This window comes from Taudactylus pleione, unplaced genomic scaffold (assembly GCF_031769625.1).
Source record: "Taudactylus pleione unplaced genomic scaffold, aTauple2 ptg000016l, whole genome shotgun sequence".
Lineage (NCBI taxonomy): Eukaryota > Metazoa > Chordata > Amphibia > Anura > Myobatrachidae > Taudactylus > Taudactylus pleione.
In genome coordinates, this window is record NW_028284418.1 from 36,650,139 (window position 1) to 36,722,227 (window position 72,089).

Below are 72,089 nucleotides of genomic sequence, written 5' to 3' on the forward strand. Positions count from 1 at the left end.
TCTTACCAGGTGATTGCCAAGCATCAGCCATGTGATCCACCAGCTGATCTGACAGAGGGAATACTGCCGAAGTCACCTTCAACTGTTAAAACAGGGGGTGTTTGGATTTAAGGACTGGCTCGTCATCCTCTATAACCAATACGGAGCTAACCGCACGCACCAAGGCAGGAATATTAATCCTTGACTTAGGCTCCGCCTCTTGCCGAGGGGAGTCAGGGTTAGAGGCATCAGCCACCTCTCCGTCATCAGACGACATCTCAGACTCTGATAGCTGTGTAGATTGAGATGACAACACAGGACGCTTAGCTGGTCTAAAGGGGCCTATCCATTAGCAGATGTATTTCTGAGCTATGAAAGACAAAAGATATCCCTTGAAAATTCCAGTGGCTGTGCTGAACAATATCTGTGATGTACATAACAGATTTTGGCAAACGACGAATGATGAACGATATCGCATGACATCATTTTCTCTCCAGCGCTCTGTAGCTGCTAATATGTTTTGTCGTTCACCGCATATAAACTGCACGATATTGCTAATATCGTAGAGCTATATGCGATAATTGACCAACACGTTGGAGAGATGATGGATGCGATTTATCGGCCACGGGAGTGCGCATCTGTCATTGTTCAAGGCCTATCCATTAGCAGATATAATGAACGATTGAACGATATATTGTTCATTTTATCTGCTAATGGATAGGCCCCATTACAGGCTTCTCACTCTGCAACATGGTCTGAAGAGCAGTAGAGGTTGCTGCCAGACTCTGTACTGAGTTAGAGAAAATATCCACCCATGGTGGATGTCTGCCCTGTGGTAATCCCATAGAGGGATGACCGCCTGCTGAGGTACAGGAGGGGTCTGCATAACCAGTGGTAGTCCCTGTGAGGGACGAGCTGCTGCGGTACCCCCATAGGAGGAAAAACAGCCGGGACCGCCAGACGGTCCACAATACAGGCCAGCATATGCGAAAAAGTTGCCCAAGGTGGCTCCTGTACTGATGTCTGGGTGGGGCTCGAGGAACCTGGCGTTTTAGAACACCTCACACATATGCCCCTCCCGAACCACATCCTCCTCACTGAAAACTGCAGTGCAAAATCTGCAAGATTGCGACATGTGTACAGGAATGTGTTCATTGCCCTGGTCAGACATGTCTGCAGGGTAAATGACACAATATGGTACTGAGTACAAAGCAATCACGATTATGTATAAATACTAACAGGGAGCAATATACTGGTCCTGTCTTATGCTTAGGTAAACTGCAGCAACCTGTTGCCTAAATATGGCACAGTTCAGTACACAACAGTATGTGACAGACCTCACAAATATTATATTGCATATGTATGTGTAATAAATGTATATAAGGTCAGGTATGAACCACCCTAACACCTGTATTAGGGAAGAAAGAGAGAAAGGGTATAGCCATAAGCTGACAGATAGAAAAAAGAAACAGAGATAGCGCTAGCACAAGTCACATACAATGCAGGAAAGATGCTGCAAAGCGGCACTATACTCAACTACACAGACGCAGTGTCTGGTAGGAAATAGCGCTACATATGCTGACCCTGGGGAAAGGTATGCAGGATGGGCCAGACCATGTTTTGTCCTGGGAGAACTGCGACTGCACCATAGAAAATGGATGCCGGAGACTTCTGAGGGGGCGTCCGGAGAGCAGCTCAGGGAAGCCAGACCGCAGTGGAAAGGCGCGCTGAGGAGCCGCTTAAACATGGAAGCCGTCTCCCCAGTCTCTTATTAACCCCTGGGATGCTGGTTTCCCACACCACTATGTCCCTGGTGGTCCAGTGGAACGCGATGGCCGGAGCCTGCGCCCACACCCAGCACCTCCGGTCTGTCCCGAGACCGGAGGTATCGACTGCCATATGAAGCAGGTCACCACGAGTGGCGACCCCGCCTTACCTGTCCCCTGATGTCCGGGTCCTCACCGGGGGCCCTGGCTAGCCCCTGGAGTGCCCGCCGAGATCCCCAGATCAATACTGTCGTTGCACCGAAGCGGCAGCGCAGACGTCCCATGGACAGTCTGCTGCTGCACGCTTTATACTTTGTAAAAGTAAAATAAATAAAATAAGCTTCAGGGGCTGAAGTACAGCCCCCTGCAAAATGATGACCAGACTCTGGGTGGGCACCAACAAAACTGCGGTTCCTCTGGCTCGGGGGCGGGGTATAGGGAGAGTGGACCCAATGCATCCTGGGAGCTGAAAGCATTACCTGCATGGTGCCCGGATTGATTCCCAGGTAGAGAGCATTGCAGTAGTACAAACGGAATGATACAAATGCATGTATGAGTGTAGGATGATCTTCTGAAGGAATCGTGCTTGATTTTTGCCATGTTCCTCAGATAACAAAGAAAGATGATCTGATCATGACAGACACCTGATATTTAAGTGTTAAGCCATAATCCAGGGCAACACAAAATTCCGCACATGGTCAGTTTTGTAACTCCAATCTCCTAAACACAAGTACAGGCGATTGGCAAAACTGCAGTTTTATTGTTGGTGAGCACCCATCATAAAAGCCTCTGTTTTGTCAGGATTCGGTTGCAAATGGCATCATCAAAATTCCTGTTTGCAAAGAGCATTGCACTATTTTGGCAAACGCTAGGACAATTACATCAATACATCCTATTAGAAGGTTAGTTGAGGCAGTGTAGCAAAAGGAATAACTTAAGGACCAAGCATTCACTGTGTAAAGAAGGTCTAAGCCAAAAAGTTTATTACCAACCCATTTTTTTTCTTTTGATATCTCCCACAATGATCCCAGGATAACGAAGACAGTATGACTTCATGGGCAGGGCCCTTCATCCTCTTCGTTCTCATTCTGCATTAACGTTGTCTCGATTGCACTTCCACTCACAATTAGCAATTCTGGGACCTTCTCCTCTGGTGGGTTCCCATTGCAGGACCTAGAACATTTGTAGTGGTCAGTTTGCTAGGGAGAGAAGAGAGGCTGGGTCCAGACATCAGGCAGTGAGAGCATTGAGGGGAATTGGGGAATGCCTCTAGACACACACTTCTATAATAGATGCAGAAAATATAGTGACCAAGAGGGTGATACAATACAATGTAAATTTTTGAAAAACAGTTGCATGTAAATCATTGTTTCTCTCATTTATTATAACCCAATATTTTATGTTGTGATGCACAGGGGATGTAGTCATACTGTTGACAATTATGTCACCGTTGAAAATGTCGACACATGTGAAATGTCAACATTCTGTACAGCCCAGCAGCAGAGGATTATGGTTAGGCTGTGGGAGGGGAGGTTAGGCACTAGGGGGAGGATTATGGTTAGGCACTAGTGGGAGGGTTAGGTGTTGGGATTAGCAGTACTCACCGCAGGAAGTTGCGCAGGATTCCTCCAGAAGTCAACAGGACATCACTGCCGGATGTAAACAACACAGCTGGAGCTGCTAGACCCACTGTACCAAGTAAGTCACCAGAGAAGGTCTGTCGACATTCTAATCATGTCGAAATTTAACCAGTGTAGACATGATTAATGTCAATAATATATACTACACTCATTCACAATCAAAGAAGCCTTTTCAAACTTCTGGAACCAGGTTAACATGGAGGGCAATGCACAAGCAGTTGAGAAGAAAATGAAAAGTGCTGCTATAATACCATGTGTGACGTGTAGATGGCAGTTAGAAATGTTGGTTAAACAAAGTTCACAGTTTCACCTTGACTCAGTTGCCCATGGTAAGTGCGACTCATGGCACTAGAGAGCTGATGCTGTTTTAGCTTCAAAATAAATCCCAAATCGCAGGCTTAAAATGTGTCCACTGAAAAGTCGCAATATATACATATAAGTTGCAACTAGCACAAAAACAGTGCAAGCCTGCAGTGGTAGCATGTGCACCAGGATTACATTAAGCATATATATATTACATGTTTTTAACCAACTGTTTCACTTGCAAAATACATTCACTGGGGCGGTACACCTGTCAAACCGTAACGCAGGTGTCCTAAGGCGAGCTCAGGAAGGACAGAACCCTCCCGTGGTGCAGAAGGGTAAAACTTCTCTAAACCACAAGATACAACTCTTCATTTGGTGTACAAATAAATAAAAACAAGATACTAAAACATGCACACAAGAACAATGTATACATTGCACTTCCTATACTTGATGAACATGCCATTAGCATGTTCGGCCTATGGTAGTCACAAGAGGGCATGTCCGATCCATACAAAACTGTATGGGGGCACATGCGTGTGGTCCTGTTTTCAGGAGGGTGCAGACCATTTTTACACAATGCCAACTGGCATAGATCGCTCTCTGCACCAGCCCCTATATTTGATATTGCGAGGAAACAGACAGTAAATATAGAGGTCATATCTATATTTATAATAACCTATTTACTACCCCTAGGGAGGGCCATTACAAAGCATATTTGTTCATATTTCAAGACAATGGTCATCAATTCTGTGTTATTTTACTAGGATTATTATAGATGCTGTTTGTTAGAACAGTCTACTTTTTGCTGGTTTGCAGAATACATCAAAATAAGTCTTTAGGTACCATGTGTTCTAATAACCTGCTCTAAAAGGGCATACGATTACAAATATTGGCATTTTGCTAGTTCTGATGCGACAAATAAATGGTCATTTAATGACCTTGTTTTGAGGAAACAAAATGGTTCCATAATTACAGTATTGGCCAAGATTCATTAAAAGTAAATAAAAATATTAATCTTCATTCTTAAATTAATATTTAATGGAGATGTTTTTATAATTCTACTTGTATGACACATACAAGTACAATTTCACTATAACCAGCAATGTCACAAATAGCATTTTCAGGGCTTTAGTCATGCTAATTCTGCCCTCTGGTGGTAGCAATAAAGTACTTTATATTTTTAGAATAGCTGTGCTTAAGGACTATAATACTATTAGTTTTTAAGTTTTTCACATGGAAATAACTTGCTACATTCCAATGTTTATATACAACATGAACATAAAATGACAATTGGGAATTAGGTGAATATTTCCCTTTGGAAAAATGTTAAACAAAAATAAAGTGGTGGGTATTAAGGCCAACTAGTAACAAGTAATTACTCGTCAAGGCATATACAACTAAGCTGGGCTCTGACCATGTGCAAAACATTTGTTATAGAGAGTATGTGTGCGCGTACTGTTTAGTATAGTAGATGGTTTGAATTGGTATCTTAGTACATCCAAACTGTAAAATACAACAGAATATGCTGGCACTATATAAATAAGTGTTGATGAATTACTCAGTACCCAGGCCTCTACAGGTGCACCAACACCAGCCTCAGTGCGCACTGTCATTTTGCAACAGTATGCCGCTTCCACAAATGACACCTGATGTGGTGTGGCCATACATCAAAACATATTAAGCATATACTGAATTACTTCCATTTTCTTTTTAGCTTCATGTGTGTTTATTACGCCATGTGTAAATCAAATCACCCAATTTCTTTTTGCACATGGAAGTCGATAAAATAAATCCGAGCCTTGACATTTCAGGTCATATACTCAATACTAAAAAACACTTCTGAGGTTCTCGGATTGTTATATAAGCCTTTCCGTTAACAATTGTGTTGGTCCTTGACAGATATGTGGGCAGAGGGTAATAAAAGTCATGCTTTCAGAATGCTATTAAGTGCATGCTAAAAAAAAAAATAAAACATGTTGATTACAAACATTTTATTACAGGAGGTAGAATTGCGTTCCAAACACATGGATAAAAAAAAGGCAACATGAAAGGTATTCCTCCAGTTACAAACAGCCAGGGTAATTGTTTTATTTTTATTTAAGAAATCAAAAATACATTAAAAAGCTGCGGACACTGAGGCCTGAAAATCTAACTACAAAATGTACATGAAATAAATGTGCAGATTAAACCAATGTAAATGGGAGCCAAAAAGTCGATGAAAGGAGGCAAATCGCACACAAGCTGCAGTAATTAGGGCAGAATGAGTGATTGTACACAGTACCAAATCACTATCATTGGCAGAAAGATGGCTTTATTGTACCAAAGTTGTACTTAGACTATACAGTATCTGATCAATAAGGTGTACAAGGCAAACGTCCATATTAATCCAAGGATCCCAAAAAGTAGTACCTGATTGTGGCATTTATCTTCAATAGTAAAATAAAGAGAGTATTATAAAGCAGTTTTTTGTTATATATTTATACCCTCTACTTTGCTGGCAGAGCTTTTCTAAAGACAGGTATAGTATATTGCATCAGGCCCCATCAAATGTCAACCATTGTAAGTCCTCTTTGCAGCTACTGAATGTCCCAAAAGACCGATCCAGCTGGTGTACTAGAAGTTCAGAAAAAAAATGGTATCATGGAGGAAGGAATGAGGTGTCTGTTACAAACCCTTGTTTCAGAATTTAGCACTGTCAACTAGACACATCCTTGTTTAAGTTGTGTGTGGGAATATCAGGTGCATTTTCATTTAAATTTCTACATAATTATGAACGAGGCAATTCATTTAGGAACTCATTCCAAATGTAATCGATTAACTGTTAAAATAATGAAATAATTTATGTATGCATCAGTGCTTGCTTGCTATATATTTTCCCCAGACGATACAGATCACACTCTCTTAAAAGGGTTGTGGATTGAAAGGCTGGCCAAATCTTATAAACCCCACCACTGACCATAAAGAGACAAATTATTTGCACAATACAAAACACTGATGCATAGGAAGACCATTATTGATTAGAAAACAGTTTAAAAATAAAAAAATAAATTGCCTAGGAGTCCAATCTACCATCTAGTTCATGCCCGCGAGGTGTGATCAGCCTTTATCAAAACCTGCGCCTGTCACCTGCACACAGTGTCAGCTTCTGTTTTGGAGACTGGACCAAAATCCATGAGAATATATCCTGTGAATTCGCTACAGCACTTCATGACTAATATTCATGACCCATGGATTTTTAGTCAAAAGATCATTTACGTTACTATGAACAGTGGTTAAGCCCGATCACTGTGTAAACAGATGCACTTTAACACACAAAGCTTTATCATTCTGTAGCACACAATTTTCCTTCCAAACTTGAGGTCTACCAGGAAACTACAATCATCATAACTGGGCCTGACTGCTTGTTCTACAAATCATGCCTTGCACAGCTACAGGCATTTTTAAAAGCAAGTTGCTTTAAGACTTATTTTTCTCTATTTGTCTGAATGGAAAAAGGCTGCTATAGGCACTGAGGAGGTTTCTTCTGCTTGTATTGTGTGCTTTGAGTTCTAGAAAAAAAAAAAAACACTTCATATGCAGCAACGAGAGGTAAAAAAAAAAAAAAAAAACGAATTTCATTAGCGCTTATCCAGTGGTCTACATATATAAAATTGCTGAAACATGTACATTAACCTGGCTTTTGGAAACAGCGTTTCTATTGTAGACATGAAAGGAAAGTCAAAATAGTCTCCCAGACAAGCAAAGCGGTCACAGCCCGAGACACTATGTGTGTGCTTGCCAATGGTGAAAATGATCAATTTGTGTTGCCGAAACGTAATTGCCTGAGTATTTTTTTTTTCCTTTTCCATTTGTTAAATAACTGTTTAAAGTTGTCTTTATGGAGTAAGTTATATTTTGAAAACAAAAACAAGTTCATATTCATAGACAATTTTATAAACAAAGAATACTTCATCATTATAGAATCCATTAGAAGGCCTTGATTAAAGGAAAAAAGTTGATCATGCCAGGTCTTTGGCTACCGTACTTGATGCAGTGAACGGATGCAGTAAACACTTTTTGCATGTAGACGAGGTGGCGGATGAACAAAGGAGTGTATAGAGTGCAAAGTAGAATATTATGCGTTGCATTGTTTTGTTGAATTAATTTTCTCCTCATCTTCAGTAACCAAAAAAAATATATGAAAAAAAAAACTGAACAACACAGTAGTGAGTGGTGCAAACCAAAAGTATTGGATAACAGCTGGCCAGTTAAGTGCTTCCAATCGTCTATTTCTTGTCAGTCATTTCACAAGTGAATTGAGAAAGCAACAGCAGTTTCACACACATATTGTCTGTCACTGCTCATTCAATCCAGCGTTAGTTGTATCGCCCCTTTATCATCGTGTTTAGCAAAGGACCAACCTGGTAACGAGAGAGTCATAGATTATTATTTTTATTTATTTACAGTTATTTATATAGCGCGCACATATTCGCAGCGCTTTACAGAGAATATCTGGCCATTCACTTCAGTCCCTGCCCCAGTGGAGCTTACAATCTATATTGCCTACCACATGTACACACACACACATACACACTAGGGTTAATTTTTGGTGGGAGCCAATTAACCTACCAGTATATTTTTGGAGTGTGGGAGGAAACCGGGGTACCCGGAGGAAATCCACACGGGCACAGGGAGAATATACAAACTCCGCACAGCTAGGGCCATGGTGGGAATTGAACCCATGACCTCAGTGCTGTGAGGCAGTAACGCTAACAATTACACTGTCTGTGCTGCCCATAGTTCATAATGCAAAAAAAAATAAAAATGACAACACAAAATAGTCAACAGAAGCACAGGATGCTAACTGCAATACTGCCATAGAATCCGTATCTTTTTAAAGTAGTTTATGTTTTTATTTATAGAGACGTCTAACTTTCTCTATTCTATTTATGTTCAGTTTTAGATATATGCCGCATTGCCCACCAAGCTGTTTTGATAGCGTCAGATTGGAGTACACTTCGTGGAAGATATACACTCATTTAAGTGACCAAGTTGTGTTGTACAGTCAAAGAAAATGTGGTTTTTGCAACAACTGTTTTAGGATTAATTTTCATTAAAATTAAATAATAATGCGATACAAATCTCTACTGGTGTATAGTATTTTAAATGCCATGACCAATGCATAAACAAATAATACAGGTTACAGACTTGTAATAGCCTCACAAATCACATGAAGGGTTATACATAACTATTATTAACGTGACAAAAATTTGATAGTTCAATTACAACTTGATCAAATTATGTTTTAGAGTGGTCTTCTTTATGCATTTTTAGTCATTTAGTACACACAAAGCTGTTAATCTACAGTAAATGATTGTGATTAATATACTTCTTCAGACCTCAAATATCCGTATGGTTAGGAGTGTTATTTCTGGCTGTGCAGATCAAATAATGAAGCTAATTTTTATCTCTTTCTCTCCATTATGGTCTATGTTCAGGTGCAAAGAGCCCATGTGGTGCAGTTTCATGTTCACCGGACATGAACACAAACTACACAGACTGGGGGAAGGAGGCGCTGATTTTATACACAATAGGAGGCGAACATTCAGGGTTGAATTCAATTCAGCCGCCAAGTCCCTCCGGAACGGATGAGAGAAGGCACTTCCCGACCAGAAATCTTGTTCCCTGCACAGGAAAATAAGCAACGTTTGCTACTGTAATATATAATTAGCGCAACCAAACATCGCAATGATTGAATTCTCAACCTTAGAAGCTCTCTGACGTCACTTTCATTTTGAACTGTGAGGAATGTAACCCAATGTATGTACAACTGCACAGTAACACCCATCCCTGGCATCACAAAGAACCAAATAGGTCACTACGTAAAAACATATTTCACAATTGTTTATACAATTATCCATAACACTTATTACTGTATATTATCCTAAACAAATAAAAATTAGACACTGCAAAAATGAGCCCTGTAGCAATATACAAAACAAACCATTTTCAACTGTAGGGTAAATTCAATTAAATGTGAGATTCTGTCGGAATCTTGCACAACGTATGGCTGCACTCATCGCAGGTAATTATGGAAGAGAAAACCTAGCCTGTTTTCACACAAACCTCTGTGTGGTTTTACCTTACAAAAAAATCTCTTCCTTGGAGCCCATCTGGGGGATGCCATACAACTGGTCTATGTAAAGTGGTGGGTGCAATCGGAAACTAACTAATTGAAACTGGCCTCCCACCCCCTATATAACCCCTCCCTTACCACCGTAAGCACAGTCTCATGTATAACAAAGCCGGAGGAGAGCCACGTAAAAAAATTAAAAACCCAGACACCAACAGGTGACAGCAAGAAAACCAAACAAGGGAGGAACTTTGGCATCCCCCAGGAAGAGATTTTACGGTAAATAAAAATCATATTTCCTTTATGATCCATCTCGGGGAACTGTATGGAAGCGGTAACATTTTGTGAAAGTGTGTACGGATGACCAGGTAGCTGCTTTGCAGAGCTGCTTAACCGAGGCACCATGCCGTACAGCCCAAGAGCCCTGAAAACACGAGTCGAGTGAGCCCGAAGAGAGGCCGGAACCCTCACATTCGAGGACAATTATGCCTCTCTGATGGCAGAAGCAACTCATCTAGTGATGGACCCTTTTAAGGCAGGCCAGACTCTTTTTGGTGCATCGATCAAAACTAACAGGGATTCCGTACACCTCAAAAACGAAGTATGGTCCATGTGCACGTACCACATCCAACAGTGCTAAGGAAGAAACTTCATTAGTCAGTGAATTCTGGCAAAAAAACGGAAGGACAATATCCTGGTTAATGTGGAAAGCAGATACCACTTTTGGCAGAAAAGAAGAAGGTTTACTGCGTAACATTATCCTATTCTCAAGAAAAATAATAAGCGGAGGTTTACAGAAAAGAGACGCTAATTCAGATACCCTTTGGGCCGAGGCAATGGCCAAAAGAATAAAACATTCATAGTGAGATATCGCAATTTTACAGGCTTCAAGGGCTCGAATGGTGCCATTTGGAGAGCATTCAAAACGAAATTCAAGTCCCAAGCAGGAACCAGATGGACTGAATGCGAAGAACCCCTTGTAATAATGTCTGAACTTCTGGAATGGTAGCCAACTTCCTTTGAAACAGGATGGATGAAATTTGTCCTCTAAAAGAAGACAAATTTCAGACCCTTAACCAAACCGTCTTGCAAAAAAGACAATAGGCGAGACACTTGGAACTTTTCCGGTTTGAACATGTGTCGTTCACACCAAGAAATGTATATCTTCCATATCGGATGATAGATCTGGGAAATAACCGGCTTACGAGCCTGTATCATGGATTTCACCATGATACAGGCTTGAATCTTGGATTCAAGAACCATGCCGACAAAGCCAAGCGAGGCAAATTGGGGAGACAGGATGGACCCTGAAGCGGTAGATGATACAAAACTTCTACCAACATGTTCTTAAGAGCTGCGTACCAATGACGGCATGGCCAGTCTGGAGCTACCAGAGTGACCAGCCACGCCACCTGTCGAATCCGCTAAATTACCATTGGTAACATTACCAGAGAAGGAAAGATATATTCCAGCTGGAACCCCCAAGGTACTGTCCTGGCATCCACCAGAACTGCCTGAGGATCCCGGGACCGAGATTCGTACCCTGGAAGCTTCTTGTACAGACGTGAATCCATCAAATGTATGTCTGGAGATCCCCCTCTGGCAACTATTTCTGCAAACAGCTCCTGGTGTAATTCCCATTCTCCTGGGTGCACACTGTGGCGACCCCCTGGAATGTAAATCACTGAAATAGCCGAAACCCAATTTTCGGCCCAATGAAGGATGTGAGAAACATCTCTCATTGCTAGCCAGCTGTGTGCACCACCCTGCTGTGGCACAGTCTGATTGGACTCCTACTGGTAAATTCTTTAGATAACCGTGAGCCTGAATCGGTGCATATCAAATTGCCCTTAATTCCACTACAGTGATAGGCAGAGCGTTCTTCTGGACAGACCAAAGCCCAAGTTTTTGTTCCAAAACCAATGCCCCCCCCCAGTCTGATAGTTTGGCATCTGTGGGGACAATGGTCCAGACTTTTACTGACAATTAGCCACCCTTGTTCAGATTTGCATCCTGCAGCCACCACTGAAGAAACCTCCAGGTCCGAGGTGATAATCTGAACATCTGCCGGTTTAATCGAGGGTCTAGTTTTAACCATCGATGAAGCAATTGTTTCTGTAGAGGTCGGGCATGAAATCTAGCAAAAGAAACTGCTTCCCCAATATTTGATATTCTCTCTCGGTTCAAAGGGCCATGCAGATATTTTCCCCAATATCTGCATGGCCCTTTGAACCGAGATAGAAGACCCAAAAAGACCATCTTCTGAGATTGATGATCCAGCCGAATCTCTGGAGCATGCCTACTGTAATCTGAAGGTGTTGTTGTAATAGAGCTATTGAGGGAACTCTTAGCAAAAAAAACGTCCAGATAGGCCAACACATTAATCCCCACTCTCCTGAATAGGTATATAACATATGCTATGACCTTTGTAAATACTCTGGTGGCGATGACCAAACCGAAAGGTAGAGCCTGAAACTGAAAATGCTGATGCCCCACAGCAAACGGCAGAAGAGGTTGATGACCTTTCCATATAGGAATATGGAGGTAGGCATCCTAGATATCTATGGAGGCCAGAAAAACCTCCTCCTCCATAGAACAAATGACTTACCTTATCGACTCCATCTTGATTTTTTCCAAGTGAAGATAAAGATTTAACCCAGAGGTTGAGAATAGGTTGGAATGATCCATCTGGTTTGTCTACTAGGAAAACATGGGAGTAAAACCACATGCCCTGCTCTAGTACTAGAACCGGAATAATTACTCAGGAGCCGAAAGCACAGAAATTGCCTGCAAGAGAGCTGTCTTTCTGCAACCATACACAGGGAGAGGAGTGGAAAATAATCTTTTTGGAACAGGACCTTCCAGATCCAAAATGTAACCCCTGGTGATTATTCGACTTACTCAAGAATCCGGATTGAAAAGGATCCAATTTTCCCGGAACCTGAGTAAGTGACCTCCCACCAGGGGATGGGACCCAGTTCCGTGACAGGCTTTTGGATCTACCTGCTGACTTAGCAGCGGGTCTACTGGTGCTGGGGCCACCCTGTCCCCTAAAAGGTCCCCTTCCGGGAGTTAGCTTCAGATTCCTTCTTGAAAGCCAGTAATCATCGGATTTATCCAGGGACCGATAGTCTTTACCATCGAGGCGCTGGCCAGAATTGCCGCAGCGATACTCCTGACAAGGCGAATATAGATTCAAGAACAGCCTCATTCTTCCTATCCATAGGATCTATAAAAGTTACAGACTGAGTAGTGGGGGTAATCATATTCCTAACCAACCTAGCAATAGGAACATCCACAATAGGTGGAACTTCCCATTGTTTGTATCCTCTTCTGAAAAAGGATCAAGACCCTTATATTTTTTCAGAATACAGACTCTGGAATAGGTTTCTTTTAATAAATTCTTCAAAATGAGAACATTTTGGAAACACCAAAAACATGTTTCTTCTTACGTTTAAGGAAATAAACTGAGCTAGTATCCGGCATAGCTGCCTCCTGTAACTGCAGAGTTTCCCTGTCAGCATCTATCAGCATAGAAACTCCTGAATCTGACTGGGAGACACCCTCCTCCTGTGAAGAAGCAGAAGTCCGTTCTCCCAGAAAAACCATAGAGAAATGTGATCGCTTTTTAAAGACTTTGCCATCTGAGCGAGGCATCATCCCATATTCTGGGCTGCATTGAGGGATCAACCAAAAGAGGAGCGTAATCATAGGATCTCACATAATTTTCACCTTTGGCATCTGTCATAGTTCTATCCCAATCAGGAATCACTGACTGTTCAGCTGAACATCCCGATAATGAAACCTCCTGTGAACAACCAGCACAGAGCGACCCTTGGTCCGTACCTTTTGGCAATTTTTTCTCACATTTTGTACAAATATAAACAGGAACTTGTTTCTTAGAACCCTTATCTGGCTTATCCATACTGAGGAAGAAAGACAAGTCTACTCCAAACAGATAGCTACCTAAATTCTAAAAGTGTAGCCCTTAATGAATAGAAAAGACAGGTGAATGAAGACACACGTGCAGCGGTATGTTACACACAACTTCTCCGAGCGCCCGCTGTTCCCGATGACGTCACCCGCCGCACGCACTCTGTGTAGCGGCACTCTTTCCAGCGACCTGTGTAAACTTCCAGCTAGAAATTGTAATTGTGGCCGCACCTGATGTCACCCCTGTGCGTCTGCACGTGTCATCGGCGTCCTGGAACCAGCAAAGCCCCTCTCTCTCATAAAGCAGCAGTAGCATGTTGCTGCTTCTGTAACCCTCTCTGGAGCATGATAGCAGAACATCAACACAGCCTCAGGTACCTGCGGTGAGGATTGAAGCAGTGTTCTGCCGACAGTCCCTGGAGATGTGAGACCAGCCGGCTCTACAGGATCTGTGAGTATTTACAAGTCCTGACCAATCTGCTCTAAAGCAGTGTGCAGAACAGCAATATAATGGCAACAAGATTTAAACACTAATAAATCTTACCTTTTTGCCTGCGGCCCCCTCAAATGTGTGTCTGGACTGGAGAGAGACCCAGGGGCATGGTAGTTTAAAGACTGCCCCTGAGAGAGTCACCAGAGTGGTATACAGGTTCACACAAAACCTCTAAATTTATACTCTGTTGGAGCTTGTCACGTGTCTCGAGGAACTAAGCACCCACATTCAAAACATCAAAGTAAAGAAATAAAACCTAACTAAAAGCTAGGACCTATTTAGCTAGTGCCTTACTCCAAAAGGCACTAAAAACAAGAATGAGCTTACAGTGGTAAGGGAGGAGTTATATAGGGGGTGGGAGCCAGTTTCAATTAGTTAGTGTCCATCTCCACCCACCACTTTACATAACCCAGAAGTAAGGCATCCCCCAGATGGATGATAAAGGAATTACAGAGATTACTCTGCTCATATATAGTAGCATGCAAGGTTCCAGTGTGCCTCGCAACTGATTGAAAATTGCTTATAGTGGAAGTTTCATTCTTAGAGTCCTATTTATCAAGCTTTTTCCATAAAATTATGTAGAAACTACTTACACAGAATTCTCCTGCAGAAGGCTAATTAGCACTGTGCATCGTAGTCCCCATTATCATCAATGGGGGATCTGACCCCTATGTACCAAACATCAAAGCTTAATGGAGTTTGGCCCCATTAGTTTACATAATCTTCAAATGGTGTAAACCGTTTTAAGCCTATGGAGGTTTTACTCACAGGAGAGAGATCTTCCGATTCCTCTACTGCAGTTGGTTCTGGATGTGCAGTCTTCGATTGCCCCCAGATAGAGGAGTCTTTCACATTTGTGAAAGACCTAATATGCCATTAATGTAACTTGCAAGGACAACGGTTATTGCTACCATGGTCCCTGCGGGTTCAGTTTAGTACATAGGGATATTTTCATTCAGAATGAAAATATCCACCACGATACAGATTGCCAATAATCGAGGCAGTGCCACAATTATTAATACATAGGCCCCTTAATCTGAAAGAAACACTTTCTCAGAATGAAGGGATTATCCAGTATATTAGTAAGTAATGCAGATCTGATCACTGTTTTGTTTCTTGGGTGTTCTCATCCAGGCTCCCAAACCCAGGCCCCCAAGAGAGCAGTAGTTTTTTGGGAAATTAAAGATCACTGATTGCCTAGGAGTTTGGTTACACAGACATAACTGCACTATTCCCTGGGCAGAAGCTCAGTTGTGAACATCTACGGAGATAAAAAATTGGGATTAGCAAACCCTTGTTCTTCTTTCTACATTATTGGGCTTCATGCAAATAAACAGTCATCTGAATGAGCCCTATACTAGGTTACATACCTCCTGTGGGTTTCCAAGGGCTTCTCCAAGCATCTTTTCAATATTCCTCATTATCGCCACCTTTTGGTGCGCCTTCAGAGGGTATTCTATTCTTTTTGGAGTTGGGGCACCCTATTTAAAAATGACACCGTAATGAAATTAAAATCATTCTCATCAAGACTAAAAAAGAAAATTATATAGAAACATTATATTCCATTACAATGACACATGAATGCCAAAAGGAAACCCATCAAATGTGCTAAAGTTTAATTAGTTTCCACTGATTCAAGGTTTTTATACATAGATATTATAATTTTATTCATCTTTGCTACTATGAAATATGTTTAGATAATTATTCTAGAGATTGCTTATTCCTATTGCAAAGTTCATACAAAAGCCTACATCCATTATTTTGTCCCCGATAAGGCAATGCACATAACAGCTCTGTGTGAGGAGTTCCAGTAGTCACATTAACACACATTACATGCTGTAAGTGAAGTGCAAAATTTTTTTACCAATTACTATTTTTTCAAAATTTAAAAAAAAAAAAAAAAATTGTATATAATACAGCTGACAAATCTATGAAAACATACCTTGTACCAGAAATTAACTGTAATTGTTGTCCCACCATCCAATAGTGACTCAATATGGTGCCACCTGTAATAGTTATAGTTAGTACATTTCATTCATATAAAACTTCAACTGTAAAATAGCTGTTAAAGTGACAATAACCTCAAAATATTCTATGTTAATTGAGTCCAGCACAGGGATATTTGTCCATTATATATAATTTCCATCTGCTAACTCTTCTATCTGCTCTCTTGGTCCTTTCTTTTCTGGGTCACAATTCCCCTTGTGTCATACCCCACCCAGAAGAGCAATGTATCGGTGTGTGGCAAATACGCCATGCCCTCAGCTACTGACTATCTCAATTAAATTGACAAAAAGCTCTGGATTCTAGGAAAGAGAAAACAAAATAATGGAACGGCATACAGTGAGCTGTGCAAGCCGACTAATGGTGTAATGGAATCCATATAAATATAAGATAATAATAATAAGTATAATACCATCATGAAGCACCTGAGTGAGGGTAATGTGTTACTACAGGTGTTAGGGAGGGATTGTATTTCTACACAGGTGAGGGAGGGAAATGTCGAATGGGTTACAACATGAGCGAGGGAGGGAAAGGTGTAACTACAGAGGTGAGGAAGTTGATTGTGTTAGTACACAGGTGAGGAAAGGTAATGTCTTATGAGAGCCATACACAAGCACGATTTCGGGCCGATTGCCCGATTTTCAATGCGTCGTACGATGAATCGTGTGGAAATAGTGTAGTTTTTATGTAGGATACGGTGCAAATCGCGCTCCCGCAGCTTTTAAAACGCATCTTGTGATCAGATGTGCAGCCCATATTATCCGGCGTAATCGTATGCTGATTGTGCCGTGTATTTCAGCATGCGATGCATCGCGCGTCCAACCATCCGAGCGGCGTCATTTAACTCTATTATGATCGCATGTTTTTGGTAAGGCACACGATCAATCGTATCACGATCCGTCGTATAGGGACGAGTGATCGTATGACAGATCGTATGTAAATCGTATGGCCGGGACTGCCAGGGAATTCAAGGGAAATGGTAAAATCAATCTTATCTTATGCTGGTCATACTAGTGTATAACTATAGCAGTGATGCATTACTATAGAGGTGAAGGATTAATGTGTGGTGAGATAGAAATGGAAACAGTAAATATCTAAGGTCTACCCGGGTACATCAGCCAGTATATTATATAAACATACATAACCAAACTATCCTGCTGATTCCATTACTAAGACTCTAATTTCATGCCCTTCTCATTTCCCACTTTGATTACTGCAATCTGCTCCTCCCTGGCCTTACCAACTCCGGCCTCACTCACCTCCAGTCTATCCTCAGTTCTGATCCCACCTTATTATTCTCCCTCATCCCTCCACTGACTCCCTCTACCCTTAAATTCAAAACTTCTCTCCAACTTACAAGGCTCTCAATTTTGCTGCTCAACCCTACATTTCCAGCCTTGCTTACTCACACACTCCCTCTCACCTTCTTCACTCTAATGATTGCAGCCTCTCCTCCTCCCTGATCACCACTTCCCATCCAGGATTTCTACTGGGCTGTTCCTAAACACTGGAATGCCTGTTCGCTCCATTAGACTTTCATCCAGCCTCCCGGGCTTCATGTGCCCACAAATCATTTCTTTTTTTTCATTCTAGTTTTCCACCGCTCCAGTTATTTTTACAGTCTCTGCCCTCTTCTCCCATTATGTCCACCCATATTACCTATACAATGTAAGGGCCCTCTTCCCTTGTCTGCTCTACACAATTATGCTAACTGTTCAGTAAGTATGTGAATTTATATCCACCGTCTGTATGTACCTTGCATGGCGCTATGCAACCCTTGTGGCACCTTATAAAAGATAATAAGAAGACTAATAAAGGAAGAAAAGCAAACACACTGGAAAAAAAAATACCATGGAAATGCTGTTCGCAAATAGTTGTAAATAATAAAAAAAAAAAACTACTAATCACCCAGAGTTGCTTAAATCTAGTGCCCAACCCTAATCCCAGTACTTACTGGCTGGGGTCGGGATTCTGGAGTCGGCATTGTGAGTGCCGGCATCCCGACAGACGGGATTTTAACTACATCCTGAAATCATGCAACCACTTTGCTATTTGAACTCCTGCCAGCAAGAGCTCCTTCATAGATGAGGATGAGAGTTAGATTTGGGTCTAAGATTTCATCTGCCTTGTGGCTAAACTTTATCAGCACTAAACAAATCCCAAAAGTGTCCCTTCAGTAGTGCCTGTGAACATCACTGCAAACTACGGATTCCCACGGATTGTGATGTACTGGTGATCACGGGGTTTGTCCTATACAGAATGATTACACCAATAGCCAGCGTCTGTTAATATTGTTTTTATACACATAATTACACTCCTGAGCGAATGATGACAAGATAAAAATATTAACTATTTCTTTCATTATTGAGATACTGTTTTAGAAATGAAACAGGAGTCACACACCTTTACCTGGGCCCGGCAGAGCTGTCGGCGGCCATCCAAATCGTTGGATCAGTTGGTCGTCAGGCAGCTGGCTGATTCATCATTCAGGTATGTGCCCCCACATTAGGCTATAGTGTAAACTCAAAGGGCGGAATTCAATTGTATTCGCGGCCCGCATCTCCCGTCTAAAGTGACAGGAGATCGCGGGCCGCTATACAATTGTCCAAGATTTTCGTGCTGATCGCACCCATAGAGGTCAGGTTTAGCCGCGTAAAGCCGGGTTTAGCCGGCTTTAGCCGCGTGCCCGACAGGAGCAAGAATTGAATAGCTCCGTCGGGCGCGATAGCGGCTATTGAATTCCGCCCAAAGAAATATAGTTTACTTCTTTAGTAATAGTCACATACTGTGTATCTCAATGTATTCTTTAAATTGCGTTTATCACAATATTGTCTGTGGTTAACGCTCAAGTAACAGAACTATCAATAATATTGCCGTGTTAAGGATAGCTCTTACCAGTACATTGGAATATACAGAACATCACCAGGGCCCACCACGGTCTCATAACCGACCACATTCCTGAAATTGGGAAACCGTTCTAGATCAGGGTTATCAAAGTCCACCTAGAACATGAGGAAAGCAAGCAAATATAAGCTTGTAAGTACTACAATCTGATCTCGGTCCTTCACAGTGACTTTCAATTGTAACAAGAGGGATATTAGTAGTTTTACATAAGAGTAAATTTTAAACAAGCAAAACAGCTTTTTTTTTCGTACTGTATATTATATAAAATTATTGCTCTCAAGAACATACAATTATGACGTTCTCTCCACTGTACACCTGTTATTCGGCACATTGTGCACGTCATCAGGCTATCACAGCCACCACATTTGTGTGTCCAAAAAGTTAACCTATTGCTATCTGAAAAAGCCACAACCCCTTTGGCCATTTATGCTAGCTGTCTCCGTTACCCTGTTGGGGCTATAGTAAAGTGCTAGCTCTGTCATTCATTTTTGCAGCGTTGTATTCTTTATCTTACAATTATTATAGTATACTAGCAGTTTATGCTCAATGTTGCGTTTGTCATGTATTTCAAAACTCAAAAACGCTTTCTTTCCATTAAAAAAAAAAAAAAAAAAGGTTATACACCTCATTTGATATATTTAGTGCAATAACCCCAAAGTACATACAATGCACTATTAAACTGCCAGTTATGAAAAGAATGTCTCATGTTTATTATACCATAAATGATACAGGCATAAGGATTGCAGAGATCTGCAACCAAAGAGGAATGTTAGCATATGGTTCTCACCTGGCTCTGTCTGTCACAGGGATGATGAACAGGATAAGGATACAGGCATTCAAACTGTGCTGGTGGAAAGAGGATACAACGTTTGTATCCCTTAATCTGGGCAAAGAAATTTTGCTGCTCGTCATAATGTGCCGGCGTCACGTTCCCTGTACACAAACAGCAACATGAGTTTTACCACATACACAGGAGATCAGCACTATCGCGTTACCATTACAGGCATATGTAAAATGTTCTCAGTTAACAGGCTTAAATAAATATTTACTGAAAATATATAATAGATCATAAAACACTGTTTAGAACCTTAACAGCGTTAAGAATCTCCAATAAATGTTCACACTAGCGGTATAAAGGCACTCAGACATTCATGTTATGTGGGACATGTGCATATGGGACAATTGCTTCCCCTTTCATTCAGTTCTATTAACCGTTTCATAGATTAAAGCAATGTTTGAATTGCGAACAACTGAAATATGAGCAACCTCAAGATTGCAGCCCATATTATACAGGAACATCACAAACACTGTACACAATATAACAGAGCACAGGTTCATTTGCATCCACTGCATATGCAAGGACAGGTCTGGTTCTTTACCTTCCATGCCGATCAACAGTAAGTTGGAAGTCAGCTGGCCCCAGCCATACTTTGCCTGTTGCTTATTAATCCAATTCCAGTTAAAACCCAAAAAATCCACCACAATTTTCCGGCCAACGGTATCATTCAGAGTTTGCTGTAGATATAACCTACATGATAGAACAAATGTAACTCTTATTTATGCTGCTACCTAGGCTAGACAAAATAAAATGTAACAATTAGTTACCTTACACTGGAAATAGTTGAAGGTTCAATTGTGATTACTGAAACGCATTAAAGATAACTGAGAAAAATTTGGTCATATAAATTTTATTTTGATAAACTGTGCAGAAATCTTTAAATCGGTGGAAAACATGCAATCAAATACAATCTGATCACTCAGAAAGGATGCGTGGAAACATTTCTATCTCAATGAAATCTGCAATTGTACAACTTATCACTGCATAGCGCATGCTCCGACAAGGTTATCTTGAAAATCTTAGGATTATTAAAAAGCAATGAGTGTGTGTAGAAATGGATACGATCTAACAAAGTTGTGAGTGGTATGTAAAAGATTGGAAACTATGGACCTCATTCAGAGCCGGTCGTTAGTTGCAAGCGGTCGCACTGAATCAAGGCGGCCGCTTGCATCCTTAACGACCGCCTCCTTGTCGATCGCTAAGCTGTGGGTTAACACCCCCACAGCTCTAGCGACCGACATGGGTGATTGTCGCGATGGTCAAGACCATCGGGGCTTACGACCAGACCCTAAGGTTGGGTCTGGGCACTCGTAAGCCCCAGGGAGCTTCCTGCTCTAATCGAGCAGGAAGCTACCCACTGTCAGCAATGATGTCAGTGGGGCCGCCCCCAAACAGCAAGCGTTCCACGGGAACACCTCCGTTGGGGCAGGCACGCCCCCTGCCCGCCTCCCAAATGGGGCGGGCTGTCACTCACCATCGACAGCTCGCCCCGTCTGCTGCGAGACCCCTAGCGACGGAGCGTCCGTTGCTAGCCGGGTCTCTCGCATGCACACAACAGAGCCGGCTCCGTCGTGCGCATGCCCAGTGGGGCAACATCGAGTCGGTTGCGAGCACTCAGCCCTATGTGTGTAGGTAGTTTAAAGCATACTGGAAGATACCCATTTACCTCACCATGAATGTAATTAAAATACAACTGTAAAATATTGGTTTTGTATTGCTAGTCTTGCCAAGTAAAGCTGGGTACACACTACATAATATTGTTAATGAATTGTCCGATTCCGAAACATCGGAACGACAAATCGTTAAAATCGTGCAGGGGTGGGGTCATCAGCCGCATCGCCTGATCATGCAGTTAAATCAGGCGATGCGGCTGACGATCCCAGGTAGCGCTATGCGGCGGGGGCTGGCAAACTGGGCGGTTGGGCACCGGATGGCCCAGTGCGTATGGACCGCCCGGATATGTCGGCCCATCAGTGGGGGAGTTGTGTGTCGCATCACTGGGTGAACACATTATTTAGTGTGTACCCAGCATAAGTATTAGTTGAGTTTCAGTTCATAAAACAAATAGCATCACATTCTTCTCTACTGGAATTGGGGGTGTAGTATGCAAAAATCATCAACACTTGTTTTATAAACATTGTCTTTAGTATTAGCTTCTGTTTGTGACCTTACAGAATATGGTACACCTTACCCTGAATGATTCTTGTTGGACAACTACTCCTGGGAAGAGTGACAGGGTTGTTTAATGTACTCAAATTATACCCAATCAGCCTGACATTAGATTGATGGAGTTGGAAGTTTTATAACCCTTTGCAGCCTCACAGCATAAATAATGGTCTTTGATATCCAGAGAAATGTGTTTTGTCCATTATTCAGCTCCATAAACATATTTCTGGTAAACCACAGGACAACCAAAGTTTGGACTTTTAAAAGTAAACTCACAACCATCTGATTGATGGAAATAATTACCCTCATAATAGGGGCTTACCGTACATTTGCACAGTGATAGCGCTTTCAATGCATTCACTAAAGTTATCAAAAGTAAAATACGGAGTTTCAGGTTTTTAAAGCAGGTTCAATGGGATCAACTCAATTAGACGCTACTATATCGTGCCCTTGAGTAAGTGCGGCTATATGATCTGTACTTACAGTACCACCATACTCGTGGAATTTTGTTTGCAGCCCCATAGGGCAGTTTACAAAATTACCAGGGTGGGATTGGGCCGCAAGAGGGGAAGAGTTCAGCTGCCTGTGCCGACATTTCTACGCCGTTACAACGGCAACTTGTCCCCCCCTCGCTCCTGACTGTATTGACCCCAAGTAGTAATAGGAAAAGTAAATGAAAAATAAAAAACAAAACAGCTCACAAATATACTCCCACAACTGTACTTATGAGTAGGTTGTCTATTAACCAATTGGCTGCTGAGGGTTTTCTCACCCTTGTGTGAGGCCATTTTCCGATGTTTCACACTCACTACATTCCAAAAAATTTATTTATTTATTTTTTTAAGCCAAAAGGGCAAAATTACGTAACCAAAAAGCAAACATGATTTTTATTTTGTCTTATAAAATACCACCTGCCTCGCGGCTGGCACTTTAGTCAGATTTTTCCTAGCACCCTCATTTAGTCGTCCTAACTGTGTACTGAATTGGATAGCTCTGGGAGCTCCCTCCTGGTAAATCGCCCCCTATGTGTGGGTTTTGAAAAAAATCTGCACTTTTTTTCATTTTCGCTGTCTTGATTTAATATGCGTAGGAAGAATATGGCAGCCCAACGACTAGACAACCTAACAAATTAAAAGAGGGATTACTTTTTGACACAAGATGGGGAAGATTCGGTATTTAGATCCCCCCCATGTGTGGAAAGGATCTTTTTTTTGTAGTGTACTGTTCATTATCTGGTGATCATCAGACAACTACTAAGCAGGCACATCATTTCATGAAGGAGACGGTCTTCTTTCAAGACAGAGTGCCCCACATGTGTGTGGGCCAGTATGGGGGAGATGGGACACACTGTGCCCTTCCCCCATCTATGGAAAACTTTTTTCCGTAGCACTATGTAATACGGTCTAGTGATCACCAGGTAACAGATGCTAAGTGGAGCACAAAATTTGAAAGAGGGGACGCCCCTCTTTCATATCTGAGCAACCCCACATTCACAAGTATATTTATGGGTACGATAGGGTAAGTAGTGCGATACCATGCATATAAGAAAAACGTCTATTTTACATAACACAGGGTAATATTGTTTGTGGATCACAAAATGATTACCATGCAAAAGTAACTAGTGGGTCACATATTTGGAAAGAGAAGACTCCCCTCTTTCAGATAGGGATGCCCACAAAGTGTCTGGTGTCATTATGGGGGGGATTAGAGGGCACATAGTGCCCTCCCAATATAGTGCACAGAAACACTGTCCAGTGATCATAGGTGATCTCCAGACAATAAGTACTAAGGGGACCCATTATTTGAAACAAGGAACTACCCTCTTTCTAAAATGGTTGCCCCCGATTTTATGATGGCCAGATTGTGGGAAATCTTCTTCCCCCATTCCTGGACTCCATGATTTTTCTGCAGTGCAGGTGGTTTTGCCTGGTGTTCACACTGACCACCAAGCAATAATCTAAGTCCCCTCATTCAAACGAGGGTATCCCCATCTTTCTAGGTGCTTCGGCTAGGGAGATAAAGTTCATTCCCCAGTCAATGTTCATTCTGTTCATTCATTAAATCTATTTTTCCAAAACGTATGTCAGCACACTGGTGGCACTTCAGGATCCAGCCCGGGAGCTGCTAGGAGCCCCCACCTGTTCTTAGGAACAGTGTGGCAGAGATAAAAACTTTTCAGAGGATGAGCTCCACTCGCCCTCCACAGTGAGTGGGTTAAAATGCCTATGTTTGAAACACAACGGGGAGAATCAATTCTCAGCGATGTGTCACCGAGAGGTAGTCAGCATCCTGCCATGCCGATGGTCAAAATACCTGCATCGGGATCCCGGCTCCAGCATCCTGATGGTAAGTATCTGGGTTAGGGGGAGGGTTAGGTTTAGGCACTAGGAAAGGGGTTAAGCACTAACGTTGGGGAAGGATTAGGCACTGGGTGGGAGGGGGGGGGGGGGGGGTGATTAGGTTTAGGCACTGGGGGGGCGGGGGAGGGAGGGTTAGGGATTAGCATTAGGGTCCTTACCTGATGGTGTCAGGAATCTGATTGTCGGGATGCCGCTGTCTGTATTCTGACCGTCAGCATCCCATACCACCACAATGTACGGCTGTGCAAATCACCATATATTGTGGTAGTCAAAAATTACTGCTCGCAAAGTGCCTTTGCCCAACTGTTCTTAAACATAAAAAAGCTGACAGCAGATACAAAAATGCAAATGAAAAGCCCAAAAACTCTGAAAAATGCATTCCACATATATTAACCATTATTAATAAAAAAATAATACATTGTGCATACTACATTTTTAAACCTCCCAGCACTACAAATCTTTAATCATTGACCCAGATTAATAATTTTAATGAGGCACAAGTAACCGGCCACATAGCAAGAGTAATTAAATATCATTCTAGACACTTTATAGCTTCCTAAACACAGCGAAGAGCGGTCTCTATTCCCCCAGGGCGGATCTAAAGCACTCTGCGCCGAACACACTTTTGTGGTTCTCTGCCCCAGTGACATCATCCCTAGGGTTTCAATAGGGCAGGAAAGTCATTGACAATTAATATTCTATTGCCTTCTTAATGACTGTTATAATAAAAGAAAATTAAAGAAACTCACACAATTTCAAACAATTAATAGCTCAAACATATTTACAAAATATACATAGCATAATTAACATTCATTTATAATACACAACCAACACTAGAGCAGTTACCCAAGTTCTCCCAAGCTGCACAGTTAACAGGGAGAGCCCAACCTTATCTGAAGCCAGATAAGGCTGCAGGAAAATCCATCTGGTCCCCATAAAGACAGCTACATAGAACTTAAGACGGATTGTAATACTGAGAAATGTTGTAGCACAAGTCAGCCATGAGCAAATATTATGAATACAACTAATTCAGAAATAGGTGAAAATAAAACAAATATTTAATGAGTATGAAAGCCCTAAAGGTGCCCGCACATATAGCGACATTTTACACGATTTGGCCGATTTCGATGAATCGTGACGACGAATCGGGTAAAAAAAGTACAAATCGTGAGTTTATACTCACGAGCACGATGCCGATGCGCGTCCCCGCTCGTCGTATATCGCATCTTCTGATCTGCCGTGCTGTAGGGCAGATTAGCCAACCATGAACACGATGGAAGCCGATCGTGAGGGTTTTTTTCTTCACGATGAATCGTACAATTCATCACACAATGCGGAATTTGACTGACAGAAGCCTGGACACGCCCCATCGCCATCTTGTGCAGCATCGTGTATGGAGCAAGACAGTCGCACATTGAGGAGCCTGCACACTGGATTCTTGTTTTGGACAAGTTTTGTTGAGTATTGGTACAGTTTAAATACAACCACACTGACCACCAATATGTGCTCCCCACTGCCCACCAATGTGTGCCCCCAGGTAATAAAAGCATGACCCAGCCACCGCCCGCCGTATTGAGGCGGGCGGTGGCTGGGTCATGCATTAAGCTCCCCCACTGCCCACCAATGTGTGTAATACATCAAAAAAATAAGTAAATAAACACGTATTTTACAAAAAAAAAATCACCATACATTACATTTAAAAATACACATTATTTAAAGCTGGGGGTCTTCTACCTTTCGGTCTCCAGCTGTTGTGGAACTACAGATCCCAGGATGACCTGCCACCCACCTTTGAAACTGTTTTTAGGGCATCCTGGGATCTGTAGTTCTACCACAACGACAGGCCCAAAGGTGGAAAGCCCATACTGTCAAACAAAGAAAAACATTATATTACCAAGCAATAAACACATAACATTCCTGTAAAAGAAAACATGATTAGAATACCATAACAAACCTTTAAAAACCTGTAAAAAAGAATATGAAAACATTAAAAATGTGAACTATAACAACATTACATTTAACAAAACTATATACACAAATATTTAAATGTCCTTTTTTTTCTTATTCATAGATAATGTCCATGGATTCTGAACGTGAATTCGTTACAGGATTCACTGAAATCCTGCACTCGAAAGAGTGTCTGTGGAAGATCAGTTCTCGGAAGTACCACAATAAGTCGCAGAAGTTGGCCGCACTCGAGGAACTGTTGGTGTATTCGAAAAAATACACATCTAATGCAGACCTGAAAACTGTACGGCAAAAGATTCAAAATCTCAGGACAGTGTATATCAAAGAAAAAAAGAAGGTGGATGACTCCAAAAAATCAGGAGCGGCTACAGATGAAATATATACTCCTGCGCTGTGGTACTATCAAATGATGTCATTCATCAGTGAACAAGAGCCTCAAAGGGAATTAATCATGTTGATGTCAGAGCGTGAGGGAGATGAGGTTGTAGAAGTCTTGGTAAGTAGTGACACAGTTTAAACCAAAATCATTAATGTTTTTGTTGTTAAATCCCAAATGTCCAATTTAGTCTGTAGTTCACAGACAGTCCTCCTGCCATGGTACAGCACCTGGTCCATTGAAATAGGTCATGTACTCCTCCCTCACTTCTTTGGCACGTGCGGTGGATGTTGTTGTAGTTGGTGGTGCAGACACAGATGTCAAATGTTCAATGTCCTCCAGGAGTCCTACATCTTCTGGTCTAGCTGGGACTGGTCCTCGTTGAGTAGATTTTCTTCGCAGAAAGTTGTGCAGCACACAGCACGCCATCACGACCCAGTCTATCTTCTCCACATGTAGATTGATGGTGGTGTGGAAAATGCGGAAGCGGTTGCTCATTATTCCAAACGCATTTTCCACAATGCGCCGTGCCCGGGATAGACGGTAGTTGTATATCCTTTTCTCTCTGGTCAGGCCCCTGTGTGCAAATGGCTTCATCACATGTTCATGTAATGCAAAATCCTCGTCTGCAACGAAAACGTAATTTAGGCCGTGCTTTGTCTAGTCCAGTGAGGGCAGGTTGAGGGTTTTGTTGGAGAGTCTCTGGTAGAAAGCCGTCTTTTTGAAGGACCCACCATCCGAAGCACGGCCATTCTTGCCGACATCCACAAACAGAAATTCGTAGTTGGCATTCACCACTGCCATGAGAACGATGCTGAAGAATCCTTTGTAGTTGTAGTAATACGATCCGGTGTTGGCAGGTGGGTTGATGCGGATGTGTTTCCCATCGATGGCTCCTCCGCAGTTAGGGAAATTCCAACGTTGTTCAAAATCTTCCGCGATGCTGGTCCACTCCTCCACGGTGTTAGGAAACTGTAAAAATTGTAAAAAAGATGTTAAAACATGACTATAATATTTTTTATATCTTTTTTCCCTATATAGACTCCCACCCAAGACGCTGATTTAGCATCCACACCGGACCTCAGTCTGCTCGGTGGTGATAGTGATCCGGAGAATAGCACACAAGTGGAAACTCCACTTCCACCTGGACCCTCATCTTCTCAACAACCCCAAAAAAAGAAAAAAAAAAAACAAGGCAGAAAGGAGAATTTTACTGAACGTGAGGACCATTTTTTACAAAACGCAGAACGGCTGCTGCAGAAACCCCCAGATGCAATAGATTATTTCACAGCTCATGTGAGCAGCACATTGAGAAATCTGGATACAGATATCCAAAGAAATTTTTTTTAAGGTTAAACTACGACCTCGAGTCGCTGTATGAGCAAAAATATCTCAAATTCTACATACATTGCAGATCCAATGCTATTTTCCCCTGCCCCAAATAGGTATGTCCGCCCCCCCGTGCCCAGTTAGATATTACTCCCCCACCAAGCACCCCAAGCACCAGCACCACCTTGTATAATATTCTGCTGGATGCAGCAGATGAGTCGCCCCAATATACAGAGATGTAAATTTTTTCTTGCTTTTAATATCACCAAATTTTATGAATTCTAATAGGTGCTTGCTGCATGGGATAGGGTGCGATGACGCCATTTGTACAAGGTCACTACGCACATGGCACAAGTACACATTGCTGGAAGCCGGGGCCACAATGTGTACTTGTGCCATATGTGTTTTGGCCTGTTCAAACTGGCCTCTGACCCACCCTATCAAATACAGCCGGCTACCTATTGGGATTCATAAAATTTGGTGATAATGTTCTTTTGTAAAGTTGTTATAAAATATGAGATATGGTAAGAACTTACCCTTGTTATCTCTATTTCTACGAAGTCCATAGGGTTCCACAGGATACCTTGGGTATAGGTGTGACGTCAGTCGCAGGGCACCAAAGAGTTAAGCTTTCAGCCTCCCAGGATGCACTAGGTCCCCCTCCTATACCCCGCCCCCGGGCCAAGGCACCTCAGTTAGTTACCAAGCCATAGGCCGGAGGAGGAGAAGGAAGAGAGAGAACAAAGATCTGGACACATACAAGAATCACATTCTCACCAGAGGGAGACGGAAAACTGGTGACCAGAGCAAAGCCCATCTGCAGCACAGGTGCGACAGGGCGGGAGTCCTGTGGAACCCTATGGACTTCGTAGAAATAGAGATAACAAGGGTAAGTTCTTACCATATCTCATATTTTCTACTTCAGGGTCCATAGGGTATCCACAGGATACCTTGGGGATGTCCCAAAGCAGTATCCTTTAAGGGTGGGGACGCTCCTGTGCAGAAAGGAGAATCCGCTGCCCGAAGGAAGCATCCTGAGAGGCGAAGGTGTCAAACCTGTAATACCTCACGAAGGTATGGACAGAAGACCACGTAGCAGCCTTGCAGATCTGAACTGCCGAGGCACCACGTCGAGCTGCCCACGAAGGACCCACAGACCTAGTGGAATGAGCCTTCAGAGAAGGAGGGACCGGTAGGCCTTCATGAAGATAAGCTTCAGAAATAGCCATACGGATCCAGGCTGCCAAAGTTTGCTTTGAAGCAGGCCAACCCTTTTTACGGAAGCCATAGAGGACAAACAAAGCGTCCGACTTCCTAAACGAAGAAGTGCGGTCAACATAAGTCCTTAAGGCCCGCACAACATCCAAAGAGGCCTCACCCACGGAAAGACCCGGTGAGTTAAAGGCCGGAACAACTATTTCCTCGTTAACATGAAACTGGGAAACAACTTTGGGAAGAAACTCGGGCCGAGTGCGGAGCACTGCCCTGTTCCCATAAAAAACCAAGAAAGGGGGTCTACAAGAAAGAGCCCCTAACTCAGAAACACGTCTGGCCGAAGCAATGGCCAGAAGGAAAACAGTCTTAGCTGTTAGCCATTTAAGATCCACTGAGCCCAGTGGTTCAAACGGCGGTCCTTGGAGAGCCCTCAGGACCACAGCCAAATCCCAAGGCGCCACAGGTGGAACAAAGGGCGGCTGAATGCGGAGAACACCCTGCATAAAGGTGCGCACATCCGGGATTGTAGCAATCCTACGGTGAAACCAGACAGATAGGGCCGAAACCTGTACCTTCAAAGAAGCAAGGCGAAGCCCATGATCTAGTCCCGCTTGCAGGAAGGCGAGAATCCGAGACAGACGAAACTCCCGCGGTGCATAACCTCTCGGTCGACACCACTGGAAGAACGTATGCCACACGCGATGGTATATCCTTGCGGAAGACGGTTTCCGAGCTCGTAACATGGTACGCACCACAGAGCTGGAAAACCCCCGGGACCTCAGCATGGCCGTCTCAACAGCCACGCCGTCAAAGACAGCCGAGTCAGGTCCGGGTGAAGGCAAGGACCCTGAGACAGAAGGTCCGGTCGTAGCGGCAACCGCAGAGGACTGTCCACGGACAGACCCTGAAGGTCTGAGAACCAGTGCCGTCTGGGCCACGCGGGAGCTATCAACAGGAGCGTCCCTCCTTCCTGTTTGAATTTCCGGATTACCCGTGGAAGAAGGGAGACCGGAGGGAACAGGTATGCGAACCGGAACGTCCACCGGACGGACAGAGCATCCACCAGAGACGCCCCTTCGTCTCTTGTGCGAGACCCGTACACCGGCAACTTGTTGTTGTGCCGGGGCGCCATGAGGTCGATTTCTGGAAGACCCCACCTGTCCACCAGTAGTTGAAAAACGTCCGGGTGCAGGGACCATTCCCCCGGATGAACGTCCTGGCGACTTAGAAAGTCCGCCTCCCAATTTAGCACTCCCGGGATGAAGACCGCTGATATGGCCGGAAGATTGCGCTCCGCCCAAACCAGGATCCGAGAGACCTCTACGAGAGCCGCCCGACTGCGAGTTCCTCCTTGCCTGTTTATGTAGGCCACGGTGGTAGCGTTGTCCGACTGGACCTGCACCGGGCGACCCTGGAGAAACCGCTGTGCCTGCTGGAGAGCATTGAAGACCGCACGGAGTTCCAAGATATTTATTGGAAGCTCCGCTTCTGTCGGCGTCCACCTGCCCTGGAACAAGTGTGGACCCGAAACTGCTCCCCAGCCCCGAAGACTGGCGTCCGTTGTCAACAGGACCCAATTTGGAACCCAGAACGGACGTCCCTTGTTGAGGTGGGTCGTCTGTAACCACCACGCAAGGGACAGGCGAACCCCCTGGGTGAGCACAATCGTCTGGGACTTCAGAGACTGAGTCCGCCCGTTCCACTTGGACAGGATCAGGTGCTGCAGAGGTCTGGAGTGAAACTGGGCGTATTCCACCATGTCGAACACCGACACCATGGAGCCCAGTAACCTCATCACCGAGTGTAAGGACACCCGGCGGCTGTGCAGGCAACTGCGCACCCTTGACTGTAAAGCAGAGATCTTGTCCTCCGTCACGAAGATCCTTTGCTGTCCCGAGTCCAATAAGGCTCCAAGATGCAGAATCCTCCGAGACGGGATTAGAGTGGACTTCTGCCAGTTGATTAGCCAGCCGTGCCGTTGCAGCAGTGCAATGGTCAGGTCCAAGTGGCGCCACCAATAACAGGTCGTCCAAATACGGCAACATGCGGACTCCCTGCAGCCGCAGAGAAGCCGCCATGACCGCCATCACCTTGGTGAAAACACGTGGTGCTGTTGCCAGGCCAAAAGGTAACGCCCGAAACTGGAAGTGGTCGCTGCGGATTGCAAACCTGAGGAACTGTTGATGGCGCAAAAGAATAGGGACATGCAGGTAAGCGTCCTGTATGTCCAATGACACCAAGTAGTCCCCAGGTTCCAGCGCCAGAATGATGGACCGTAGGGTCTCCATCCGAAACTTCGGGACCCGCAAAGACTTGTTGAGTGCTTTGAGGTTGAGAATCGGACGATATGACCCATTGGGTTTCTGTACCAAAAATAGATTTGAATAGAAACCCTGGCCCCTCTGGGAGAATGGAACAGCCACTATAACTCCAGCCTGGAGCATAGTGTGCAATACCTTCCGCAGCTCCGTAGCCTTGTTCCGGTCTGATGGGAGACCCGTGGTGAAGAAGCGAGCCGGGGGTCTGTGCCGGAAGGAGAGGGCGTATCCGTGGGAAACCACCTCCAGAACCCAAGTGTCTGTCGTAGTGGTCGACCAACACTGGGCGAACTGTAGCAGGCGGCCTCCCACCCTGGGATCCCCCAAAGGGAGGCCCGGACCGTCAGGCCGCAGGCTTGTCATCTGGCTTGGGGGCCGGACGTCTGGTACTCCATGCCTGCTTCCGGGGCTTGACCGATTTCTTAGGGCCAGCCTGTCGAGGAAACGACTGTGGTTTGGGCCTGCCCTGGGCCCTAGATGACCGAAAGGACGATGGTCCCGAACCAGAAGGAGCAGCGGCCGACGGGAGACAAGCAGATTTGGCTGCCGCCAGCGTGGCCACAATCTTATCCAGATCCGGACCGAAGAGAACTTCTCCGGTAAACGGCAACGCTTCCAGACCTTTCTTGGAATCTGCGTCCGCCTTCCAGGATCGCAGCCACAAGGTGCGACGAGCAGCCACCGCTGCTGAAGAAATTCTAGACACCAGAGTACTAATGTCTAGAGCCGCCTCGTTGATGTAGGTGGCCGAATCACGAAGATTGCCAATCAACTCCGCCTGTTCGGCCGGACAGTCGGATTCAAAAGAAGCCTCTAATGAATCCGCCCAGCGTTCCATCGCTCTGGCAACCCAGCAAATGGCCATAGCCGGCCGTGCTGCCCCCCCCTGCAAGGGAATAAGCGGACTTCAGGCAGATTTCTACCTTGCGGTCCGTAGCATCCTTAAGGGAGGACATGGATGGCATCGGCAATGTGGCACTACGGACAAGACGGGTCACGTGAGAATCCACCTGTGGAGGGGATTCCCACTTAGCAAAATAATTATCCGCGAACGGATAAGCCACCGCCAGGCGTCTCTGTGGCTGGTATCTTTTGCCAGGTTGTTTCCACGCCTCCTCTAAATGGTCCACCAACTGACCCGAAAGAGGAAAGACTGTGGCATCGCCCTTCACATCTTTGAAAAAGGCATACTTAGATTTACCCGCTGGGGGAACTTCGTCCTCAATCACCAAGGCTGTGCGGACCGCCCGAATAAGTCCAGGAATATATACTTTGGACTTAGCATCAGCGTCCTTAGTATGGAGAGGTTCCTGATCGTAAGGATCCAGAATCTCCCCATCATCAGACGTCCCTTCGTCATCCTCATAAGGAGCGGACAGAGACGCCACCGGCCTTTTATGAGGCCGCATCACAGACTCCCCTTGCAACACATCCGACAAGTGCTGTACAGAACTCGTCAGGGAGTTAACCCACGCTGGCTCCTGAGAACCCGGGAGCGGGGAAATAGGGAGACTGTGGGGTACCACCAATTGTCGTGGGAACCCCTGCATGGGTGACGACACCACAGACTGCTGGGACAAACCCATCGGAGTAAACGCGGGCTGCGGAGCTAACTGGCCCACTAAAGCTGTTAACGCCTGAGCGAAACAAGCCCAGGGCGGCTCCTGTACCGGTGCTGTAACCGTAATAGGCCGCGCCATGGACAAACACTGCCGGCAAAGGCCCTCCGCGCTACCCTCCCCCTCCGCTAACGGTACTTTGCACGTGGTACACTGTAGCCGGAGGGGAAAATCACTTTCAGACATGATGGCACCACGTATGTGACCTCTCTCACCAATTAAGTATTAAATAGGCGAGAGACCACCCTGCAGCACCGCACCGCAAGGGCTTTAGCAGAAGAACAGGGACAGTAATAAAGCTGACAGTTTAGAGAAGAAAAGTTACAGGCAGCGCTAGCACAGTCACATACAATGCAGAGAAATAACAATTCCTGCACTAACAGCGCTGATCACTCAACTACACAGACACAGGGCCTGGTAGGACACAGCGCTGCATACACAGACCTGAGCCACAGCGGAGGAGAGGTATGCGGGGGGACCCAGACCACGATGCTTCCGTCCAGCGCTTCCAGCAGCGTTCACCATGCGTTCTGGAGAAGATGGCCGCCGAGGAGCAGAGAGGAGGCTGGCCTGGGGGAGGAGCGCTGCCACAGGACCAGTCGGCAGCATGCAGAGAGGGCTGTGTGCAGCGGGGGAGGCGCCGGCTGTGAGACAGGGAAGGCGCGCTCCCCTGGCATGCATTTAACCCCTGGGACGCCGCAGCGCTACCGCTCTGCTGCGGTCCGCTGTCCCAGGGGATAGTGGAAGCGCAGGTTGGTCGCCTGGCTCCACGCTGCAGCCAGTCCCCAGGGAGCCCCCTGCCTGGGGACTTAGGACCATGTGATCAGCGGGGACCCACCGCGGGACCCCGCTGCTTACCTCTGTCCCCCTTTAATCCGGCCATGGTCCGGAGCATCTGGGGTCACCGCTAGCAGTGACCCCAGACGCCCACCAGCATCCCCGGATCAGTACCGGCGTTCTGGTACCGGCGGGGTGTAGGGAAGACAGCATGGACGTCAGGACTGACAGTCCATGCTGTTCATCCAGATGTGCAGCCACAGCTGCATGAAGAAAAAGCTTCAGGGGCTCTTCTAGCCCCCACTCCAACAGGTGCACCCGACTCCGGCCGGGCACCAAACTAAACTGAGGTGCCTTGGCCCGGGGGCGGGGTATAGGAGGGGGACCTAGTGCATCCTGGGAGGCTGAAAGCTTAACTCTTTGGTGCCCTGCGACTGACGTCACACCTATACCCAAGGTATCCTGTGGATACCCTATGGACCCTGAAGTAGAAACAAAGTATTTTGCACACAGTTTAGTGCACACTTTCAGTTACCTGCAGGTCAGTGCACATTGTACTAAATGAAGGATATTTTTTTCTTTGTTTTAGAAAAAAAATATATATATATTTTTCTTTACACAAGAAAACAATGTGTGGTGTTGCTTTTTACTTACCTTGCAATACTGGTACTGTAGCACTTTTACGATGGCTTTACAGGTCTCCGGAATGATGACGCCCAAGGACTGAGGTGAGATGAGTGTCCCAAATTTCAGGTCTTCCAGTGACCTTCCTGTAGCCAGGTACCTTAGGGTAGCCACCAGTCTGTCTTCAGCAGGGATTGCCCTCCGCCATCTTGTGTCCTGTCTCTTGATGTGGGGGGTCACCAGATAAAGCAATTCTTGGAAGCTGACGTCATCCATGCGCAGGTAGTTTCGATAGTCGTCCGGGTTGTTCTCCTTGATCTCCATCAGCAGGGACATGTGAGAGCAGGTATCCCTTTGTAATAGGCACTCCTTGGTCCAGCATGCTCTTGTCCTTCTTCGCTGGGCCTAATCTCCCGGACCCCAGCTTCAGCGACCAACACTCTATACTGAGGGGGACGCATCAGTACAGAATTCAGGAACAGGATAGAATGCAGGTAGGTAGCACACACTTGCAGGTAGAATAAACTTTGTATAAGGCAAGCCAAATACAAAAAGCACAGTAGCAATGTAAAGGATACAGCAGGAATACACCTAGCCTCATCTAGTAGCAGAGCAGAATGTACACAGAGTTTAAAGGATTCCTGCTCTTTATACTCCCTAGATAGCCCCTTCCATTGTTATGGCTATTTAAATTTCCCACCAATAGTCAAGAGCCTGTTTTATTTTATTTTTTTCCAACTCACGATTTGTTATGGCCAATCTCACGATGCGTACGATCCGATAGATCGTGAGATCGTAAGACAGATTGGGTGTCTTTTTTCCAAAATCGTGATCACGACGGCAAGGGAGCTCCCGTGAAAGTTCATGAGGAAATTGGCCATAAAATCGTATCGTGAGCACATCGGTATATGTGTGGGCACCTTAAGTAAATATCCTTATTAAGCCTCCCTCTTCTGAAACTGGCAAAACGGCAGGTATGTTGAGGAGACCTGCCACTCAGAAATAGCGGGCAGGAAAATGTTGTATATCAGCCTCCGACACACCATGGGGCTTCTCCCAACTTTGAATGTATTTACGTCTAAGTACACAGATATAACATGCATTATTTTTAAAAAGTAATATATGTCAGTTGCATGTACATGCTAAGTCGCAACAACTGTGTGCAGATCAGCACCCCTTTTATTACACACATGCACTTATACCCATGTTTTTAACCATTTGTTTTACTTGCACAATAGGCATTCGTTACTTGGTGTCAACAAAACCTTTTATAGTACAGTAGATATAATTCCAGCTCGTGTACAAGCAAAAAGATAGCTTTCTAAAACAAGCACATAAAAAAAAAAAAAAAAAGTTTTATATTAAGCACAAGTAATATAGAAATCAGCTATCACCTTCAGAGATTACTTTTCAAATGCCAATCATAATCCGTTAGATTATATAGACCCATATACGCGTCTGGGTGCCAATGTGTATCTGTTCATAGTTATGCAAACATACTCTTACTGTAGTCGGGTTACATTAGAACACCCTTCTTTCTATGGGCATCAGTGCAAGCACCCTGCTCTCAAAATAGCATAATTCCAGGGAGGATATGGTTAAGTGAAACCTATATAATTAACAAGTACCTAATGGTGTACAACAGGTTATAGGAAGCTCGCTTACCTCTCTTCACCCTCTCTCTGCTCTATGTTTCGAAGCTTTTCTACAAACTCTGGAAACTTCATCTCTTGTCTAATGGACTTTGGCTTGAAGGTCTTAAAGTTAACTATTTTCTTCTCATCATAATAGAGAAACTTGTGGCTGTTGGCACTGTACACAGAGAAGTCCCCATTTCCAATGTTTTCCTTCAGATAATCCAAGTCCCACTTTAGAGCTGGATGCACCAAGTTTGTATCAGTCAGAACCACTGGCTCCTGTTCCAATAGGCAACACAAAACAAAGAGTTAGTCTGAGCAGCAATACAACATAATCCATTATAAATAAACTCTCAGCAAACTTTAACTCTAAACAATTTAGGGAATTATAAAAGATGACACAACAGGCATTACAGCAGGAGGTAAAGTGGAAATTGTTCATATGAGTTTACAACCAACACAAGTGTCATATCCCTCGAGATAGTGTTCTCTCCGGGGCCTTTTTGATGGGCAGGCTGGACTTCGAGTACTGCACAGAACCGCCCACACCAGAAAGAGGATCCCGGCTCCCCCATTCACCTCAGCTGGCAGAGTTCCCAGCAGAAGGCCCCCTCCACCTTGACTCCCGCCCGGCAGGGAGTTGTCAGCACACGGAGGGGGTGAGTCAATTATTTTCACCAGCGGCTGGTAGTGCCCCATTAGGGCACGAGTAGCCGCCAGCATTACAGCTCGCCCCCTACTGATTATTAATGGACTCACGATAATGTGCGCCCAAAACAAATTAATTGCAACATTGGGTTCCCATATATTACAGCGCAATAAAAAAAAATGAATCGGTCCCGGAGACTGCCGCAACAGCAAAAAATGTTTGCATCACCTGCAGCTCCCTTATAAAAGTGACTGAGCTATTCAATGGTTTTCACTTATTATAGATTTCTTCTTGCAACCTCCTGAGGTGCAAGCAGAAATCCGTGACAAGTAGGGCTTTTGGGCACTTTAACTGTCATTTTAGGTGGGAAAGGCAGCTTTACGCGGCTAACCTCCTGCATTTTTGGCGCGTTCAAAGACAATTGAAAAGCTCCAGTGACTTTAGACAGGAGCTGCGGCTGCAATGATAAAAACGGAATCCCCCCAGAATAGCTGTTACTATACAATAACGTCTAGCCTGGGGATACCAGATGCAGCGAAACCATGACCTGAACTAGGACTTACTATTTCAAATGGAAGCACTTTCCGTGACTATGTCACAGTACAATTAGATTTCTGATTTGAACAAGGCTTGCAGAAGTCCAGGAACTGACCAATGAATTTAACATGGTTCGTAGATGTTGGGAGGGGCACATGTAGGTACCAAATAAGACTTTATAAACATCTGTAGCATGGCACTCCAAGAGAGGAGACACATCTCTAAACGTCATATCCATTAAACATTCAAATACACTCATTCCAGAGTCCATCAATGCAAATACATATGTACAAAGCTTCACTAAGCAATTTTATTTCTTTGTACGTGACCTTTCCAATAAGCTAGTGCCTGGTGTTCACCTGAACATTTATACCTGAGAATAAGACCTGACAAATTAGCACACAGGACTTCACCGCTACTTACAATTTCAATCATGTAACATTTTAAAGGCAAAAGCTATCTAGAGAATACAATGGTGAGAACAACAAGCACTAAATATAGCCTACATTTTCAATTCAGCTATTTAAATACAAATTCTCCAATTGCAGTGCTAACTTCTTTAACAATGTTTTATCATTGTATTTCCATGGACTCTATTTAAAACAAAAAGTAAAGAAAAGATATATTATGGGCCTGAGTCACACTAACTAAACTTCTTTTGCAGCCGCATAGAACGATATTTATCAATGAACTTATGTACAGCTGACCATCCTGAGTCAGGCGTATCTCAGGCATCCTCTCTGAACACAAAATGGGAACCTTTGGGTGTCAGCTGGGCGGACGCATGTAAGAAAAATGTCTTGTGGGAGTGTTCCACCATAGTTTGAGTCAAGCATATGCCAAGTGGACGCCTATCCAGTCACACCTCTTGCACTAAACATGGGGTAGGCATTGGTCCCAATGAGAACGACAGCTGCTATCGTGCAAGGAAAAAGTGGGGTGGTCCGATGCTTGTGATTTGAGACATACATAGTGGCATTAGCATTCCATTCACCTTCAGATTTTAGCTGCATTAGGACCGGCATGCGAATTACTATCACCCCTATATTTCCATAGCACAACTAACAAAATGGAAGGGTCATGTACCAGGAATATGAATACTCCTGGGATCTGTGTCTAAAGACGCCTTCAATATTATAAAAAGTTGGTATTACATGAACGCACTGTACAGAGTAAAATTATAGGATTACAAATTCCACAGGAACTGTAATGGTGGAAATCCCACTATTCTGCTTACTTGGAGGAGGACCACGTAATGAAGTTTTCATTTTACTTTTGCTGAGGTTATTTCACTTTCAAAACACTGAAATTCACTTTCTTATATTCACGTTACAATGTAATGTTAAAATTAACATAAGTATCCATTGTTAAACAGACAGCCATAAATGAGCATTAAAAAGGAACATCTGTAACAAAGGTTATAAATAATGACTAAATGACTACTCTTATTACATTTTTGTGGCAACTCATACAAGACGATTGGGGCAATTCAAGGTGGCAAGCAGAAATCAGCGAAAAGTCCTGGTTTTGGGTGCCCAAATTGCTGTTTGGGCACGCTAACCAGGACTTTAAGATGGATTTGGCCATTTTATGTGTCTAAACCCAATGTATTTGGGCACGACATGAGCGAAAAAGGCATGGGTGCCCAAAAACAACTGAATAACCCCCAGACTGAGAAGACAGCTAATTTAGTGACAGTAATTATAAATAAGTATTATACAGTTCAGGTACATTCACACACAGCTTGAAGGTCGTCATATTTTTACTATGTAGCAACTGTGCTCGGACTGCTTGTGAATATAGGTTTTGAATTTTGGTTATTAAACATTAGGTTATGAAAAATATTAGCTTCTATGTAACATTCATTATATATTGAGAACACGCTTGGTAGATTGTATGGACAGAGATAAAATGCATGACTGAGTGTATAATAGAGGGCGCATGAACCTCCAATCTCTGAGTCGGGGGTGATTATTTTATACAAACAGGGCTAACCGTTTGCTAGTAACACACGAGCCACAGTAACCCTTGTTTATCTGATTTTGTTACACTCCTCATACATTAGGAAACACATGAAAAGTACTTACATTAGGACAAATATTTAATATGCATAAACATTTGCCACCAATACATGAGAAACCTGTAAAATATACAATATGAAAGCACACAAGCTTTTACCAATTTTCACAGCGCATGTGTGTGAATGAGCCCTGAAGGTTTGCTAAACATGATACACAAGTAGTGGTTCATTAACTAGTACTGAAGAATGCACTTTATCAGCTAAATCTATACTGCAATCTCAGCCTACCAGACACATGATCTCTGTCTAGTGGACATAACTACCAGGAGCGTCATCAAAGGTCTGGCTTGTTACACATTTACCACCAGCATGACTACTGAATCTCTGCAATGGATCTAAGGTCTGATTCATGCCAGGTATGTGAATTCCACTGTACTGTTTTGCAGACACTGTCCATAAAAAGAATACATAAAGGACAGTGTGTTGTTTAAAAACCTTTGCGCAGTGTACCTACCACACTATTTGGAAGCCATGCCTTTCATTTCATGTACCGAGTCCAAGAGAACATATTTTGATAGATGCTTGCAGCCAAGTTACTTAACTATTGAAACTATTTATAAGAGGAATTAAACCTGAAGCTACCCTAGACCACTAAATGGGAAGGAATAAAACTGCCACACGGAAATCTAAACATTATATAAAAAAAATACTTTATTATTAAAAACAGTCCTGAGATATGGTATTAACTGCAAAATCATTAAGTCAAGCATAGTAAAGTGTATCTACAGGGCAGAAGCAGCAGCATGGTTGGCACAATTGTTAACATTGCTGTCCTACAGTCCTGAGGTCATGAGCTAATTTCCTGGCCAAAAAATTCTGTGCAGAATTTACAGTGCCTTGCAAAAGTATTCACCCCCCTTTGCATTTTTCAAGTTTTGTTGCCTCACAACCTGGAATTAAAATGGACTGTTTGAAGGTGTGCATCATTTAATTATATAATTTAACGGCTTATTGTGGTCACATGCACATATACACCAGTCTCTGCTGTGGAACTCTGCAGCTCCTTCAGGGTTACCTTTGGTCTCTGTGCTGCCTCTCTAATTAATGCCCTCCTTGCCCGGTCTGTGAGTTTTGGTGGACGGCCCTCTCTTGTCAGGTTTGTTGTGGTACCATGTTCTTTCCATTTGATGATGATGGATTTGATGGTGCTCCGGGGGATTATCAAAGATTTGGATATTTTTTTTTTATAACCCAACACAGAATTGTACTTCTCAACAACTTTGTCCCTGACTTGTTTGGAGAGCTCCTTGGTCTTCATGGTGTGATGCCTCTTGCTTAGTGGTGTTGCATCCTCTGGGGCCTTTCAGAAAAGGTGCTGTTATACTGACAGATCATGTGACACTTAGATTTCACACAGGTGGACTTCATTTCACTAATTATGTGACTTCTGAAGGTAATTGGTTGCACCACAACTTTTGAAGGGCTTAATAGCAAAGGGGGTGATTACATATGTATATGCCAATTTTCAGAATTTTATTTATAAAGATTTTTTATATATATTTTTCTCATTTCACTTCATCAAATTAGACTATTTTGTGCAGATTCATCACATAAAATCCAGATTAAAAAATAAATAAATTACAGGTTGTAATGTAACAAAAATGGTAAAAACCCAAGGGGGTGAATACTTTTGCAAGGCACTGTATATGTACAGGTTTCCCTCGGATGCACCAGCTTGTTCCCACAATCCAAAAACATAGTGATATGTTAACTGGCTTTTAACAAAAATTTAATCTTGTGTGTATGCGTGTTTGTGTGTCCATGTCATATGGAATACTGACTGTATGCTCCACTAGGGAAGGGACAAGTGTCAATGACTAAAATATTCTGTGTAAAGTGCTGCGTGTATTGTGTGTGCGTGACATAAACTATTACTAAATAAACTAAAGCAGCTGGCACCACACACGTAAGAAATTACCAATGCCATTTCATAAAATATCACATAGAAATATTTCTACTTCACAGCTGCCATAATAAACCCATGGAAAGCAATGGAAAGGATTCAGTTCTACTCCCGACTGTGGCAGCCCTACAGAGCAGGAAATCCCGATCGTCCTTAGGGTAAGTATAACTAACCTAATTCCCCCCTCTCCCCAACCCTTAGCCTCCTTTAGCGGTGCCTAACCCTAACCTCCCCCTCAAGTGCCTAACCCTAACCCCCCCTTCTCCGCAGCCTAACCCTAAGTCTCCTGGGGGGGGGTGCCTAAACCTAACCAATCCTTCCCCTAGCCTAACCCTAACCTCCCGAGGGGGGTGCCTAACGATACATTCCCCCCCCCGGAGCCCCTAACCTAACCCTCCTCCCCTGCGGCTGTCCGCTCCCGAAGCTGGGCTTACCTTCGATCGGTAAACCGGACGTCGGGCTCCCCGGCGTAGGTCTTATGACAGTCGTCGAGATTTCGAGGCCTGTCATTTGTACCTTGCCGGGAATAAGCAGTCGGGAAGCTGGTGGTCGGCATTGCGACCGCCGGCTTCCCAATGGAACGTGGGGTCACAAGACCAGAAGGTACACCCATTCCATGGTGTTTAAAATGAATACAGACATTAGTTTTACTACTGGACCTCTAAACAAACTATGGACTATTTTCTAAAGTATGTTTTTGCAAATATCTTACACATTTAAATTTATTTTAGATACTAAATATAAACAGGGGTCAAGTTGTCCAAAAACTTGACCTTTTGACTAAAATATGTTTTTGCTACCACATTGCATTTTTCATTGTGCATCTATCCATGGGTCAAATAAACACACTGATTTTACCTCACCAGCTCAGATTTTGTTCAAATTTGGTATATGGAGAGTATAGTTATTTATTACCAGTTATTTATATAGCTCACACATATTCCTTAGCGCTTTACAGAGAATATCTTACCATTCACATCTGTCCCTGCCCCAGTGGAGCTTACAATCTATATTCCCTACCACATGCTCGCAAACATACACACTATGGTAAATTTTTGAGGGGAGCCAATTAAGTATATACTGTACAGTGCATCTGGAAATTATTCACAGAGCTTCACTTTTTCCACATTTTGTTATGTTACAGTCTTATTCCAAATTGCAATAAATTCATTTTTGTCCTCAAAATTCTACACACAATACCCCATAAAGACATGTAAAAAGTTTGAGATTTTTGCAAATTTAATAAAAAAAAAACCTAACAAATCACATGTACATAAGTATTCACAGCCTTTGCCATGAAGTTTAAAAATTTAGCTCAGGTGCATCCTGTTTCCACTGATCATCTTTGAGATGTTCCAACAGCTTAATTGGAGTCTACTTGTAGTAAATTCAGTTGTTTGGACATGATTTTGAAAGGCATACACCTGTCTATATAAAAAGGTCCCACACTTGACAGTGCATGTCAGAGCACAAACCAAGCATGAAGTCCAAGGAATTGTCTGTAGACCTCCGAGACAGGATTGTCTCGAGGCACAAATCTATGGAAGGGTACAGAAAAATATCTGTTGCTTTGAAGGTCACAATGAGCACAGTGGCCTCCATCATCCCTAAATGGAAGAAATTCGGAACCACCAGGACTCTTCCTAGAGTTGGCCGGCCATCTAAACTGAACGATTGTGGGAGAAGGGCCCCTAATCAGGGAGGTGACCAAGAACCCTTTCCGGAACACTTTCTGGATGCACTGTATGTAGTCTAAGAAAAATACAAAATATTATTTAAATATATCATGCCTTTTCCAAAATATGGCATATATATAATATGTAAAGTTTTCAAGCATCTGTCAAAAACACACAACCAGCATATTTTCAAATCGCCATAGCTGCTCTCCTAATTAAGCTAGAGAGGTGGGAGTGGTGTCATTTTACTGTGTTTTGTATGCCCTGTCCTATGAAATACAACACAAAACATTTTCCAAATTCAAACTGAAATTTTTGATCATGATTATCTCAAAGTGCATTGTCAAAAAAGTTCAAAACATTTCTGGAAATAGTCTATACCAGTAGTTCCAAAACTTTTTGGAACCAAGGCGCCCTAGAGTAACAGCATGGTTTTCACAGCACCCCTAAGCGAAAAGTTTGTTATTGAGAAATAATGTGCTGACCTGTCATACTTAGGTTCAGTTATGTGGTGGTGGACAGGTTTGCACTTTTGTTTGTCCACATATTTACATTACATTGAACATAAATAATTTGATTTGGTGCTGGACCACCAACCTGAGGCACCCCTGCAAGTGTCCCGAGGCACCCCAGGGTGCTACGGCGCACAGTTTAAGAACCACTGGTCTATACTAGTGTTAAATGTTTGTCAATTTAAAAGTGGGAGAATAATGGGTTGATAGTTAAAAATAATTTTAAAGCAAGGTCGCTTATTCAAAAAAGCCAGGTGTATTACAAGTAGTAATAGGTAATAATAGATTTGATGGCTTCATTAGTTTAATTTAGGGATGTGTGCCGACCCCCGTGTTTTGGTTTTGTATATCCCCTGGTTTTGGATCTGGATTGGTTTTGAAAAAACCTCACCTCCGTGTTTTGTTTTCGGGTTTTGGTTCTAGATTTTTTCTTACAAAAAAAAAAAAAAAAACACAGCTAATATCACATAAAATGGGCCTTTTTTGTTCCTACAGTATTAATAACCTCAATAACATTTATTTCCACTCATTTCCAGTCAATTTTGACCACCTCACAGCTCACAATATTGATTTTTTTCATCTAGTTAAAGGGCCAAAAGGTTGCATCCAGCCTGCTGGCTCAAAACTGATTGATATAATTATTAATAGAGTTGAGGACTGTGCAAAGATGATGGTTGGGATACCCTTGAGGATTGAAGAATTGATAGTTGATAGCTGGTGCAGCCCCCGGCTGTAAAATTGATAATAAATTAATTTAAAAATAATTAATTGGTGCAGCCCTGGCTGAATAATAATTTAATTTAAAAAGTAAAAAAAAACAATTCAGTGGGTGCAGCTCCTGGCTGAATAAAAAAAAGAAATTCATTGGTGCAGACCCTTGCTGTAAAATTAATAAATGAATTTAAAAACAAATCATTGGTTTGTCCGGCAAAAATCTCCCACCACTCGGCAGTTGAGCTGCACTGAGAACTAGCGGCGGTGCAGCCGATGCATTGCACCGGGGCCCGCACCAGCCACTAGTGTCCCACAAGTGTAGGGCAGACCGAAGTGAGTAGCGGTCTGCCCTACACAGAAACAAATACACAGCCGCCAGCGGCAGCTGTGTGTTTGTCATAGCAGTGCAGTCAGCCAATGAGAGTCATACAAACTCGCTGCTGCGGCCACGGAGGGAGCCGGCTAGAGCTCACTCATGAGCTCCCACTCAGGCTCCGCCCGCAGCGGTTGATGGGAGAGACATCATGACGTCTCTCTCATAGTGCAGAGCGGGCCGGGAGCAGCGGACAGCAGCGGTCGTCGGCTGGAGCGGGGATCAGGTAAGTTGTCTATTTTTTTTTCCTTTTGTGAGTATGTGTTATCTGTATAAAAGGGGGCTGCTACTGGGGGCACTGCATAAAGGACACCTTTTAAGCCTGGGGGTACTTCATAAGGGGCCAGTCTGAGGGCACTATTTAAGCCTGGGGGCACTACATAAGGGACCAGTCTGGGGGAACTACTTCAGCCTGGGGGCACTGCATAAGGGCAAAGCTAAACTACAGGAGGCAGTGTATAAAGGGGAAAACTACAGGGGGCACTGTATAAAGGGCACAAATACAGGGGGCACTGCATAATGGCCACTTTTGACTGAGAGCCAGTGGGGGAGCAGCCTGAGACCTGTCTGGCTGGATTGGTAAGAGAGATGCCCCTTTTCCCAGTGCGCATAATTGGGAAGGCCCCCACCAGGCGGGAAAAAATTTCTGGGGAGAACACTGGCATCTCCTGCACTCCCCTGTCATTTTTTTTTTTAAATGTTGCACCACCAAATTAATTGTGTGAGCAAAACATGGGACGTGTTGGAATTCGCCCACATGTAATGCTCTCACAATATTGGTGGCACTGTCCGAAATCACAAATCCCGAGGAGAGTTCAAGTGGGGTAAGCCATTTAGCAATGATTTCCCTGAGTTTTTCTAAGAGGTTTTCAGCGGTATGCCTCTTAGTGAAACCAGTTATACAAAGAGTAGCCTGTCTCTGTATCAGCTGTCTTTTGGTAGATGTTGATGCTGCTTTTGTAGGCAATACACCTACCCAGTGGGCTGTCAGTCATGTAATCCTTAATTTGCCCTGTCCCACTTGTCCACATATCAGTGGTCAAGTGGACAGTGGGTACAATGGCATTTCTGAGGACATTAATAAAGTTTTTTTTAATGCCCTCGTAAAGACTTGGAATTGCTGTTCTAGCAAAGTGAAATCTAGAAGGGATCTGGTAGCGAGGACACAGGACCTCAATTAACTGTTGAAAGCCCACTGCAGTAATGGCAGATACTGGATGCACATCTAATACCAGCATAGCTGTTATGGTGTCAGTAATCTGCTGTGCAACTGGGTGATTGCTGTCATACTTGTTTGCCCTTGCAAACGATTGTTTGACAGTTAATTGTTTTTTGGAGGATACACTACAAGTAGTCCTCCTCCTGGTCCCCTTCTGGGATGAAGATCCACTCACAGCAACAGCAAGGATCCTTCTGAGGAATCACAGATAGGACAGGAGTCAATCATGCTTCGAATAACAACATTGGATGCAGCAGGACTGCTCCCGATGACGAATGAGGATGTTGATGATGCAGGTGTTGGAGATCGAAGGCGCTTGGATCTCACAGAGAGGGAGCAGGTAGGTGACACTGGACTTGCTACGTTTTGAGTTTTGGAACTTGGCGACATACACTTAGATATTTGATGAATGCGCTCCAAGTGATGTAAAAAGGAGGTTCCTAGGTGGTTTAGGTCCCTCCCCCTACTCACTCTTCCTTGGCAATGGTTACATATGGCTTGATAACTGTTGTCCGGATTGGGGTGGAAATAATTCCACACGTGAGAAGTGGATTTTTTGTCTAATGCCCCGGCATGACAATGGGTTTTGGCTTTTTGAAGCCATGGGCAACAGCTGTTGCCTTACTTACACCAAGGACATCCTCGGCATCAACATCTTAATCATCAACATCCTCATCATCCTTAGCGCCTTCAACTACCAAAATATCCTCCTCCTCCATGTGCAATTCCACAGAAGCACCCTCACTGACTACGTCTGCAAGATGTTGACTGCCCTTCCCCACATTTACAGAGGGCACACAAATTTTGGAACTTGGAGGATCCTCCAGTACACTAGTATTTAGGTCTGGCTCACACATGGCAACCGCGGACACACTTGCACTCTCCTCAGGGATTTGCAATTTCGATTTCTCAGGGCACACAGTTGGTTTTTCCGGAGCAGTATTATTCTTCTTGACAACTTTCAATTTTTTAATGGTGGTACCACCACTACTACTACAAGCAGAAGGGCTATCAGAACCAGCAGTATAGTGAATGGTATATTGCCAATTTTTTGTTTATCTAAAGGCAACTTGCCTTTCGATTTTTTTTTTTCTTTACTACAGTAAAAGTAGCTTTACCATATCCATGGCGTGACTTAAGCCCTGGGGCATGGGCCTTCATAGAGGACAAGAAAGTTGACTGCCTTGCATTATCATGATGACTGCTGGAGGCAGCTACATGTGGTTCTTGGCCTTGCTCTCCTGTCATGTGACAGCTCTCCATATTTTCTGCGGTCTTGAAGCAGTGTCACAAGCACCAATACTGTAGCCAAGGTGCGGTTACAAAATTCACACACGTGCAGACGTGTGAACACAGACAAAAACTATACAAAAGACAGTATTTTATTTTTTTTTTTCGGGTCCAGAACTTGGGCCCAGAGCACAGATTGATGGAGACTGGAGTCGGGCAGCACTTTGTTGCGTTGCTGTATCTTGTACGGCTAAGCCTAACACGCACACAGAAAAAAAAATTAAAAAAGACAATATATTTTTTATTTTTTCGGGTCCACAACTTGGGCCCAGATGGACGCAGCAGACAGCATAGCACCAGCCCAGATGAATCGGCAACAGCACCAGCCCAGATGGACACAGCAGACAGCACCAGATGGATCAGCAGTGCACCAGCCCAGATGGACACAGCAGACAGCACAGCACAAGCACAGGTAAGTAGTACTACCTCTCCCAGCCCTACACTACCCACCCTCCCTGTTCAGTCTCCACAGCAGGAGTGAAATGGCAGCCGCTGCGTGGTCCCTTATATACATAGAGACGAAAGCTCATCTCTATGGTTTTGCCTCAGTTTGAGATCCGGGACCGGCGGGGGAACCGTATGCACGTTCGGTTCTTGCCCCAGATCTCAAAATTCGGGTGGGTTCGGATCATACAAAAAAATGACAACACTCCCACCTCTCTATCTTAATTAGGAGAGCTGCTATGGTGATTTGAAAATACAGGATGAGTCTCCCATATCCATATATTCCGAAATACGGAATATTCCGAAATACAGAAGATTTTCAGCATGACTGAGATAGTGAAACATTTGCTTTTTGATGGATCAATGTACACAAACTTTGTTTAAGGCACAAAATTATTAAAAATAAAGTAGAAAATTACCTATAGGCTTTGTGTATATGAAACAAATTAATTTCATGTATGTACACAAAATTTGTTTGAGCCACAAAATTATTGAAAATTTTGTATAAAATAACTTTCAGGCTGTATGTATAAGGTGTATATGAATCATAAATGCATTCCGTTTAGATTTTTACATTTCAATATGGTATACAAATATTCCAAAATACGGAATATTCCGATATCCAAAATACCCTTGGTCCCGAGCATTTTGGATATGGGAGACTCAACCTGTACGCTGGGTGTGCGTTTTTGACAGATTTTTTTAAAACTTTACATAGCCATATTTTGAAAATGGCATGACATATTTAAATAATATTTTGAATTTAAGACTACATATTTCCCCTCCATATACCAAATTTGAACAAAATCACAAAAGACATACCTGCTTCGGACTGGTCCAGCTGCTTCACCAAGTGGTTTGAGCGCATGCAACTTTGCATAAACTCCTCTGTTCACTTTGTTTGTAAATATAATACTTTTTGTGCATCTGGAAACTTATTGCACACTCCTCATATTTATAAGCATTATCAGTACTGAAAATATGAGTGTGACTTGCCATGGTTTATGTGAAGGGCATATGGGGTGGTCTGGTGCTATGTGGGGAGGCATATGCGGAGCTCAAAAGCAAAAATTGTGATGGGACTCAAAAATAGTGAATTAGGACCCCAATTTTTTAAAGTGAGGGGCCCCTGTGACCCACATTTTTTTGCTCAGAGCGATCAATGCACACTAAAAACTATATTATACACTATCAATTGTTACAGAAATACTCAATTTTTGTAGATGTAATTCAGCTCGAGACACCAGTAAAGACAATTCGAAGGGTCTATTCCACAAGTTCTCAAACTCGGTCCTCAGGACCCCACACAGTGCATGTTTTCCACCTCTCCTCACAATCACAAGTGAAATAATTAGCTTCACCTGTGGATCTTTCAAAATGTGTGAGTAATGAATATAGCTGTGCATCTGCTGAGTGACCTGGAAAACGTGACCTGTGTGGGGTCCTGAGGACCGAGTTTGAGAACCATTTGTCTATTCAATACTGCAAGTAAAGCAATGCATACCTTCAACTTACCAGCTCCTTTAAATTTCAGTATCATCTGTATGCGGCTGATAATCAAATCTACCTATCCTCTCCAGATTAGTCACCATCTGGTCCACGTTACGGAATGTCTTTCTGCCATTTCATTTTGTATGTCATCTCATTCATCTCAAAGTTAATATTTCCAAAACGGAATGAAATTATTATTTCCACCAGCCAATAGTTACAAACCTGATATCTCTATCACTGTTGAAAACTTGACAATCAACACTAACCCACAACCTCGCTGCCTAGGTGTCATCCATGACTCTGAACTGTCCTTTGTTTCCCAATTCAATCTGTCTTCAAATCATGTTACATACATTTATAAAACATATCCAAAATACGACCATATCGTAAACAAGACAAAAACCCTAATTCATGCACGCATTGATTATTGCAATAGTCTCTGTACTGGGCTTCCCCAAAACACTCTCACCACTACAATCCATTTCGAATGCAGCTGTGAGGCTAATCTTTCTCTCTAAACATTCATCGTCTGCTGCTCCACTCTGTCAGTCCCTGTCGATCTAAAATCCTTTAAGTACACATAAGGCTATTAACCAAACTACACCAACATACATCGCTTTGCTTATGTCAAAATATCTCCCAACCTGACCTTTCCTCTTTTGACAAGATATGAGTCTCATCCACAACAGTACCTGCTCCCATTCAGAGTTACAGGACTTTTTTCGGTCTAGACCCACTCTGCGGAAAGCTCTCCCATGCACAATAATACCCCTTTTACACCGGAGCTAAAACCTGGGTTTTTGAAGGGTTAACCCGGGCAGCTCCCTGGTGTAAAAGGAGAGAGGGTTGGATCGCCGGGTCGAGTGACCCCGCAATCCAACCCAGGTAACTAGCAGGGTTTAACACGGGCGTAGCCCGTGAAATCCTGCTGTGAGAACAGCGCACTCCGGGTCACGATGACCTGGAGTGCACTGCTAGCCGGCCGATTGGCCCGGCTTCAGTGGTGCTTGGAGATGACGTCATCTCCAAACGACCACTTTCACTCCGCAAAAGCCGGGTCTATGCAGACCCGACTGCGGTGTGAGCGGCACTGACTCGGGAATATCCCGAGTCGGCGCCGGCAAAATTCCGGGTCTGATCCGGATAGGAACTTTGTTCTAACTCCGGGTCAGACCCGGAATTTAGGTGGAAAAGGGGTATAAGACTGTCCTCTAGTCTCCTAACCTTCAAGCATTACCTGAAAAGTGACCTCTTCAGACAAGTTTATCAAATTCCAGGAAGTCCTACGTAATCTCCATAAGCTATCCTACCAATTCCATCCCCTCTATACTGTCCTCATATTTCCGCCTTCACTTTCACATCCTCCTGACGCTTGTCCAACATTTGTGTGTGACTGGATCAAACAGCCCACCAAGAACCACTGCAATCTGGCTAGACCATTATACAATAGTTAGCACCCTTCCATGTGTATCAACGCCTAATTCCCTATAGATTGTAAGATTGTGAGCAGGGCTCTCTGTCTGTTACTATTGTTTTATGACTGTTTGTTCCAATTGTAAAGCGCAATGGAATATACTGGTGCTATACAAGTAACTTAATAATAATAGTATTAAATAATAAGCCAACTAAATAACTACTTCCCAAAATAGATAGCTAGATAAATATCAATGGTGAAATGCAGGAATATGAGATTACATCAGTAGGCTTAGCATTGCTTGCTATAAAGCAGTCAGTCATCATGACTTTGTTCAGCTCACACAACTGCTCTCTCATTGTGTGTAGGTGACAGGACCTATGTATTAAAAAGTGTAAATAAATGTATAAAATTCATACTTGTTTGGTTGCTACTTTTAAACTGAAATCACACACAATGGGGCATATTCAATTGGGCGCGAGGTTTAGCGAGGAAAAAACCTTGCGCTAAATTTTGGATTAACGCAGGTATGTGCGCTCCAGATACCCGCGGTATACAATAAAAAAAAAAAAGGGGTCACAGGGTTTTCAAAGCTGTAAACCCTGCGCCACGTAAACAATTAAATGAAATAAAAAATGACACACTTACCTGCCTCGGGGGTCTCCGGTGATCTCTGTGGCTCCCCATGGTCTCCCCTCCATCTTCTCACTGGAGAGGGGGCTGCTGGGAGGCTCCAGAAAGGCACAAGGGCTGCTGGAAGATGTAGTTCTCCCCTCACCCATTACGGGGACACACACTGGCATACTCACCGCTGCTGCAGGAGGCCGGGTCCCGACACTGGATAAAACAGCACGTCGGAAGGTGAGTATTACTGACTAATAAAGCCAATTGGAAACTTCCAATTGCTTAGTCATTAAGAGGGGTGACGCCGAGGTCCCAGAGCATTTCACGATCATTTTTCCTAAAAATTAGAATTTTAGTAAAAATTGGTCGTGCTCTGGAGGTGCGCAAAAAAAAAAATCAAAAACCCCGCGCCTAATTGAATTGCAAAAATCCTGCACCAGCAGGAAAACTCAGAGGGTGCGGGATTTTTGCTATTCTCGCCCCCAATTCAATATGCCCCAATGAGTAGAAACAAAGATCATAAAATCGGTGAGTCAAACATTTAGCAATGAGTAAAGGCCTCTGTCATTCTATGCAATATAAATAACTGTAGCATTCTCGTTAGACTGTTTTAGTGAGGTGCCACTAACTTGCTTCATTTTAAAGTGGCCAAATGCCCCCTGCCCTTATATGGGAGGCCCGCTAGAGCAGCCTGCTTTTACCGAATGCCGCCAGGTGAAAAGACGCCGTGCACAAGCATGCCCTCTCCCCGGTTAGCCACCCCCCTTTTCGGAAGCCAGAACATCAGCGCTCTGCCCCTAATCTAGCATGAACACTAACCTGATCAAACTAACTGGGAACAGAATATAAATGTACTGATGTTTTGTTTTAATCCAGTTTCATTTTTTTAATAAATTCTACTGTATGTTGCAGGATGACTGTACATGCTGTCCCTCCTCCAAAACCAGCATTTTGGCTATTTCCTGTAGTCCCCAGTTAGGTTGCTATACACACTAGCAGTCAATCTAATTTAGGGGTGGGCAATAAGCTGTTGTAGAACTACACATCCCAGCATGCCCTGCCACAGTTTTGCTCTTTGGCCATGCTAAAACTGTTAAAGGGCCCCTTAGCGCTCAACCTATTTGTAACTAATTTGTATATATGACTGAGATGACGTCAATAGAGTGCGCCGACGGCCGGGTGTGCGGTCCCGCCCCGCAACAGTACACGTGTGCACTGAGGTGAACAAAAGGTAAGCTATGTTGACTATGGTTTATGTCCTGAAGAAAATGTAGATTAAACATTGAAACGTTGACGACACTATGCATCTCTATTGAAGTTTGTCTGCAGTGCCGCACCTCTTGTTAGTTTGTATTCCGCTTTGTGAAGGCACGCAGCACAGTATTATCTTCTAGGAGGAGTGCCGGACCCTCTGTTCGACACATATATAATTTACACACACACACACACACACATATATATATATATATATACACACACACACACTTTTTTCCCCTTCTTTAAACAGTGTACACAACTCTTGTCCTATTTTTTTGAGACCCTGCAATCATCTTGCTGTCCATTATTATTATCCTTTATTTATATGGTGCCACAAGGGTTCCACAGCACCTTACAAAGTACATACACAAATGAGCACACAAGAAAACAGTTATTAACAGTACAAACAACGCAGGACAAATACATGGTTTATAAACATTGCTGCATAACACTTAAAATAGCGGGAGAGTTTCAGCAACCAAGTGTTAGGTGCCATTGTGGCACCACCACCATCATGGCAACCTCCAGGCCAGGGTGTGTAAATGAAAGTATAAGTAAGACAAGGAGAAGCACGTGAGGAAAGAGGGCTCTGTTCGTAAGAGCTTACATTTTAAATGGGAGAGGCAGACAATCGGGTGACAGATGGGCTAGATAGTGAGGAAGGAGCATGGATTAGTGGGTTAGGATGAGCGCTAGAAAGCTTTGAGGAAGAAATGGGTCTTGAGAATCCAATTGAAGATTAAGAGACAGAAAGCAATGTTATCAAGGAATTTGGAACCAAGGCCATGGGAACGAAAAAAAACAGCTACTCGAAGGTGAACAGGTTGGGAGAGGCGAATAGCATGAGCCTCGAATGGTAAGAATGAAATGGAGGGTTCAGAAAGTAAGAGTTGGTAGAAGTGACCAGAGAATAGATGGACCCCAGCACCACCACCACCACCACCATGGCAACCTCCAGGCCAGGATGTGTGAGAGAATGTGAGGCCTCCAAAGGAGATAGCTGCAGAAGAAGTGGTGTCAGATGGGTAAATCCAGGATTTGGTAATGGCTAGGCGATTCAGAGAGTTGGAGATGAAGCTGTCATGGATGGGGACAAGTTTATTATAGACAGATCTGGGTTCCAGAGGGCACAGGAGAGAGGGACATAGTTAAGAGAGGGGATAATTAGGGTTGATGCAGTGGAGGTGAGATTGATTTACAACAGGGGGATGAGAGTGGCGGGCTTCTGAATGAGGAAGGGTGACAGCAGGTGGTGGGCAAGGTGGAAGTTTAGTCTATGGTGCCAAATCACTTAAGCGCAATGTTCTGTTGTAGCCCTGTGCAGCACACATTTAAATCTATTACTAGCGTTCCCGCTAGGCTGTTTTAGCGGGGCGCGACGCCCTGCCCTCTTTCTGGAAGGCAAAAAGCGCCCTGCCCTCCAGAAGGAGGGCAAAAAGCGCCCTGCCCTAACAGCCTGCGGGAACCGTCTTCACCCGCGGGTCGCAGTGTTCCGCGGGTGAAGAAATGTGCGGTGACCCGGTCACCGCCGGAGAATAGATGCCAGGCTATTCTCCCTGTCTGCAGGGCTTGGGGGCTGCTCGGAGTGTCCTTAAGTGCCGGGCACGCCCCCAAGAGTGACGAAAAGGGGATGCTTCTTATAGACACACCCCCTTTTCGATGACCGCACACCCTTCTCGGTCGCGCGCCTTCGGCGCGCGCGCCCTCTCTAGCTCCAGCGCCCTGCCTCACGCCGGAGCTAGAGGGAACACTTTATTACAGTACATAAAACATGACAGGTGTATAAACTAACTCAAGTACATAGAGGGGGCTATTCAATTCACCGTGCTGTTTACTCCAACGTGAAGTAGTTAAGTCGGAGAACGCCGGTTGTCACGACTTGACCTTGTCTTGCAACTTAATTTGGTTTTAAAAGTCTTAAACTTTCCATCCTGTTTTTAGAGGACACACCATTACCTGGCCATGAACTCACTTGGAAAATGGCTCTCCTCTTAGTGATGATATGAGGGCTACTATACGCTCCAACGTATCCAAGTGCTCTATCAGTGTGGCCATTAAAGGGATTTATAAAGTGCTCATCAGGTGGTACTTTGTTCCAGAATGCCTCCACCAACATTTTCCTACCGCCTCTGACCTGTGTTGGAGACACTGCGGACACAAGGTATGTTCTTCTACGTTTGGTGGCAGTACCCGAAAATTGTCCCATACTGGAACTTGGTCCAGTCACTCGTTACATCCTTAACATCTCTCCGCCCCCTCTTTCACATGTTACTGTATGCCCCAGTCTGCCAGATAGCTAAACAAACCAATAGGTTGGTTTTACATATTTCGTTTGCTGCTAAATACCAAATGGCTCACAAATGGAAGAAACCCGATCCTCCCTCTCATCAGGAATTGTTGAACATGATTTGGTTTGTTACCAATATGGAATATGTTGCTAGCATTCGCAAAACAGTGCAAAAGTTTAATTTAGTTTGGTCCCCCTGGTACTCATAATAGCACTACTCTTCCTGGGCTTGAATGACTAACTGATACCTACTTCCAAACCATTATCTACCCTTGGTTCGCTTTCACCCTACCCCTCACCATCTCCTATATTTTCTCCGTTACTTCCGCAACTCCTAGTTCTTTTAAAGCCTTTCTCCGATTTTTACCCTCCCAATTGAGTCACCTGATCCTATTGGGGGGAGATTGTTTTTTTGGCAGCAATAAGTAATGGGTGCCAGATGGAGCAATTAATTTTCTTTATTGATCGGACTTATCGCTCTTGTTGCGCCCAAATGCACTGGTTTTAGCCACATAAACCCATACAAAGCCCTGATTAGGTTGCCCAAAAACCAGACTGTTCGTGGATTTCTGTTCACCACCCCAGAAGGCTGCAAGCAGAAATCTGGTCGCAGGTGTCACTCGCGCCGATCATAGCAACAATTGAATAGTTTTGTTGGGCGCTCATTATGAACGGGCACCCAAACAACAATTGAATCTCTCTCTATTCTCCTTTTGCCACGTGACTCCTATTTACCTATTATTTTACCCTCATTTTTACTGTTGGTGATTTTCATGTCTGCTTGGAATTATCTATACTTCTCAAATAATAATGTTTTATTTTTTATCCCTTGTTGGTTACACTATTTGTAACGGTTTCTCACTTTTTCATAATACTGTTATTTTCTATTGGCTTTGTTCTTGTTATATTTCACAAAACCTATTAAAAAAAATTAAAAACAAAAAAAGTCAAACTTTGGACAGAACTCTTAACTTTTGGAGAACTTTGTCCAGCCTTGGCTTACCGTATATTTTTTCTTTAAAATTAAAACATTCACATTTTAAACAGCTGTAAAGTTCTTCAACTTCCTACATTACTGTTGTTATGTACAATAAAGCAATAAATACCCATGTTAATGCATTCTTTCCATTTGTATATAGATTCTGTCTACGTTGTTAGAGGCAGGGGAAGGGCTAGTTATTGAGCTATATAAAGATATTTCAGTGTTTAACACAAAAGGTAAGCTGGAAGTTTGCTGCACTCAGCAACATATAAAAATACCATTCAGAAAATAGATACAAACTCTCTAAAAGTTCTTTGTAAATATTACAGTCCATTTCTACAGCTTTGTTCTTCTCACACTGTACAGTGACCTGTGGCTACTGCCCTGCATTCTTTGTAAGAGAACCGACTACAAAACCGTAATTATCGGATAACACTGGTAACAGCACTGTCAGGACAGACTTAAGAGAGCGCTACTCATCGGTAATCTATGGACCACAAATGTAGGGAAACAACCACAAATGGCTGTGTAACTCCACATGAATACCTATTTTATCTCCTGACCCTAAGGACCATAAAATGTGAAGTTTCAAATCAGTGGGGAAAAGCACTGCCTTAGCACTCACTAGACTCATGTGATCATTTAGGTCATATACCCATTGATGTTCTCAAAAAGTTTTTAACATGAGTAAAAACACAAACTATGCAAACATATCTACATAGTGATTACTTGTATTTTTACTAGCGAGCTTATAAGAAGACTCCAAATGCTTCTAAATGCGGCAGACATACCTGCTTACAATAAAAATACCAGTGGATTCAGAACATGGGGTAAAAACCAACCACATATACATACATACACACATATTGTAAAGGTTTACTTATGTTAGGTTATATTAAGAGTTTGTGTGCGTTAACCTGGGTACACACTTAACGATGTGTACCCAGCACAATGTCATCTGCGGCGAGTCCCGGCATCAGCAAATGTGTACACACTTGCTGATACTGACAGCTCCATGCAGGTCCTACGGGCAATGTCGCTGACGATGCGTGGGAGCGCGCATCGTTAGCGACATAGCAGGTACACAATGCCCAATGTGGACAATATGTTGTCCAATCCACTGGATCCAACGACATTGTGTAGTGTGTACCTCGCTTTATGTTAGTGTACCCCATGTTCTAAACTTTACCTATTTATTTTTTTCTACCCCTATACCTGATCTATGTACCGTAAGTAAAATTGATGTCTGAAATGCATTGGTAGCCTTGGCTTCATTTTGTCCTACATACACATTTGCAGCCGTTTTAATTTTAAATGTTTTTTTTTTTTCCCCTAGAATTTAAGATGTTTCTAGTTCAGAATTTCTCAAACTCGGTCCTCAGGACCCCAAACTGTGCATGTTTTCCAGGTCACCTGGCAGATGCACATGTGTATTTATTACTCACTGAGACAGGTGGAGCTAATTGCTCCCACTCCATCCTACAGCTCTGTGCCCACCTGCTCCCACTCCATCCTACAGCCCTGTGCCCACCTGCTCACACTCCATCCTCCATCCCTGTGCCCACCTGCTCCCACTCCATCCTCCATCCCTGTGTCCACCTGCTCACACTCCATCCTCCATCCCTGTGCCCACCTTCTCACACTCCATCCTCCATCCCTGTGCCCACCTTCTCACACTCCATCCTCCATCCCTGTGCCCACCTGCTCACACTCCATCCTCCATCCCTGTGCCCACCTGCTCACACTCCATCCATCCCTGTACCCACCTGCTCACACTCCATCCCTGTGCCCACCTGCTCACACTCCATCCTACATCCCTGTGCCCACCTGCTCCCACTCCATCCTACATCCCTGTGCCCACCTGCTCCCACTCCATCCTACAGCCCTGTGACCACCTGCTTCCCACTCCATCCTACAGCCCTGTGCCCACCTGCTTCCCACTCCATCCTACAGCCCTGTGCCCACCTGCTCCCACTCCATCCTACAGCCCTGTGCCCACCTGCTCCCACTCCATCCTACAGCCCTGTGCCCACCTGCTCCCACTCCATCCTCCAGCCCTGTGCCCACCTGCTCCCACTCCATCCTACCTCCCTGTGCCCACCTGCTCACACTCCATCCTACAGCCCTGTGACCACCTTCCCTCTACACACCTCTCTTTCCACCCGGTGCCTTAACACAGTCCTGTGCCCACCGTATTGATGAGTTACCGCACTTCCAATACCACAATCACATAAGCCAAGTGCCCATAGCAGAGCTACCCCATTACCAGAAGCCTCACCTCATTATCGATTAACTCTTCTGCTCTGGGGTCGGAGTGCTGTAACCGGGGAATCTGACGGGTTTGGAAATGATATGAACGTAACTGAGACTCGCTCCAGCCGGGGCTCTGGAGCTCGGCCACTCCGGCACTGGTTCTTTCAGCCTCCACTTCGGCCGCAGGTGCCCCGGCCTCCGCCATCCCCGGACGACGTACCCAGCAGTTCCCTCTCAGCAACAAAATACCGATCGGGACAAACTGTCCGGCCCGGAGCAGCGAGGTGAGCGCTGACTGGCAGGAGCGGCGGCGGCGGCAGACTCCTATCGGACGCCACAGTGACCCCTAGCGGTTACCTCGGGATGTGCGCTTGCAGCTACTTGTCAAATATTGTAATTGTCTTTTTGTGTCTCATCTACATCAAACCTGGTGTTTCTTTATGGTAATATCTAGATGCCCTTCACCGACCGGACCCTGATGTCATCAGTTACTGTCCAATATCATTCCTTACTATCCACGTGGACATAGATGGGGAAAATAAACCTGTAGCGAGCCGCCGTGACCGAAGCGTGACGAGGCCGCGAGGGGACAAATTTCTACTTTTGGTGGCCATTATGGACATGGAACCACAATTCCGCCCTCACTTCACGTCGCTTCCAGGTCCTTAGGATGAAGGGGAAATAGATTCAACTGTTTCTTTATATAGGGGATGTAGTAAGCTGACTGCCGGTCTAAATGCTCACGCTGATATCCCGACAAGAGAGTTAAGATAGGCGTCGAAATACCAATGCCTATCGTAATCCCGACGCCGGAATACAGACGGACGGATGCCCGGATGAGGTAAGTCCGGGGCGTCCATCCTCTTAGCCGCCTGGGGGGGGAGGGTTAGGGCAGTTAGCGGGGTTACCTTTTTTGGGGGGGAGGTTAGGGTTAGGCACCCGTAGGGGGGAGGGTTAGGGTCAGGCACCACTGGGGGGGGTTGCAAAATCCCGGATTTCTCTGGCCGATGGTGGGTACGTTATTAATTCGAAAGCCCTTTGGTATCCTCTTCGTCCTAAAGTACTCAGACAGGAATTGCCCATGTAGCATCAACTCTACTTCCTTTCTTTTCAACCTGCTCAATTTACAATATGCTAAATATGCTAAAGCAGAGTTTGCAGCCCTTTCTGGCCGCTCCTTGTATATATTTTAGCGCCTTACTTTGGGGGATGATTGTCCAGAGGTTGGTGGATCACTAGGTGGTTTGGTATAGCGCTTTTTAGCCACTACCGGTCGCTGAAGGGCAATGGGGCGGAGCCTGTTTAGGTTTTCATTGGTAGTGGTATAAACAGGGGACCTTGGTAGGAGTTTGGTTAGGGTTTGTCTGTGTCTTCTGCACTGGTGGTGTCCTGATGAAGACCGCACTTTAGTGGTCGAAACGTCGACATAACATGCACCTGAAACTATAATCATGATGGAATAAAAGCCTGACATTTTTTTTACTGCAAGCCCTGGTGAGTGAATCCTATCTATTTGTGCTATATTATTGGGTTCATCTTTGAAACTATGGATGTTCACCCCAGGCATATGCAGTGATCTCTGGGCCTGATTCAGAGCCGGAAGCGAGCGCTCTGAATCAGTGCCTGCCTATTGTATTTTTAGAGCGGCCTCCGGGCCGCTCGCATAGCTGTGGGTGACCACCCACAACTAGTGCGAGCGGCCAGGATGATGGTCGCGATGGTCAAGACCATCGCAACCATCGGACTTGCGACAAGACCCTTGTGGTAGGGTCTTGTTGCCGCAAGTCCCAGTGGACTTCTTGCTCTTACAGAGCAAGAAGTCCACCCACTGACATCACTTGTGATGTCAGTGGGGCCGGCCCTAGACGGTAGGCGTTCCCATGGGAACGCCGCCGTCTGGGCAGCCACGCCTCCGGCCTGCCCACCAAAGGAGGCGTGCTGTCACTCAACATCGACAGCACGCTCCCTTTGTAGCGAGACCCGGAGCGACGGCTTGCCCGTCGTTATCCGGGTCTCGCGCACGACGGAGCCGCCTCCGTCGTGCGCATGCGCACTGAGCCAACATCGACCCGCTTGCGAGCGCCCAGCGCTCGCGAGCGGGTCTGAATCAGGTCCTCTGTTCAGTGTGTGCAGGCTCTACTTGTGCTTTTATATATATATATATATATATATATGTATACATATATATCAGGCTCTCCAACATGACCCGTTCTATTAGGTACAAAATGCGCTGCTCCTGGACTTCCCACTTAATTTCTGATTGCAGACACCTGTGCTGATATATCTGTCTCATCAATTACCTAGTTCAACACAGGTGACTGCAATCATACATTAGATGGTAAATCCAGGAGCTTAGTGGTTTGTACCTAATGGAACGGGTCATGTTGGAAGGTAGGATATATGTGTAGACATCCCTAAGAATCCTGCATTTGCCCCTGCCTGTGTTGAACTACTTAATTGATGAGAAAGTTTTTTCAATTTCAACACTGGTGACTGCAATCATACACAAAGAGGGAAGTCCAGGAGTAGAGCATTCTCTACCTGGTGGAAGGGGTCATGTTGGAGGGTATGTACATATATGAATAATCCGTACAGATTATGGGGGTCATTCAGACCCACTCGCGAGCGGCAGTACGCTCGCAAGTGGGTCGATGGTCCCCACTGCGCATGCGCACGACGGACGGAGCTCCGTCATGCGCATGCACGAGACCCGGCGAGCGAAGGACTTTCCATCGCTCCGGGTCTCGCACCAAAGGGGGCGTGCTGTCGATGTTGATTGACAGCACGCCCCCTTTGGTGGGCGTGCCGGGGGCGTGCCTGCCAGACGGAGGCGTTCCCATGGGAACGCCTACCGTCTGAAGCCGGCCCCACTGACATCACTAGTGATGTCAGTGGGAGTGATTTTGGCTCTGATAGAGCCAAAATCACTCCTGGGCTTGTGGTTGAGAAACCCGACCACAGGGTTTCACTCGCAAGTCCGATGGTCGCGATGGTCAAGACCATCACGACCATCTTGTTGGACGCTCGTATATGCTGTGGGTGGTCACCCACAGCTATACGAGCGTCCAGGAGGACGCTCCATATTAATGGAGGAGGGCCCTGATTCAGAGCGAGCGCTCTGGTCAGAGCGTCCGGCTCTAAATCAGGGCCTATATTTCCACATAGTTCCCATACTTGTTTAAACATTTGTTACAACGGTACACCAATGCATCTATCCTGACATAGAAGAAATCATTGTCAAGCGCCTGAAGCCAGGACATGACTCCTTGCTGTACTTCCCCGCGTGTTGCGAATCGCCTTCCACCCAGGTGCTTCTTCAGTGGTCCACATAGATGGAAATCACTCAGTGCCAGGTCAGGGCTGTAAAGAGGATGGACCAGTACCTCAAAATGATATCGCCATAGCAACTCATGCATGCTGTTGGCTGGGTGTGGCCTGGCGTTATTGTGTAGCAATACAATGCCTGTTTGCAAGTAACCCAGGTAATTTTTTTATGAATTGCCCTCTGTAACCGGCTCAATGTGTCACAATAGAATATAGCATTCACAGTATCTCCCTTGGTGAGGAAATAAACAAGAAGCACGCCCTTGTGGTCCCAAAACATGGTCGCCATGACCTTCTTTGCTGATGGAGTTGTTTTGAATTTCTTTAAAGGCGGGAGTAATGCGTGTCCATGTCATGGATGCTTCGAATCCGGTTTGAAATGATACACTCACTTTTCATCTCCTTTAACAATATGCTACAGGAACTGCACTCATCCTATTGGTTTTGTGAACTTCTGTGAGTTGCTTCGGTACCCAGTGTAGTACCCAGCAGTGCTGTGCTAAAGTTCCGCGCCCATAATTAAGCCCCACCTCCCAGCTCTTCCACAATTAAGCCCTGCTCCCTGTGACGTCATCTGTTAATCACCGGGAAGGCAGGGGGAAGCGGGCTGCACAGGAGGAGTGGCCATTGTGGGTCATGAAGGGTACGTGGCCTAGTGGCGGGCACCATCGTATCCTGACCACGGCTGCAGCGGATGACGTTGGAACCTGAGTTTATAAAGACCCAGGCTCACGCCATCCAAGCAGGAGAGGTGGCCATTTTGAGCTGAGACCGCAGGACGGAAGCAGGACGGTCATGCGGTACCCTGACATTAGGGGGGTGCTTGACATTGCCACAAGGGGCACAGATAGTTTAAAGGGCAAAACCCAATAAGTTTTTAAGTGTCCCATTGTCTGAGGAAGAAGAAAGCCCCTGTAATAGAGAGACCCCTTAAAATACCCCCACATGAGAAGGGGAAGCCCCTGCAGAAAAAAGGGACCCCTGGGAGACACTTGATGTTTACCCATGATATAAGAGGAGAAGTAGGGAGTGCTGCAAAGATGATGAGGTAGCTGCCTGTAGAGTGAGGAAGTCACTGCAGAGGATCTGAGGGAGAGAGCTGTCTGGTGCCACAGTGGAAGATGGGAGACCTCCTGTGAAGAGTTAGCCCATATGTATAGAGGGTGAGTATCTGATCTGTAATGAGTAATGTTGGATCCCTTGTTGATAACCCCTGGAGAAGTGCCCCATGGCCAGTGCAAGATGGCAGCGTGGCTAGAGGGAAGTCCCATTGAACAGTCCTGAGTAATCATGTACTTAAAGTAGAAGGCCTGCAGAAACTTGCCAGCATGTCTAAAGAAAGGTCCCTGGATAGTGGCCCGTGTACTAGTGGCAGAGTCCCTGTATATAGAGGACGGCCGTATGTCAGAAGAAGGTGTAATTAGGGTGACGGAAGGAGAGAGAGTCCCCAAGTAATGGGATGTGCTGCACTTTAGAAGTCTCCCATGAGGGTTGAGATGACGTGCGATAAACTTCAAACGTGTCCCCTGTATACTATATACAGTAATTTATTGGTTGGACTGACATGCTATAAAACCACTATGCCCAGCAACACCGGGTATGTGCTTGCATTTCACTGCTGTGTTATTTGCGTAACACTGTGCCGAATGTGTTAGTTTGAAGTGGAAAGTGTAACTAATCTTCTGTAACCATTAAGCTTATAAAATACAGCATAACCATCTGCTGCAAGTATTGTGCTGGAAGCAGTGGCGTAGATAGGGTATTTGGAGCCCAGGGCAAATTTGAAAAAGGAGCCCCCCCCCCCCCAACATCCCGAGATGTGCTCGCGCCTTAGGCGCGTGGGGGGAAATGGGCGTGGTCACTTAAAATGGGGCGTGTCAACATGACACACCCCTTTATTTTCACGCTGAACATTCCTATCCATATGCACCTTAACCCCAGTAGTACCCCTTATACAGTACCCCCAGTATGCAGTTGTGGTCCCTCTTATGCAGGCCCATAGTAGTGCCCCTTATACAGTATCCCCAGTAGTGGTCCCCCTTATACAGCCCCCAATTAGTTCCCCTTACTCAGTACCCCCAGTAGTGGCCCCCCAAATGCAGTGCCCCACATAGTGTTCCCCCTTATGCAGTGCCCCCAGTAGCAGTCCCCACAATGCAGTGTGCCCAGTAGCGGTATCCCCTTATGCAGTGCCCTTTATATGGTGCCCCCAGTAGTAGTCCCCCCCCTATGCAGTGCCCTTTATATAGTGCCCCCAGCAGTAGTCCCCCCCATGCAGTTTTCCCAATAGTGCTCCCCTTATGCAGGCACCCTGTAGTGATCCCCCCTATCCAGTGCCCCTTGTAGTGGCCCTTCCTATTATTGCCCCCAGTAGTGGTCCCCCGAGTGCAGTGCCTCTAGTAGTAGGCCCCTTTTATAATGCCCCCAGTGGTAGTTCCCCCCCAAGTAGTAGTCCCCAGTAGAGTAGCCCCCCCCAGTAGAGGTCCTCCCAATGGTGCCCCCAGTAGTAGCCACCCCTCCCCCAGTAGAGGTCCCCCCAGTAGTAGCCACCCCCCTCCCCCGTTGTGCAGATAGGTTAAAAAAAAAATATATATATATATATATAAAAATATACTTACCTGAATCTCTGCTCCTGGTCCTGCTCGCGACGCCACTCCCGCCTGGGCTGGCGCGCTCAGCATTATGGGACAGACGTCATGACGTCATAACGTCAGTCCCATTACCCACTGCAGGAGCCGGACGGAAGTCCGGCTCTTGCAGTGGGTGCTGCAGCAGTCAATGAGAGTCTATCTGACTCTCATTGGCTGCTGTTTAACACACGCATCGCCGCCAGCGCTGGCGGCGATGCGTGTGTTATGCACAGCCTGAGCCCGCCTTCTAGCGCTATTGGGCAAGCGCTCAGGGGGAGGGAACGGGCTCAGGTGTGAAGCACAGGACCAGCGCTGGAAGCCTAGCGCTGGTCCTGTGTAAATGTGTAGCGCTGACCGCACTCATTGCGGTCGGCGCTACACTGGCTAACTAGGGCGGGCCGGTACGGTGGCCGGCGGCCCCCCCCGCGCCGCCGGTCCAACGGTGCCCTGGGCATGCACCCCGCTCGCCCTGCCCTAGTTACGCCACTGGCTGGAGGAGGTTGGCAAAGTATAGCTTGTTACCATTACACACTATTGTGCTGGAGGATATGTAGGAGTGTAAACTAAAGTTTATTGTTCTTTCAACACGAGATGGTCTGGTGCCCAACATTTGTTTATTGCACTGCACCTGTTGTCCATATATGTCCCCTCCATCAGGTACTTTGTGCTAAGCACCTGTGTATTCGAGGGCTCTGCTGGTCGTGCATGCCTTATCCACGCCATAGCCGCAAAAGAGGAGAGTCACTGCGAACAGCTGAGACACAGTACATTCAGGTACTCAGAGTAAGTGTACCACAGCACCAGTAGGGTTTCACACCCAGCATGAACACTTTTTCCTGTACCCCAGTTGCTCATGAACAATGTTGTGCACAGTACCCACTGAGATGTTCAGTTCGTCAGCAATATCACTAACGCGAATGCGTCTGTCCTGCTGAATTAGATCTTCAATGCAGCACAAATTGTCATCTGCAGTGGACATGCTTGGCAGGCCAGATTGCTCTTGTCCTCCTGTTAACAAAGGCAGTGCACCAAACCTGTTTCTGTGACATGGCATTATCACCGCACACATTATTGGCAATTCATTTCAGCTGCTGATGTGCTCTATAAAGGCAGAAATCTAATCACACTATGCACCTCAATGTTTGACCATGTTTCCGCCAGCCCTGCCATCTTACTACTGATACTGGGACAGTATGATGGACATGAGACGCAGTCTGATGGCCGTGAGGGGAAGCAGTGGTCTACCTGCTCTGGCCTGGTGTGAAATTAGAATGAAATAGAGAACATTATACACATGAGAGGTCTTATTACCTTATTAAACCACCCTCTTATATAATTCATTTGTTTAGAAATTGCAAAATTTCTGCAACTTTGTATTATCATTTAACATGCAGAGATTGGGAAATTGTATAAAAAAAAGAACTCATCCACATTTCCAGGCAGAAATACAGTATCTGAAATAGTTACCTGAGTAATACAGTATGGACATCCTCTTCAGAATGCAATTTTTCAATGCGTTGATAGCCCTGCAAGTCATTAGTAGTATTTTATATTGGATTCTGTTAAAAGGAGGCAAACAATGGGCCTGATTCAGAGTTGTACCCAAAACCGATGGTTTGCCTACAACTCCGATTGTTGGAGATCTGCCCTTGCACAGGATCTGTACTGCACATGTGCAGGTCTCCTTCTCCAGTGCCCCTAAGCCTCAACATGATCGACATGCTGCAGCCGTTTGGGGGTGATGACGGGGCATCACTGGGCGTGCCGCCTCCATTTTCTGGAAGTGCTGAGGCCAGTCTGCATCTTCCTACGCAGATTTACTGGCCTCAACTACAGAGCTGAGAGAGAGGGGCTGCGGTAAAAGAATGTTTGGTACTTGCGTATAAAACGGACTACCTCACTGGACAAACTGCACACAATGCACAAAATATTCAGAACCCCCCTACGGTGCATTCCTTACATAGAGTGTACACACAAAGATGCTGTTACCAGTGGGACAGACTGTATCAGAAATGGGGCGGCAAAGTGATAGGAGGTGACTGGGAGCTGGTATGAAGTGAACACAAAGAGAGTCAGTCTCATGGGTGTATTATAGGAGTGTCTTGGGCATGTCAGTGAAAGTGGCTGCATTACCAAATGTATAGCCGCAGCCACAAAGGCCATAGTCATATGGAGAAACTGCTCCTGTCATTGGGTTGATACAAGTGTCGATGGTGCATGCTATTGAGAGCCGATTGTGGCATCTAAAGAATCACTGGCAGTATTACAGCATGCAGAGACACTGAAAGTGGGCGTTTCCATCCTTGCACATTCAGATGCAGGTTACTGCACCAGGGGAAGGCTGTTACTAGCATTTGCATAGTATTGCTTCTCTCGTAAACCACTGTGCACTAGGGGCCTGATTCAGACCCGGACGCAAGTGGGCGTTCGCTCGTTTGGCGTACGAGCGTAAAAATGTAAAATCAAGCGCTCGCTCGTATGTTTCTCTCGCAGCTAATCTTCCGCCCCATGGTCTCCCAACCTCTCCTCTAGCTAGCGAACGTTCTAAATAGCGACCGTCCGTCTCCTCTTTGGTTGCAGTGAACGCTCGCACAAGTCAATTCCGGAAGTGGCCCTGTCAGTTTTCGATTGCCTGCTATTTCATTCAGCAAACAAACTTGAATCGATTAATGGCGATCACTATATTAATTACCTTAATTGGTATTCACATGTTTGCAATCCTTTTTTTTTTTTCAATGTCAATAAACTTAATTATTGTTAGTGTGTGTCATTGATTCCGCAGAATACGTACGGTTGGACCAAGGGGATGGTTGTTCAAAATTAAAAGTTTGTTTGAATGCTACTGTTGTTTTTTATATGCATATTTTTCATCTTTTTTATTAATATTTAAATTAGCTTACGCATGTCACTGCATCAAGCCTATCATAACTCACATTATATTTGTGAGGGTGTAGGTCACATGACTCATACAATAACCAATAGAATGCTTTCTGTTAATTTACAAAGTAAAATTTTTCTAGGACTTTTATTAAAACTGTTTGGTGTAAAAAAAATCATTGCCATCATGAGAGCCGCAGCTTTTTGCCGCAGAGAACTCCTGGTCCTCACTGATGTGATGGACCGGAGATTAATGAACTCCATGGGCCCCATCACTAACCTCCGCAAGCGGCTTGCCTACGCGGAGGTGCGGCGCCGCCTGCGTAGGATCGGATTCCGCCAAAATATCGGACAGTTGGAAAGGCGGTGGTCCGATCTCCGGCGCCGATCCCCGCGCCTGTTGGACAATTTGTGTCAGCAAATCATGGAAAGTAAGTGGTTTTTTTTATAATATTTAAAATGTAAGCATACCTGCGTGTGCATGTTTCCCGTATAGCGCTGTTTCTTTATTTGGGACATACCTGCGTGTGCATGTTTCCCGTATAGCCCTGTTTCTTTATTTTGGACATACCTGCGTGTGCATGTTTCCCGTATAGCCCTGTTTGTTTGGTTTTTTTGTGTGTGTAAATTTGGGATTCAAAATTTAAAATATGTAATAATATAAATTTTTCAACATCATTTAGGGGCTGAGCGCAGACTACGATGTCTCCAACGTCACCAACGTCGGGCTCGTCCCCTCTCCCCCACTCCCACCCAAACATCCTCTCCCCACTCTTCCCCAAATTCCCCCTCCACCCCAGACCTTGCAGACCGTGAGGCCCCTCCCTCTTCTCACATTCCCATCCCTCCAACTTCACCCCCCCTCTCTTTTCCTCACCCTCCCCTCCACCCCCCCTCTCTTTTTTTTTCTCACCCTCAACGTCTTCCCAAATCACCCCTCCTCCCTCCGTGCAGCACTGGCCCACCTCTGAGGAGGACGATTCGGGGCACCTGGCCCAGGCAGCATTAGGCCCGGTATGTTTCCCTTTTAAACTATGGTTGCCTTTGCATTTTTTGTTTTTTGGGTGATGTTGTCCTTTTGCCTGTGCAGTTCAAAATTGTAAAGTAGTTCTAATCTTTTGGATATATATCTTTGTGAAACAATGTCTAGGATGTTTTCCTCTTACACATATGACACATGTCCAAACACTCATACTTGTGTCTTTCTTTTTTACGGTAACAACAAATGTAGTATTTTTGCGTAGTTGTAACTCTCTTTTATGTTATTTTGTCCAAATAATTTTTGTCTTTGTTTTTCCACAATCTTATAGTTTGGCATTCATTTTGTTTGGTTGTTTTTTTGTGTCACCTTTTTTTGTATAGTCTGTTTTTTTAGTTATTTTCTCACATATAAATTAAGGTGTCATTTTAGTAGTCCGCACATTTTTTTGACCCACAGAGGACCAGAGGCATTATGAAGACATTTATGCAGGATTGCAGATTATGAGGGGCCATGTAGTTGGGCTGCTTGTGGCGTTGGATCACATTTTGCGCCACTAATTATTATTTTTTACACCTCCAAAAATGTTGAAAAAATAAATTATATTTTGGTTTATTTAAGTCTCATTCCTTGTGTGTCAATTTTAGATTGGTGAACCTTACATAAGTCTACTATTTGTCAATGGTTTTTAAAGAAATGTAAATGTGTTTGTCGAAAGCTCAAGTAAGTATGTAAGCTTGCACATTAAACACATAACAATACCAATAGGTTTGGAGAAGTAACCTCAAAATGTGAAGATTGTTTGGTGTGGGTAATGTTACATTTAAAGCTACCTGCTTAGGCCTACAATTGCAAACATACGGATTCACCATAATACCTTTGGTGTTTGTTTTTAGCAACAAAGCAGGGTACTAAACTTTTCCAAATAAGAAATTACAGTATTAGGCATTAAGCAACTTTGCATTTTTAGAAACAGGTTACACTTGGTTGTAATTTACGATGGAAATGGTTGGTGAACGTCAAATAAAATTTTAATGCACACAAATAACACCAAGTGAATACACACAATAATTTCAAAAAACCAAACCACATACACAAGTTAAAAATCACACCCAAAACCACCAAAAAAACACAATCAGGAACTGTTTGAAGAAGTAGCATTCCAACATGAATCCACAAATGAGGAGAAGAAATCATTGTTCCCAAAGTTATATCCAATGTGTCCACAAAAAGTCATTTGTGTTGATCAGGTAGTAGGCATGGTTTTTTATGGTCATTTTAGGGATTAAAAAGAAAGAAAAAAAAAACTGTTAAAAGTGAACTTTAAAATATTACATGTCTACATTGCGGCATTTTTAAACATTATGAGGAAATAATTACCTAAAATATCTGGCCACAACTTCATCGCGTATGGCCCCCCCACATACTGACCTCCGACCAACCTCGGGGGGCCGTCCTCAGGCAAGGCATCCTCTGGCTGCATTGGGACACCACTCCTTATGGCGATGTTGTGAAATATCCCACACAGGACCACAATTTTCGAAACCATAGCCGGCAAATACATGAGGTCGCCACCAGAGCGGTGGAGGCATCTGAAACGGCCTTTTAAAAGGCCGTTACAGTGCTCCACCACCTGCCTGGTGGCTGTAAGTGCGGAATTATACTCACTTTGTGGCCCTGGTGTGGGAACCAAATAAGGAGTGAGCAGCCATGGCGTGCAAGGGTAACCACTGTCTCCTGTGAAAACACGAAAACAAACATCAGGACCATTGTGTAACAAGCTTTGCATTGGTTTCAACAGAAGGTGTCAACTTACCCAGAAGCCACGCATCACCAGCTTGTAGGTTGCTTAATTTGTGCCAAATCCCTGATTGCCGGATGACAAAGGAATCATGTGCACTGCCGGGGAATTTGGCATTCAGGGACAGGATCTGGAGGGAGGCATCACATACCACCATTACATTCAGTGAATGAAAGTGCTTGTGGTTCCTAAAAATAGCCTCCAGCCTTGCTGGAGGCTGAAGTGGTATGTGAGTGCCATCCACAACCCCTATGATGTGTGGGAAGCCAGCTATTTGGTAAAAATTTGCCTTCGCCACATTAAGGGTACCCATATCCAATGGCATTTTAATAAAATGATGGAGGTGTTTAAAAAGGGCCTCCATCACTGCCCTCAGGAACCTTGAAAAGGAGGATTGGGATATTCCCTCAACTATTCCCACAGTGGTTTGAAAGGGTCCTGAGGCACAAAAATGTAACACCGACATTAATTGAGTAAGTGGTGGTATTGCTGTAGGACTGTCAATTTGCCGTGCAAGATCACTCTCTATTAATGAGAGAGTGTCTATGATGATTTGGGGCGGCAGACGGTATCGCCGTAACACCTCATCATCTGGCAATCCAAAAAGGGTGACACGTGTTCTATATATCTGGGGCCTTGCACGCCTACGAGGCCTACGCCTGAGACGAAGTTGAGGTTGGTCAGGTTCTGGAACCATGGCCAATATGATACGACCAACATCAATCTGAAATGGTAAGCCAGGTAGTTATTGTTTTAGACAAATGTGTAAAGAAAAATATAGTATACTTATCTTTTCTCAGAAATCCAAAGATGCTTACAGGCCTGGGACGTGTCATGTGCAGAACACCCTACATTTCAAAAGTAGAAAATATGTTTAAGATTCATTAAATAAAATATGATTGTAAACAAATTGTTTTCGTGAAAAAATAAAGAAGGTAGCACACATTAGTTCAGAAAATAGTACGCTACATTTAGTGTTAAGACATGATTTTACACTGAAAATTGAAAAAACATTAGTTCGCTAAATAGTACGCTACTTTTACAGTTAAATCAAGACACAGTAGTTCGCTAAATAGTACGCTACTTTTACAGTTAAATCAAGACACATTAGTTCGCTAAATAGTACGCTACTTTTACAGTTAAATCAAGACAAATTAGTTCGCAAAATAGTACGCTACTTTTACAATTAAAACCACTCAAACATTATTTTGCTAAATAGTACGCTACATTTAGTGGTAAGACATGATTGTTCCCAGAAAATAAACAACATTACTTTGCGAAACATATGCTAAGAACAACACATCTAATTTGTAAAATCATGAAAACAAAAACACTTACCAAAAACAGACAAATATCCCAAAGTTCAAAAACTTCACTGGGGCAAATGCCAAACTAACTGTAAACCAAAAAAAAAAAATTCAAAACATTTGTAAACTATTAACTATTATTTTTTACGGTGGTTTTTTAAAATACTTACTCAAAAAAACACAAAAAAATAGCCAAACAAAAAAAATAACCAACAGAAAAGAAAGAAGCTAGAAAAAAACCAAAATATCGCTCCGAAAATGTCCTCCTTCTACTCACTAAGCCTCAAAACCACTCCAACGCCAAACCTCCAACAAACAACATGCCACATCGTCTCCAGTCACACCAAGCCATAAATAGTTTTTATTTTCCCGCTCAAATGAAGGACGGACAATAGGAGCGCACAGTCAATGATGCGGCCATATAATGCTGACGCATGTATAAAAACATCACTGAAAAGCCAAATCAGTCTGCTGTAGTGAGACCTGAAAGTCCAAAATTACTACAGAGCAGCAAAGCAGTGGCCAAGAGGCGCCAGGTAAGTATTTCTCTTTTTTGGGCAAAAGGATTCTGTTTAACAATAATTTTGGGAACATTTTACATTATACATTTTTCAAAAAAGGTGTTGAGGATGCCATGGAAGAGGCTGCTGGGCCTAGTAGACCAACTAAACAAAAAAATAAAAGGCAGCCACAATTCACAAGAAAGGAGATGGAGGTTTTGGTGCAAATGTGCAATGACAACCTGCCACAGGCAGCAAGGAATATGGGTACAAGCCAAAAATGGAAAATGTGGGATGACATAGCCAGTGGTGTCAATAGGGTGGGTGATTTTGAACGTTCAACCCGGGAGGTCAAACGCCGGTACGTAAAAACTACATTTTAGTAAAAAGTGTTTACAGGTCGAAATACTGCCGGAATAATGCCAACTTTTTACCCCACAGATGGAGCAACTTCAAATATCGTCTTAAGCAAAAACTGGCTGATAGGGCTAGGCATGCAGGGGGGACAGGTGGGGGTCCCACCCCTGTGTCACTGGAGCTCACAGATTTGGAGGAGATGGCCCAGGAGTGTGTGCAGGATGAGGAGGTGTTTGGCGTGTCGA

The 72,089-nt window shown here is 44.4% G+C and overlaps 1 protein-coding gene across 2 annotated transcripts; it reads right to left on the reverse strand.

Moving 5' to 3' along the window:
• Nucleotides 1-5,667: 5,667 nt before the first annotated feature.
• HIF1AN (hypoxia inducible factor 1 subunit alpha inhibitor) lies at nucleotides 5,668-58,386 on the reverse strand. Of its 2 annotated transcripts, none has more exons than XM_088475641.1 (8): nucleotides 58,095-58,384; nucleotides 36,393-36,643; nucleotides 20,517-20,665; nucleotides 19,925-20,070; nucleotides 19,129-19,235; nucleotides 16,172-16,235; nucleotides 15,600-15,710; nucleotides 5,668-8,091 (listed from the first exon to the last, which is right to left on the reverse strand). In XM_088475641.1, exons 1-8 carry the CDS (start codon nucleotides 58,272-58,274, stop codon nucleotides 8,047-8,049), a joined length of 1,053 nt encoding a protein of 350 aa, XP_088331767.1. In that variant the 5' UTR covers nucleotides 58,275-58,384; the 3' UTR covers nucleotides 5,668-8,046. The 2 variants fall into 2 exon arrangements, with proteins under 2 accessions (XP_088331767.1, XP_088331766.1); XM_088475640.1 differs by lacking the exon at nucleotides 5,668-8,091 and adding an exon at nucleotides 8,098-9,355 and having other exon boundaries at nucleotides 58,095-58,386.
• Nucleotides 58,387-72,089: the final 13,703 nt, after the last annotated feature.

Bases quoted from the DNA above. Each gene is read 5' to 3' on its own strand.
- HIF1AN (XM_088475640.1), bottom strand. From the start codon at position 58,274: ATGGCGGAGGCCGGGGCACCTGCGGCCGAAGTGGAGGCTGAAAGAACC. The intron at 20,666-36,392 runs GTAAGCGAGCTT...TCTATCATGTAG, and splicing joins CAGAGAGAGGGTGAAGAGAG to GTTATATCTACAGCAAACTC. The intron at 9,356-15,599 runs GTATGTAACCTA...TTTCCTGTGCAG, and splicing joins CCCTTGGAAACCCACAGGAG to GGAACAAGATTTCTGGTCGG.